The sequence below is a fragment of the Lissotriton vulgaris genome, chromosome 11, assembly GCF_964263255.1.
Source record: "Lissotriton vulgaris chromosome 11, aLisVul1.2, whole genome shotgun sequence".
Classification (NCBI taxonomy): domain Eukaryota; kingdom Metazoa; phylum Chordata; class Amphibia; order Caudata; family Salamandridae; genus Lissotriton; species Lissotriton vulgaris.
The window spans coordinates 538,378,308-538,450,396 of NC_141699.1; the positions used below are offsets into that span (position 1 = coordinate 538,378,308).

At 45.4% G+C, this 72,089-nt stretch overlaps 1 protein-coding gene across 1 annotated transcript; it reads right to left on the reverse strand.

Annotated features, from left to right (window-relative positions):
* Positions 1 to 27,049: 27,049 nt before the first annotated feature.
* DKK4 (dickkopf Wnt signaling pathway inhibitor 4) lies at positions 27,050 to 41,608 on the reverse strand. The gene is made up of 4 exons (XM_086944784.1): positions 41,315 to 41,608; positions 37,245 to 37,395; positions 31,762 to 31,920; positions 27,050 to 28,418 (listed from the first exon to the last, which is right to left on the reverse strand). Exons 1-4 carry the CDS (start codon positions 41,423 to 41,425, stop codon positions 28,168 to 28,170), a joined length of 672 nt encoding a protein of 223 aa, XP_086800910.1. The 5' UTR covers positions 41,426 to 41,608; the 3' UTR covers positions 27,050 to 28,167.
* Between the last annotated feature and the right edge of the window lie 30,481 nt (positions 41,609 to 72,089).

Consider the following 72,089-nt stretch of genomic DNA (forward strand, 5'->3'; position numbering starts at 1 on the left):
TTTATATGCAATTCTTAGGTTACGATGATGGATACAAGGAGGTCTGGACTCAGGGGTCCCCTCGGTTCTAGTCTCTGGTTTAGGAAAGGGGTAGCGGGACAGTCTTTGTTACCAATGAGTGGAAAATAGCTCTCAATCCTCGAGCTCGGCGTTCTAGATGATCGGGCCGCGGCGGAGCCAGGCAGGTCCCGAGATGGACGAAGGAAAACGCCGGTCCGCGGCGGAGCCTGCAGGTCCCGGTGAAGATGGCGGTTACAACGGTCCGCGGCCACGCCAGCAGGTCCCGACGACGATGAAGGTGATGAAGATTACGACGGCTGTGGCAGCGCCAACAGGCAGGACGATGGTGCACAAGACAGAGCTACGGCAGCGCCAGTAGTCCGTCCAGGATGAGTTCCTCTTTACGTCTCTCGACTCCAAGATACAACTGCCTTCCTGCTCTGGAGCTGCCCCAGTTATAGGGCTGGCGTGCTTTGATGTCCGGACCCTCGCACTTGGAGGTCGGGAGGTCCGGGATGAGGGAGTCCAGACACCCAGCAGGGGGGTGGAGCCAGCGCCCGGGGAGGCGATGGGCGAGCGGCACTTGGTGGGGGAGAGCCATCGGCACCTCTTTCTCCCATTGACTTGCCAAGTAGCCCGCTCACCTCCTGGGTGGAGGGTGGTGCCGGAATGTCTGAGGCCGGGCCAGGCCCAGGGTTGAGGTCGATCGGGGGCCAGGCGGCCTCGTGGTGGAGTGTCCAAGATGGCGCCCCAGGCTGGGCGCGTGGGCCGGCAGTGGATCGGACCCACGAGGTCGACATGCTCGAGGGCAGGGGTCCCTGAGGGGACGGAGGACGTGCAATGGTGGTGTGTGGTACTTGCGGGACTGGACTCAGGCCTGGTTGGGCCGGGGGAGAGCGGCCCTTCATGTGGCCTGTCCAACATATGCTCATGTCCTATGTTGAAGTAACTTGCACTAAACATGCATTACTTGCTTGTGAGGCAAAGTTGCATTACATTTGCCCATGTGATCGATCCATTTTCTTCAGTCTTCTGTAACATGTGACTATAAAAAAAAACATGCATTTGCAATGCAATATGTCTCACAATTGCGAGATTTAGACCTACTGGCATTGTAAATAACAATGCCATTTATTTATGGGTTTAAAAAACGCCTGCAAAAATAAAAGGCATTGTCATTTACAATACCAATAGGACAACGTTTCTAAAAATGCAAGACCTATTGCATTGCAAATGCTTGTTTGGTTTCTGGGAGTACTTCACACTTCGTAGCAGATTGACAATATGTTGTTTCGAGCAATAACTGCTGCAAATAGACAGAAAAGGCTACCGGAGGTTTGGGCAACAAAATTGGGACTTCCAAAGTCACCTTTCAATTGAAATTTACCTTAAATCCAATTTTAGTGACGAGTCTGGTTTAATGTAACAATTAATTGTATACCTTGGAGTGATATTTGTGGTCCCAAATGGATGTTAGCTCTTAGCTCGGTAGTTAGTGAAACTCCATGTTAGCGCATGGTGCCACCTGCTTTGCTACAGTGAAAACAGCAATTTTATTTTATTTCTGTCAGGGCTTGTTAAACCCCAAAGGAGCATGACTTTCTTTTTAATATTAAGCACCCTGCCTAGTGGGCTACATAGGCCTTTCCTAGAGATGGATTATTAGTATTCAAATGGAAGGTTTTGACATTGCAAGATGGTTTATATTGCCATGTCAAAATGGCAGTTTTTTGTTTTTTTTTTTGAAAACCTTTATTAGTGCATCCACAAAAGTACAAATACGGGCCCACAACCCTCAGGCCGGCCACGGATACTGTTTAAGCACAGGTGCATGCAATACGGTGACGCAATAGCACATCAATATCGATAAGCGAGCATTCAGCAGTTACACTGTAGATCACGTGCTATCACGCCTCAGGAGCAATGAAGGTTAATTTTAAAAGTTTTCTATAGCAGCTATTAAAGTCCAACTGTTCCGTTTTAATTGAAAATATAAACTATAAAATTAAAGAGCAGGGTCCATGTAGGCATAATATAACAGTAGCGACAGAGTCACACACAGCCCAGCAACCCAAATGTCAAAACCCCCCAGGCGGCATGGCGGCCCATAAAGTGTGCAGCAAGGGTATCAGAGCCAAGATCCTAACAATTGTCTACCGCCACCCGCCCACCAGCAACACCTACACGGACCCAAGGTAGAAAAAAAGAGAAGAAATAAATTAAAGAAGAAAAAACAAGGCACCATAGAAACAGAAAAGAAACTAAAAACCCATCCCCCAACCCCCACCCTACACGCATGCGAAGGCTACGGCCTACCCCCCCCCAGCAGTGTGTCTGTCGCCCAATAAACCCGAAATATAGAATAAGAAAGTAAGAGAAGGAAAGAAAAAGAGAAATATCATAACACCTAAGATATAGGGAGCAAGAAAAGAGTAGCCTAATCTAAAACTCCCATGAAACAACTAACCCCGGAGGAGGGCCATAACCACTGAATCCCGGGCTCCGCTACCCGCACAAAACCTACATCCCATCAACAAGGTCAAAAAGAATACAAAAGTTGTAACCGCAAGTGGGGAGGGGTATCACAAATAGAGCCCCTACGTATACCGAAATAGCGTCCCAATCCGGGTCCCCCCCAGCCGACCAGACACAAAGTCCGAGACCATCAACAGCAACATTTACCCCCGGACCCCCTGCCTGCAAAAACATCCACCCCGTTAGGAAGGAACAAAAAATCGGACACAGCAATTGCAACCTGAAATGGAAAAAGACCAATGCAAATAGTAGCAATTGCAACCTGAAATGGGGGAGAGCAGCATGCATAACGCAACCAATATATCAACAAGCGTTACAGTCCGGGTCCCAGCCAGCCGATCAGTCAAAACCATCGAGAGAAACAACATCAGCCCTGGCCTGAACGTCGAAACCCCTCCAAGCATGGCCACCGCTGCGAGCGCACTTTAGGCAGAACAAAGGAGCAAGATGGCCGCTCTTGACATAGAAGAAGCAGAGGAAGAGGAAATGAGTGTCCCCAGGCACCAACCAGTTCAGTGTCCAAGTTGACGAACGCCCCTTCTATCGCAGGATGACACACACTCCAACAATGTAGAAAAGGCCACGGCAGCACTTGCGTAGGCAAAGTCTCAGTTTTCGGAGTGGAGGGAGACTTTGTAACTGTAGCGTCGTCAATAAGGAAACACTCAACACTGTAGCCAGGGATATGTCGTTCCTCCGTACTCTCCTGTTGCAACAGTGTATCCACCTCGGGAGTAATGAGAGGCAGCAGGGGGTCAGCCAGCCGCAGTCGCTCCTTGTCAGACGCAGCTTCCTCAATCTTCCGCCCCAGCTCTCGGGCGTTGCGCCGCCATGTCGCCCTTAAATCTGCAAGAGCTACCAGGATGTCACCACAAGTCAGGTCTCTCCGCAATACTGGCCGGTCAGCTCTGCGCACCGACGCCTTCAGAACAGCCTCCAATTCGAGGACAGGCAGGGCAGCAAATACTGGGGATAGGGGAGCAACCACTTTTTCGTTCTGATAGGCAGGCGCCATTACCACCCCTTCAGTTAGCCCGCAATGGAGGGAGGGGGGCGATTCCATTACCAAGCGAAACTGCAGTTAGAGCCACCAAAGGAAACGCGGCTCACAGTCCGGGGGCAGCGCGGAGTGAAAGCCCCCTCGCTTTCTGTTGATGCGGGTGGTCCACGGCAGAGAAGGCGTTCCAAGATGGAGTCCGCTCAGATTGCAAGTCGCGTAACAAGGGAAAGTGTCGCTTGCACGGCTCCAGCCTCGCAAGCACACACTCCGTTGTTAAAGGGAGTCTCATCACAGTGGATAGAGTCAATTCCACCTACCTCCGCAATCGGCCACGCTCCCTTAAACACCGGCACTGCCCCAGCTCGTCCTACCGACTACGTCCAGCGGCGGCGATCGGGACAGATTCCAGGGGCAGCATCGGAGGTCGGCAAACGCTGCGAGTTCTCAACCAAAACAGCCGGCAGAGACCTCAGAAGAACGCGATTTACACCAGCGCGTTCATGGGTCCGTTTCAACACGGTGCAGGCGAGGATAAATGTCAGGATTTCGATGTGAAAGCAGACGGTTTGCGGAGCCGGGAGCTCACGCGTCCGTTCCGTCCGCCATCTTGGCTCCTCCCCCAAAATGGCAGTTTTAACGCTGCCTGACTAGGCTGCAGTGGCAAGTCGAGAGTCACACTTTCACTTAAGTTACTGTAATGATAGGCTATCACAATTCTTACAGTTCACTAGTGACAATTAACTTACCAGTCCCAGGTACCTCTAGTACCATATAATAGCGACTTTATATGTAAGTTAAGTAAGCCAATCAAATAGTTTCCAATTGTACACGTATTACTTGCACAACTGCCTAAAGAGGGGTGCACTTCATTGCCAGGGTTTGTTTACCTGGGCTGTTGGGCCATTCTTTTATTTGTATATGTTTTTTAATATGTTTGCCAATTTCTTTTGCATATAACATACCTTTGCAAACAAAATAAAAAAAAATTACGGTTTCACACTATCTGCTTTGTTTGTTTCCTTTGATCATCAAACAAAGATGCATTTAAACTCTGCAGCAATGTTTAACATATTAGTTTAGGTGTATGGCCAGGAGAAAGGATTCTTAACCGTTTTAGATGGCTTATTGTATCTCTCTGAACAGCAGTACATGAAATTATTTCCATATAGCTCGAAATACCGCACTTCTGCAATTTTTAAGCACTGTAAATAAGGATATTAAATTACCCAATTATAAATACCTTTACAGAGCTTGGAAGAATAGATTTCTTTATCTGCCTTTCAGGGTTCAAGCTTGTGACCATTAGCTCACTGCAGCTGTCAGGGAGGACCATTTTACTTAGGCCTTCGTGCATGCTTATATATCCGCTTAAATGTTTCTTCTTCAGTGCATAGGTTTTCTGGCTGATTTTTAATGGATAGTATCTTACTTGAGCATTAGGCAACGACCGAAGAAGATCTTTCACATTCTGTATCCCCAAAGCAAAGTCTGGAAAGGATTTTTTCATAGCTCTTCCTGGCATCAGGAATCTTGACATAAATATTATTTGGTGTGTTATTAAAGATTAACAAGGAGAAGAAAGATCCTGAGTATGCTTGAGGAATGGTCAATGCAGTGATAACCATTCAATCACCTTTCTTCCCACCTAGTGAAATGAGAGCTTCAGTGCTTAAGTGCTGTGATGTTTTGTGTAAAGGGACACCCTTTCCTATTTATGGAGTCGGGTGATTTTCAGTTATCATGTGTTTAGTCAAAAGAGTTGCATGGGGCTCAATGATCTGGTCTTTTTATCAAACATGCTAGTGTCCGCAATCATTCCCTGGCCTCTTTTGCTTGTCTGGAGGTCATGTGAATTTTCAAATGCAGTTTGGCCTTCCACCTCCAGACATCAAATCAACTGTCTTTTTCCAATGTTTTATCACAAATATTACTCCTCGCTGGCGACGGTGTCCTTTGCCCTTCATAATTTTTAAAGGCATGTCGGCCATTTTGTTCCTTTCCAGACTATCATCAATACAATGGGATGGTCCTTTGTGATGGATCATATTTTTAACATTGTGACATTATGTTCCTGGCAATCTTAGAGCCCTCCAAAGATGCTTTGTTTCCTCCATTACACAGAATGTGACTTTGAGGCCTCTTAGCGTCTATTTTCAGTAAGTCCTCTGCCTATAGCCACGGTAGGTTAAAGGGATTTTCTGGATCCTTGTATTTGGCTTTACTAATCTAATATTATTAAAATATTAAGAGAATATTTGTTTTTGCTACAAGTTTAGCCTTGTCATATTCTTACCACCATGAAGTTTAAAAGTGTCTGTTTGTATGACTATGTATTTTTTTCCGTAGCCAAACATAGGTTGTACAATAATCCTTTAGAACAGATGTCTTCGGGGCGTGGCTTGGATGCCGCGCAGGATGGCCGGCTAGGTACGGAGCTCCGCCGCATCGATCACCTCACGGCGTATTTTTCCCGATGTAAACGGGACACTACTGAGCACCGTCGCCGGATTTGGCTGGCGGAACATTAACGGAATCAGCGGAGCAGCTTTTCACCGCTTGTGGAGCCGTTTTCGCCCCTCTCCGCGATGAAATCCCTGCCCCTCACGGAGCCGCCATTTTGAAGCTCTTCCGAACATCGGAGCCTCTGCTGACAGGAGCTGTCACTACACGACGTGTCACTGGACACCAACGAACTTTCAGACACCGACTTCACTTCAGGGGTGAGATTTATATATATTGTGCAAGACGCCTTTACTGCATTTTTTCTCTCCTCTTCCATATTAGAGGAAACGTCCAAATACGCAGTTTTACGTTGCTTCACCCCTGACAACTGGATGTCTCCCGCCCTAACATGCTCACTACTCTGAAATACTTTTTCTCCTCAATTTCTTCCTCATGGCGCTATGACAACAACGTTCTCTGAGACTTTCTGCCCGTTTCTCCTGCGCCTTAACTACTTCAGAATGCTCCTTCCTGTGCTTCCATTTTAGTCATCCTTCCCTTTTTTGTACTCGTTATTTAGCACACTCTAATTCCCTGTCGCCTTTTTCCACTGAGTTACGTCTGGGTGCTTCACCCTCTCTTTGGAGATATTTCTGGAACATTTCACATGCACCTTTAGTCGTCTCACAGGGAATTGAGACTGTATTGTCGCACGTTCATCTCTTTCTATGGTCAACTTACGCAAACCTAAATTTGTCTTCACACCATCGGGGAGCACTTCAGGAGCATCTTCATCTGGTACAAATAGAGCCACTGCATCTGCGAAAATGACGACTCCAAAATCATCATTGGCTCATACCAACACCAGTAAGTCTTCCCCACCCGCTTCGGCGGGCAAGCGCCTCAAACAAAATTCTCCTACGCCAGAAGACAATCCTTCACATTCTTCTACTGACCAAATTCTAGAGGAACTGCGTGCACTGCGCCCATTCATTGAAAAAACGAGTACAGATATGCAGCTTTTAAAGGATAAATGGGAAAATATGGATGCCCGTCTTTCTACTGTTGAACAGCACCTTCCTGAAGTTCAGTCCAACACACAACGTATAGACTCTTTAGAAAAAACGGTCCTCTCACTCCAAAAGCATACAGAGGATTTGGAAAATCGAAATAGGAGGAATAACCTCCGTATTTACAATCTGCCGGAAAATCTTGAGGGGGATAATCCAGTAACCTTCTTCACCACTTTCTTGCCGAAACTTCTGGACCTACCACCTTCCACCTCTATTAGTATACAAAGAGCCCATAGACTAGGTGCCAGAACGGGCTCCTCCTCAAAACCTCGTGGAGTCATCATCTTATTTCTGAAATATACAGATCTTTTATTGATTCTCTCAGCTGCGAGGAGTAAAAAACAAGTGTCTTGGCAAGGTCAACGAGTATATCTATCTCAAGATGTCTCTAGTGTCACCGCCTCCAGACGTAAAGAATTTCTGGCTATGCGTCCCTCTCTGCGCGCCTTGGGAGCAAGATATGGCTTGTTTCATCCTTGTACTCTCAGAGTCACCTATCGAGAAAAGTCTTGGTCATTTCAGGAACCTGGAGAATTAAGGAACTTTCTTCTTCTACACAGTGAAGAAGGGATGGACGCCTCCTCTTCTGCTTCGACCTGTGGCTGAAATTGGACTTTTATTGTTTAACTTGTTTGTCTTCCTAATGGCTTGTCTTTGACTTCATGTATTTTCCTTACTTCTCATCTCAGTTCTTACACTCTCTTTTCGTATCTCTTCTTTCCTTTATCTATTTCTGGCATCTCCTATATATCCCTCTATTTTCTTTTTCTACTTTCTGGACTTCTGCTTTTACGTCTACATGTTATGTATGTTTCACATTTTTTCCCTTTTTTCCTCCCCAGACGGATATGTATCGGATACTCCTCTCAACACCTTGTCCCATTCCATGTTCCTTTGTGCGGTCTCGATGTGGTTCTCCTCCTGATCCTGGTCCGTACGTCTTGTAAAGCATCACCACCTCCTCACCTTCCCTATGTGTATTTTTTCTCTTTCAGGTATGTTTAATACAGTCATCCTTTTGGATTTGTACTGTCTTCTATGCATTCTCTCTTTTCTTCCTTCTTCCTTCCCCACTGATCTCCCTTCCCTTTTTCCATCCCTCTCCTCCTCCCTTTTCCTTTTTCTTCTTCCTTTTCTACCTGTTCTTCCTTCTTCCTTTTTGAAGAGTTTTATGGTTAATACTTCTATACAGTTTGAATTATTACATGTACAGTATGTTTTTGCAATTCTTGATTTAGATCAGTTTAGTAAGCTTTCACCTTCAAAGTTGTTTCATGGAATGTGAAAGGATTTAATCACCCTATCAAAAGGCAAAGAGTACTCTCCCACCTTTCCTCTTACAATCCAGATATCGTCCTTATCCAAGAAACTCACCTATCTGACATCGAATCTTTAAAGCTAAAGCGTCTATGGGTTGGAACTGTTTTATTTTCTCCTGCCTCCCAAAAAAAGAATGGAGTAGCCATTTTGATTCATAAGCGACTCCAATGTAAAGTAGTTCTAGAAGAAAAGGATGACGAGGGACGCTGGGTCTTAGCTAAACTACTAATTAACAATATCCCACTTACGATATTCAATGTTTATGGTCCTACATGTTTTGACTCCTCTTTTTGGCCCTCCATTACAGCAAAATGTATTCAACATAAAGATGATGCTTTTCTATTGGGTGGAGATTGTAACCAGATCATTGACCCATTTTTAGACCGAAGATCCTCTGTTCGTTTTTCCCCTCATAAACCACATAAACAATTCCTTGACACTATTACCCAAACTCATCTTGTAGACTCATGGAGACTCACTCACCCAGACGTTATGGATTTCTCCTTCTTCTCTCCTCCTCATGCTTCCTTCTCCCGCTTAGACTATATCTTTCTCTCTTCATCTCTTTCTCAACACCTTATTTCTTCTTCTATTGAACCGATTGTTATCTCTGACCATGCTCCTATTATTACTGTTTTTGACCTTCTTCCTCCTACTCCTAAATCTTCTCGATGGCGCTTCAACCCTTCTCTTCTTACTGATCCTCTTTTTTCCTCCTCTTTTCGTTCTTTTGCTTCTGAATTTTTTCATCTTAACTCTACACCTGATACCCCACCTCATATTCTTTGGGATTCCTTCAAGGCTACAGCCCGAGGTTTTATTATTGATTTTGTCTCTAAAAAGAAGAAAAAATTCCTTCAAAAACGTAAAATCACCCTTGCACATATTAAATCTCTGGAACATCAATTCTATACTTCCTCTGATAAGATTATGTCTCCTGAATTGCTTAAGGCTAAGATTGCCTTTAACAAACTTACCACAGACTCTGCCTCCTCTTTTCTTCTCCGGAGCAGCGCGCGATTTTATGGAGGTCGAAATAAATCAGGTAAACTGTTGGCTAACTATTTAAAATCTCGTAAAGAACGTACTAATATTGATTCTATTTATTCCCCCTCTAATGTACTTCTTCATACCAATGCAGAAATTTTGGAACAATTCCACTCTTTTTATGAGACTTTATATACTCCGGAAAACCCTCCCACCCCAGAGCTTATTCAATCCTACTTTGACAACATACCTCAACCAGATACTTCCCACCTTAATATTTCGGCCGTTGATTCTGATCTTACGATTTCAGAACTGTCCTCTGCTCTGTCCTCCCTTACTAAGGGGAAAACCCCAGGACCTGACGGCTTCCCAGTTAAATTTTACCTACATTTCTCAGACCTTCTTTTACCCCACCTTCTATCTCTATTTCAGTCTTTTTGTTCTACTGGATCAGCCCAAGGCTCTTTTCAGGACGCTACCATATGCCTTATCCCTAAAGATGGTAGAGACCCTAAGTTCTGTAAAAATTATCGACCTATATCTCTAGTTAATGTTGACTATAAAATGTTTGCGAAACTATTAGCTCTTCGCCTTGACCCGCTCCTACCACATCTTATAGGGAAAGAACAATGCGGCTTTGTTAAAGGCCGCTTGACCTCGGATAATTCTAGACTCTTCCTTAATGTTTTAAGTAAAGCCCCTTCACTATCGATTCCCCTTGCAGCCATTTCAGTAGATGCTGAGAAAGCCTTTGACCGGGTCGACTGGTCTTTTCTTCTAGCCTCCTTAAAATGGCACGGCTTTAATCCCAAATTCATATCTTATATTTCTTTGATATATTCTATGCCCAAAGCATCTGTTCTCGTTAATGGTCAACTCACTTCCCCATTCACACTCCAACGTGGTGTTCGTCAGGGCTGTCCCTTATCACCTCTTTTATTTATTTTAGCGCTTGAACCTTTCCTTACCTCCATACGCAATAATCCATCCATCTCTGGCTTCCCGTACGGTAAACGTCATCTTAAATTGTCTGCATATGCTGACGATATTCTTTTATTTATTTCTGACCCACCTACCTCAGTCCCCGCATTACTAGACGAATTTCAGAAATTCTCCTTGGTCTCCGGTTACAAAATAAACTCGGACAAAACAGAGATTCTTCCTTTAACCAAATTTTGTCTCCCCCACTTTTTCACGGCCACTGGCTTTGCTTGGAATTCTACAAAAATTAAATATCTCGGTGTTCTTTTTTCTAGCTCTATATCCTCCTCCATTCAACTCAACATGAATGCAGTCATATCTAGGATAGACTCATTACTCACCTCTTGGAATCCACTATTTCTTTCCTGGTGGGGCCGTCTTGACTCCATCAGAATGATGATTGCCCCTATTTTAATTTACTTATTATCCATGCTCCCACTTCGTATTCCAAACTCCTATTTCCGTCGCATTGACTCTGCGTTGTCCAAATTTCTTTGGAAGCAGAAAAAAGCCCGCATATCGCTTTTCAACTTACGTAAATCTAAACTTAATGGTGGTACCAACTTTCCAGACTTTCGCCTCTATCATAAGTCATTTTCCCTTCGACAGGCTTCCCGCTGGTTATCTCAGGAACCCTCCCCTTTTTCTCCCCTCTGGCTTTCTGTTGAACAGGAACTTCTGCTTCCGTACTCTTTCCAAGAAGTAATTCGTTTTACCTCTAAAGCCCCATGCCTTAATCCCCTTTTATTCAAGCATACTTCTTCTCTTCTGCGCCCTTTAGTTTCACCTTCCTCAGTAACGCAGGAATCCTTCCTACTATTGCCTATATGGTACAATTCACTTCTATTAATTAACAACCGTCCTATTGCATGGCCCTCATGGAGAGCGAAAGGTATCATTTGGATACGTCATCTTTTTGATGGGTCCTCCCCTTGCTCATTTCCTGCATTTCGGTCTCAATTCCACTGCCCTCCTTCTTTTGCAAAGAAATTCCCTATCCTTATGGAAACCATTCTAGATCGTTATTACTCTCTCCCCTCTGAAGATCTACCTACCTCATCTTCCTCTCTACTCACTGTCCTTTCTACAACTCCTAATGCTTCCATCATTTACCGGTACTTTTCAGCCCCCAATCCAGATCGTCTCAAATCAAAATTAGAATTGTCCTGGGAGACAGACTTACATTCTTCATGGCCGACTTCTCTCTGGGACAAAATATGGGCTCGATCCTTGAAGACTTCCCGTACTGCCTCTCTCACTCAATCCCTATTTTTCTTTTACCACAGACTATACCTTTCTCCTCTTTCTATCTCTCGCTTTCAACCTGATGCTGTATCTAATTGTTGGACCTGTAATGCCCCTTCTGCGGATCTTTTCCACCTCTTCTTCTTCTGTCCTTCAACTCGTATTTTCTGGTCTCAGCTATTCTCTCGCCTTTCTCGCATTTTCAACCTCTCTATTCAATTTTCTCCTTCTTTAGTCTTTCTTGGTAGCCTTTCAGAGGATTTAGACCTCCCCCCACATTCTCGCGGTCTTTTTGACCTTATGCTGGCTCTAGCATTACAGCATATTGTCTCTAATTGGAAATCTCTGAACAAATTGTCTCTCAATTGTTGGTGGAATCTTGTATGTCACTCACACAGACTTGATGTTGCCTTTGCTTCCTCCTGTAAACCCTCCCGAAATGTTGAATTTTATTGGCTACCTCTTACTCTATACCTTGATCAATCCGCCAAAAAGAGTTACTCTCCACTATCTTCGGATAATTTCAAGCCCCCCTGAACACAGGTACTCTTGCCTGCAGTTTTTCATGATATTTTTCAGTCTCAATATTGTAATTATTTAGATTTATATTGACCTTCTTCATACTTCTTTTTCATACATGCAATTACTCATATGATGGTTGTTTACTGTACTTTTTGATTACCATTTACTGTATTTCCTATTATTGCTTACCCATCTTCCATGATACATACCATGTTTTTGTTTTCTTCTCTCCTCCCTTCCCCCCCCTCCTTCCCTCCCCATAACTTAAAATGCTTTGTTTTTCATTGTGATATTGGCTGCTTCTATTTTTTTTTGTCCCATCTTATACCTTTTTTCTCATATTTGCTGATGTCACCTTATTGTAATACTTATTTTTCTCTAATAAAGCTTTCAAACATAAAAAAAAAAAAAAGAACAGATGTCTTCAAACTTTTTTGCTGTGAGTCCCCCCCCCCCTTAAGAAAATATTTTGAATTCAACCCCACCCCTAACTTTAGTAAAGGACTTGGGGGCGCAGCAGTGCAGGCCTAAGTGTAGGTGGCGAAGCCTATGTAATAATTTCAGGGGTACCTTTTTGTAGCTCAGAATCTGCACTATTTGTGGTGTTCTGAGCCACTCACTCTCCTGGGCCCCAATGCAACTGCACCTGCTGCAGTATTGATACCTGCAGCCCTGACTAGCAATGCGCCTCTCTGCCTCCACATTCCCTATCATGCCTCACCGTCACTCCAGTGCTTTCAGTTACAAGCTGGGACCTCTTAGCACTATAAATACACAAGCCCTTCTTCCCCACTGTAGCAACAGGGATTCAGTTCTGAGACTCTCTGGCCTCACACACCGACATCGGCAGTAATTGCATTAACCAATTGTAGGTTTCATAACGTAATATAGTGCATTTCACACTGATTAGTTTAACTTGCATTTATTTTCAATATAGGTGTGTACTTATTTTATCGGCAGTTACCTGAAGGTGGAAAAAAAAGTCATGTCTTGGACCCCACATTTAGCATCACAGCTCTCAGACTCTTTGTGTAAGCATTTCAACTGCTGCTTGTAAATGAGAACTGCCTGGAAAAACGCCAAAGAAACAAAGTAGCGCTTTCAGGCCACCTTTATTTCAATTCAATTCAATTCAATTCAATTAAAGAAAGTCTTTATTACGATTATTCATCTTAAAAGACAGGCCAGTCAAATAATTACAGCAGGTTACAACCATAAATACACCATAAATTTACATAAAGCTGGCTTTACAAAATACATCATAAAGTAAAAAATAAATACATGTATTTACAATTTAAAAGCGGTTATTAAGAAAGGATTAAATATGTCACACGCACAAGACTTAAGACTTTACATGATAAAACCATTAAAAATTCCCAGCTCCACAAATTAAGTTCAGTAGCCCAATAATAAGCGAGAGTGGCTATTTCAACCCTCTGTTTTTCTCCCGTAATACCCAAGTCCAGCTCGGGAACTTAGCTACACCTATTACTACGATGTCTTTTACACCTTTATTTAGATGGACTTTCTGACAATGTTTGAAGCCTAGTATCCTAAAACCTAATAAAATATTTTTTACATTGAATAAGGATTATGTATGCACCCTTTTCACCTCTGCCTCACCAGTTAGGCCTGTTGCAGTTTTATGAAGGGCAAGACTCCAAGTGGTGACAGAGCACTTTACATAAAGTATAATTTGCTTTTACATGGGGCTCTGATCTTATCATTACCGTTTTAAAATGTGTTTGAAATTTGTATCATTACTATTTTTCCAAGCAGCGGAACACAGATTATGGAAGTTGGATCCGCGCCAAGATCGGTTGACGCGCAGGCATCAGAGGATTTTACTCGCAAAATCCCACACTGAGGAAATGTCTCGGCCAGTCCATTTGTTTGGATCAATTTGAATAGTAAGATAGTGGCCAGTGCCAGTGTACCTTCGGAGGGATTTATGAATCCTCCACGTTGCTGCAGTCCTAGTTAGTGTCTTTGTTCCCCAGTGCATGCCGGAAGGAGGGGAAATGTTTTGTAATGAGAAGAAAGGGTTGGGAAGATTCAGACTACCCCCTACCTTGGCGTGTGAGCCTGTCGCTTCTGGTGTTCCTACCCAGAACCCAACATCCAATGCTTTGAAGGGAACCATATCGCAATTTCAGTCTTGATGATACCTGGACTCCGCTCTTAATTTTGCCTTCAAAGTTGACGTCCAAGACTGTTCCCAAATCTTCAGGTTGAAAATGATCACTGGTTTAAAACTTTTCATTGTGGACCCCCCCTTAGATATAAGGGGTCGCAGCTTCACCCTGAAATGCCTTAGTCTGAATAATTGCTGCTATGTTTCTTGACTGAAGATCCAAAACTGTGAGTTGAATGGCTAAGGTTAGGAGAAATGCTGTTTCATTAGCATTGGATCGTATAAAGATTTGCACACTTATATGATTCCCCTTCATCAAACTGGGAGCCCTGTATTATAATGTTAATACAGTAGAGTACGTTTGCACTCAAAAACATTGAACCTAACACTAAACATTTCCATCCTTTCCACGTCATTGTAAATGATCCAAACTCCAGCCAACTAGAGGCCAGCACCCTCAGTTGGACGCCACCCAGAGGCCTCCAACTGCCAGAATTTTCACTACACGTTCAGTGTGAGGAGCCCTATGAAGTGCTCTTTCAAAGAAATATTACTCCGTTTTTTCAACACTTTCTCTCGGAGAAGTGTGGCTCAATGGTTAGAGCGGCAGACCCTGATGCAGAGGTCTAGCCCGGGACCAGGGTTCAAATCCCGCCTCAGGGGGTCTTGGGCTCAATTTCCACGGACCTGATAATTCTCGCCTCGGTGCCTATTCTAATCATGGGTCCCACTCTGCAACTCTAGGCAATAGCTTGCTTAATCTCCACAACGGCCCCAACAATGCTAGGATGCCTGGCTTCACCCTGGGGGTGCCCAGGAGTGGACGCCTCACAGGGAAAGCCAGGAAGGGTTCCACAGCGGTATGCGTACAAGCGCCTGAGATACCCCTTCGGGGGTCGATTCGGGGCGCTATACAAATACTACTACATTTACATCTACGTTTACAGCATTGCTGAAATGGCACAAGAGAAATCGCTGTAAAAGGCATGCAAGGCTTGTAGGAAAAAGATGTATATGGATGACCCGCATTCATATTGCTTCTATTACCTACTTCCCAGTCTCAAGCCTAATGATTACGATATTTATAAAACTCTCTCAGGCAACGCCTTACAGTACTGTGAAAGAAGACTGGCATTGGCTATTTTAGATGAGAAGTTGGAGTCTGCCTCTACAAAACACCAAGGTAGGCCTACCAAGTCCTCATCCGAGAAATCTAGATTCATCTTTCATACAGGCTCTGGGTTCCTCTGATCATGCCCCCAAGGGACAGACACTTGGTCAGCCACTGTCCACTGCTACTAAGCAGCAAAAGTATGAGGGTTCCCAAAAACAACTCACAGAAGACAAAAGTGTATTCTTTACTCAGGACGAGGTACCTGTGAAAAAGTCTAAACTCACCTCAAAATCGGACCACAGTTCATCGACACAAGTGAAGACCAGAAAACCGTCTGTAAAACAGGCAAGTCTGACAGCCACTCTGGCAAAAGAACACAAAGGCACCGTCAACAAGTCATTCAACTCTGTCGACAAGGAGACCACCATTTGACTCGACTTCTCCATCAACAAGACTGCCACTGATGCCTCTACTTGCGCAGTAGACAAGAACACCAGATCTTTGTCACACATCTTCAGATCACCTGGTGACGATGCATGAATCATGGATGACAACACCAAAAACTTTGCAAACTCCTCTGGGTCCTTCAGATACAGCTGCACAGCCAGCACGTCCGCCTATGGTTTAATTAGCTGTTTCACCACTACCTACCTTATTGCCACTTCAGACATTGATGGTATCACCAGTTCCACTACAGCCACCAACATGAGTTTCACAGAATGCTGCTTCTTGGTCACTCAGATTGCTGCAACGCAAGTTCAGACTAGAACGCCGAGTTCCTTCTTCACTATGTATTGTGGACGTTCCTACGCAGATGTTAAACAGGCTGCAGTACATGATAAAAAGGATGTACCAAAGGCTGCCATCTGCCATCCAACTACAGTCTCCAAGCTATGTCAATTCCACAACTGCCTATCCTACTTCCAATATCATTAGAACCACAGCTCAAGCAAGCATGTGATGATGTATTTCCTTTACTTCCTGGACTAGGAGCATCCCTGCAAGCCTAGCCTCCTCCAACCTTCTCCAAAAAAGGTGCTGCAGATGATGACTCCAATTCTGATGGTTATGATGACCACAGAGGTGAAAGCCCGCATGATGATGATAAGGGTGGCGGAAGATAACTACCCTAAGCAACGACAACACAACTACTTCTACAGGAGACTATCCAGACTCTCCAAGTAAAAACTCAGAATCAAATCTATTCATTTTTCCTCATTATGTCAGTCCAGAGGCGAGACCAAGAGATTCTCCTCAAGACTATATAGAGAGAGTCACTTAATTAATAGTGAAAGCTTCTGAGTGCTTCAGATCCCTAATTCTATAGTTGAAAAATATTGTTTTTTATTTAACTTTAAAAAGAAATCACACAAAAGCTTAAGATCAATACTCACCTTAGACCATCTGTGGGAAGTAGACCTTTCCTTGACACAAATCTGTGCCTTGGCCTCTGTGATTCTCTCAAGAACAGAGAAGAAATTTTACTTTACAGATGCAGTCCTGGCATGTATCTTAGATCAAAGTTGAGACACATTCAGGTGACTCAGTGGCAGCCCAACATAGGACAAGCAACCCATCCATGCCCCGCACAGCTCCCACTGCTAAGGAGGTTCGAAAGTGTGACTCAATGGCCAAGAATGGGAAAATGCTGGCAGCTGATACGATGAAAATAGGAACTGACTGGCTCTAGGTCCTAGATTTGACCAACAGACATGGAGAAATATAGTGCCCATGCCAGTGAAATTAACTGATGAAGAAGACCAGGATAAAACTAAGACTATAGTGAAAGATGAAACTCGAGCATCAGCTGCTCTCATTATGCTGCATTAGACGCCTCATCCCGTACATTTAGGCATACTGGAAATGCTACAATCCTGGTGAGATATGGCTAGGTAAAAGTACCTCTTTCAAACTTTAAGATAAATCAGTTTATGCACGTGCCCGTTTATGGGAAAATGGCTTTGCCTTACATTTGAACAAGGCTGATATATGCGTTTTTATGTTAAACATATCAATAGAGTGGTGCCCAGTGTTGGATTTAAAAAGCCTGAACAAATTCCTAAAAAAAACTATTATTAGTGGATTGGAATATCCTAATGCAGGGGGAGCTGGTGTGAGCACCCCCATTCCTGCATATGGTGGAGAACGCTCTGATGACTTGCTTGCTATCAGTAGTGTAGGGTTATAGATCTGGGCGTCTTCGAAGATGGCCCATAATTCTAGTAATGCCTCTCTCTCTTTTGACTTGTATGTACAATTGCTTTAATGTCAAATGTTCCCTCCTTAGACCAGAGAACTGTATGTGCCTTTGTGTGTCCATGCCATTCTGCAAAACGTATTACGTTTCTTTGCGTGAGTGGGGAATCTGGTTTCCCTGTGTTTTAACGGGGAATCCATGTTACTTTTGTAGTTTAAAAAAATATATATTTTCAAAAATGAATTTGGCTTCAGCATACCATCAAGTGGGGTAAGATGTCAATTCCAGAAATTATACTGACTTTGTTTCTCCAACAGGCACTTTTTCAATATTAAAGGATGCCTTTTGGATTTACCTCAGTGGCTTCTCTTTTTCAGCATGTTATGGAAAAGATCTTGGGTGAGGTGGGATGCACAGTAGACTTTCATGACGATATTTTAATATCATGTGAAATAAAAGAGAAGCATGATGAAAAAAATCTTAAGGCTGTGTTGGCAAAGTTACAAGAGACGGGCATAGTGGCTAACAAGCAGAAGTGAGTGTTTGAAACTAGCTCAATTGAGTATTTAGGACATCTGATTTCCAGGATGGGGTAGAGGCACGCCCTGGTTTTATTTAAAGCCATTGTTAAAGCGCCCAGTCCCACTAGGAAATTCTTTAGGGCTATGTGAATTCTATTCAAAGTTTGTACTGAATTTTGCGCCCGAGACCGAATGTATGAGATTACTATTAAGAAAGGGGATGCCTAGGGGGTGTGGCCTGGGTGGCTAAGATGGCGGTCGAGCCTTAGTGTTGCTCCTGTCACATGAGGAAGATCAGTCATCAGCCTGCCTTACAACGGCGTCCCTTCCTATACTAGGCACCTTGGGGTGCTGGGGCGGTGGGTACCAAACAGACCCTTCCTCAAGTCAGTCCTGGGCCACTAGACTGCTGCGGCATAGTGGATGGCTGCCACACTGTGGGGTCTCTGCAGGGAAGTGGTCCTGTCCCGGAGCCGCCGGAGTCAGTGGAGTTGCCCGGTTTGCTTTCATGTGGTGCGGAGTGACCAGGGTCCAGACGAAGGTGGAGTGACTTGAAGGGAGGAGCTATGTCCTGAAAGCAATCCCTTACCTGTTAAGCACTGGTGGGATCCGGCGGCAGATGTGCAGTGTAAGAAAGTGCCCTCTTTTTGCATGGTTGCCCAACTTTTTGCTGAACTGCTGATGTACGTTTTTGTGATTGGGCCCTGGGCTCCTGCCAAACAGGTACCCAGGGCATATGTTCTTTCCCTAAAACTGCATTAAAAGCAAAATCCAATTGGCACCTACTGGCCACAGGTCAACCCCTGGTAAACGGTACCACAGGTACTTAGGGCACTGTGACCAGGGAAGGCCTCTAAGGTCCGCAGCACGTATTGTGCCACCCTTAGAGGCCCTGTACCTTTACACACACACTGCTTTTGCAGACTTTGTGTTTTGGTGCAGAACAAAGAGAAGAGTCGACATGGCACACATTCTTGTGTGCCATGCCTACAACCCACTGCCCTGGCATAGATCAGCCACCCTTACAGCTGGGTGCACTATACCAGAGGTGCGAGCATAGGCGCATGATTCCTGTACCCCTACAATTTCTAAGCCAATTCTTATACCTTGTATGTGCAGTAATGCCATTAAGAGTAAATGGGGCTGGGAGTTTGTCATCACAAACTCCACAGTACTATAATGGCTGTACTGTAAACTGGAAAGTTTGGTATCAAATTTCTCTGCACATTAAACCCACACTGATGCCAGTGTGGGATTTAATGAAAAATGCACACAGAGAGCATCTTAGAGATGCCCTCTGAAAAATGACCTAACACTAGTATCCAGGCTGAGTGGCTGTTCACCAGCTGCTACCACCAGACATGTTTCTGGACCCCTGGGTCGAGAGCCTGCTGCTCTTAGGGGTCTGAAACAATGCACATCCTGGGACGAGGTGCCAAGCCTCTTCCCCCAGGATGGGCAGGGTCCACGAAGGGGAAGCTTCAAAGGCTTGCTGCCTTTGTGAACTTCCCCAGGTCTTTTGCTGCTTCCAGCAACTGGTCCCCACCAGTTCTGACCCTCACTTTGGGCGGCAGAACCGGCTAGAAAACGAAGTGAGGAAGGGAGGTGTGCCCACCTTTGCCATCCCCACCCTTTAGGTGGAGGAGGTGAGGTGAAGCACAACTCTCAGTCCCCACCATCTTGCAGATGGGGGACCCAGCCAACCAGAGTGAGGCATGTACCCCCTCCTTCATTTACTTACCTGTAACGCCCCTGAATCTAGTATTTAGGGGCACTCCTCCTCCGACAAGAAACAACCAAGAAGAAGAAGGAACAAACAGCCGTGCTGAAGCTAAGAAGAGGAAGACGCCCACTGACATGGCCCCACCCCTACCGGCTGTCCCCACCTCGAACCTGCAGAAGCGAAGCTCCAGTGTGGCCTTCAGCCAGCAACCTTAAGAGCCCCGAGGACCTGCCCTGCCTTCCAAAGAAAACTTTGTCTCCCATGAACACCGCATTTGTTTGCCCACAGACTTTGCCTTCGGCCAAATCCGCGAGTCTGCACCACTCAGCACCCGTCGCCATGGCCCAAGTTCGAGTGGCCCAACACCACAAGTAGGTCTCCCTGGCGATCCTGACCCAAGATCTGGTGATCTCTGACCTGCCTTGAATCTCCCAGCGAAGCCTGTAGCGTCTTTCTCGAGGATGTCCCCGACTGCGCCCAGAGCTGGTAAGAAAACCCGCCGCCTAAAGACACCCCTGCACCCGAAGTCCCACGGTCTTGGGTGGCCCAACTGATGGTGTCCCAGCATCCCAACATACCTCCCCAACCAGTGGTCACCTCCAGAAGATCTTCGTCCCAGAGCCTGCAGTCTTTGTTTAAACCGGAGAATCCCCATTGAAATCAACAGGGCACCCGAAGTCAAACCGCCACCCTGAACCCAGCCGCCCCTGCGCAGCTGTGGGTTTACTTTGGGAGATATCTCAGATCCCCTTTATCCTGAGCCTAACACCAGGAGCTTTGCTCCCACAACCCAATGGCCTGCTCGTAAACAGCCACCAACTGGAGGCCCCCTATCCCATTGCATAAAATTGGGCCTCAGCACCCAGCCGCCCTAGTGCAGAGGAGGGTTTTTTGAGAGTGCTTCCTAAACCCTGGGCAAACACTTGTTCTAACCTCAAAAACTCAACCCAAAAGACCGAGTGACCAATAACGTGATTTCTCCCCATAGGAATACATTTACTGTCTTTCTCTGAAAAATATTCTAAGTGTAGAAAGCTGAAAAAATTACAATTGTGCAAAACTGATTTTACTTACTGTTTCTCTAGGAAGTGTGATATTTAGGCATATCACACTGAATAGAAAAAGTAATCTGAAAAGTAATCTGTACAATAATTTCAATACCTTGACTTAGCTGTATTTAAAACAACTGCATTTGAACTTGCATTCACTTGTGAACACTGCATAATATTTTGCAAAGCATTTATTTCACTTTCCTGTGCCAGGCTTGGCTTGATTCTAGAAAATAAAATAACTTAACAATATTTTTATTGAAATCGAGTGCCTCCAGAGGTAGCTTCTTTGGGATGGCAAACCCTGTATTGCGTTTTCCAAGCTAACTCTCAATTGGTACGACAGAGGAATAGGGTTGCCCGACCTAAGGAAATATTACTGGCCATCTCAACTGGCGGCTGTCAATCACGGGATCTACGGACAGCCAAACGATCTCGGTTTCGCTATGGATAGGTGGCAGCTCCCAGGGCAAGAAAATACCAGAGCGCTCTATGCTGGGCCCCGTAGAATTCCACTCACGGGATTAGGAGAGTCCACATGGCGCTGCCCCTAGTGCCAGACCATGAGGTTGCGTTATTCCTCTTGCTAGTTGATTTCCCTAAAGCGTTTGATACAGTGTCACTGGCTTTTATGGATGGGGTTCTATGACAGGTTGCCAGGAAGAGGGGTTCTGTTGTATGGTTCGGCTTTTCTACTACTCCTCGACCTCTCGGGTACGGTTGAATGGGGTTTTGTCTCCTGCATTTCCCAACAAGGGCATCATGCAGCAGGGGTGCCCACTGTCCCCAATGCTATTTGCTTTGGTGATAGAGGGTCTGGTGTGGCTTATACATTGTGATGCCCAGGTTTGGGGCTGGCGGTGGGGAACTGGCCTTGAAGACCGCCGATGATATGCTTCTATTTTTTAAAGATCCACAGCACTCAGGGCCCCACTGTCTGAAATTCCTCCAGCTGTACGGTGAGGCGTCTGGACCCTGTGTTAATGAAGGCAAGTCCTGCTTAGTAGAGGTAAAGGGCGACGCTCTAGGACGGGTTTGGTCTCCCAACATTCCTACTCGGCATAACTATTTTAAGTATATAGGGAAATGTGTCCACCCTCCCAGATTTGGCCTTGGCCCTTAATTTCCAGGAACTGGACCCTCGGCTTGATCTCGAACTCGGCTGTTGGGCCATGCTGCCATTGAATCCCATGGGGCATACGGTCCTTTTTAAAAAGGTGTGCCTGCTGCGCTATTTGTACGTGCTGGATAACTATCCCTATCCAATCCCCCATACATGGTTCCCCCCTTGACCCTGCCCATCCTGGGGGGAGGAGGCTTGGCACCTTGTCCCAGGATGTACATTGTTTCAGATCCCTGAGAGCAGCTGCTCTTGACCCAGGGGTCCAGAAACATGTCTGGTGGTGGCAGCTGGCGAGCAGCCACTCAGCATGGGCACTAGTGTTAGGTCGTTTTTCAGGGGTCATCTCTAAGATGCCCTCTGACTGCATTTTTTATTAAATCTCACACTGGCATTAGTGTGAGTTTATTGTGCTGAGAAATTTGATACTAAACTTTCCAGTTTTCAGTAAAGCCATTATGCCGATGTGGAGTTCGTAATGACGAACTCCCAGCACCATGTATTCTTAATGACATTACTGCACTTACAATATCTAAGAATTGGCTTAGACATTGTAGGGGTACAGGGCTCATGCACCTGTACCATCACCACTGGTATAGTGCACCCAGCTAGAGGAGTGCCTGATCCATGCCAGGGCAGTGGGTTGTAGGCATGGCACACAGGGATGTGTGCCATGTCGATTCTTCACTGTGTTTTGTACCAAAACACGCAGCCTCCAAAGGCAATGTATGTGTGTAAAGGTACAGGGCCTCTAAGGGTGGTACAATAAGTGCTGCAGCCCTTAGAGGTCTTCCTTGGCCACAGTGCACTTGGTACCTGTGGTACCATTTAGAAGGGACTGACCTGTGGCCAGAGATTGCCAATTGAGGTTTGTATTTCATGCAGTTTAGGGGAAAGAACATGGTCCCTGTGTACTTGATTGGCAGGAACCCAGGGCACACCCAGTCAAAGTACATCAGCAGTTTAGCAAAATGTGTGGGAAACCATGCAAAAAGAGGGCACTTTCTTACAACTACCCTTTGTGATCTCTTACAACCAACAACCCAGTCTGGGGTGTTAGCATCTGATTTGATTATCATGTCGAAACCTTTGCCAAAAATATCTCTCAGGGTACCGACTTCTTTGTGGGCCAACTACAAGTAAAGCTCCATTCTGGCCTAGTCTTAGAGGGATGTTCCCTCCATGTATGCTCGGCACCTGTTGAGACTGATTTGCATATGGCTGGGTCTGAACTGGGGTGGCGAAGTGAGCTACAGAACAATGATGGATTCCACCCAGATCTGTTACTGGGGGTGAGTGCCTAAAAAGTTTCAGCGCTCCATCCATCATCCCCTTGTGTTTGCTTTGTTCACCCTAAATTGGCAGAGTATACCCAGACGTAGGTGCCTTGCTCACCCTTGCCACTGGATTCAGGCTAGCCTGACTGATATGGGGTGTTACCCTGAAACCGGTCCCAGGATGCCTCTTTCCAGTCCAGGGAGGACCTGGCTTGGCAGTTCTGGCTGGACTGTTCCTATAAGGAACAGGGTCAAAACTGATTTGCATATGGCTGGATCTGAACTGGGGTTGCAAAGTGAGCTAAAGAATGATAATGAATTCAACCCAGATCTGTGGGTGGGGGTTAGTGTCTGAAAAGTTTCAGCACTCCGTCCATCATTTCCTTGTGTTTGCCTTAATGTAAGAAAATGCCATCTTTCTAAAAGTTGCATTTTCAGACCTGCGATATAAAAACGAACTTTATTAAAATAAGTGTTTTTAAATTGTGAGTCCAGAGACACCAAACTCAATTTTTCCATATGTTCCCAATGGGAAATTACACTAAAAGATGTTTTAAGGCAATCTCCATGTTAACCGATGGGAGAGATAGGCCTTGCACTAGTGAAAAACACATTTTTCAGTTCTTCACTACTAGGAAATGTAAAACTCAAAAATACATGACCCACCTTTTAAATACATTGCACCCTGCCCTTGCGACTGCCTAGGGCCTACCTTAGGGGTGACTTACATGTAATAAAAGGGAAGATTTGGACCTGGCAAGTAACTTACCAAGTCGAATTAGTAGCTGCCCATGAATCAAAGAAATATTACTGATAAAGCACTTAAATGTTAGAACAGAGACAGGTATTGTGTTTCTTCTCACACAAGCTCTCTTATTCACTGCAAGAGAGAGGATCCAGGATCTTACTCCAGGCTTTCTCTGCCAAATATGTAAAAGATCTGTCTCCCCTTCTAACCTTCTTGAACTAGAGGACTGAGTTGAGTTGTAGGATATCAAGCATCTGTTGGTGACATAACGTTTTAATCTGGCTATAACATATTTCGAGCCTGACCCATAGAAAACCCTGTGCATTAACGTCAAGGATTTAAAAGAATCCATTTTTCCACAGGGAGCCAACGCAGTTGTTCGGTAAGTTGTCAAATGTGTAACTGGAAGCTTAACCACCAATCAAGCTGCTGCATTCTGTACCTGTTCTAAGGTAAACATTCAGCTCCTTTTAAAGCTCTGACCTTCTTGCTCTCATCATATTTCAGTGGCTTTCCGTGTCTTTGTCTGCCCTACATGAGCTCCGACTCCTTTCTGCCCTCTGTAAGACATTGAGTTCTGCCACTCTCCTAAGTAAGTGCTCCCTGGCACCTCATCCCCTACCCCATTAACATCTCTTGTCCACTACTGACACCGGCCGTTACCTTCAGACCCTCTGTTCACACTTCCCCCCACCATTTTGTTACCCAGTCCTGATCTCCCCTTCCATGTCCTTCTCTTCCTCTACCCTTTAATGCCTTGCATTGCCTTCTCGTCACACCTTCTGACCTTCCCACCAAATGGCCCCCTTTAAGCCAGCCACCCCCTCCAGTCCATTGTACTCTGCTTTGTACACTTTTTTTATCTTCTACATCCAAGTGACGAGCCACCAGAATGTTGGCCATTTCATCTCTGCTGACTGGTGTCCCGAAGTCACCCTTGACTCTGTTGTCATCTGCTTCTCCATACCTACCCTCATAACCTACTACTGCCTCTCACCTGCCTTGTCTCTCTTCTCCCTCTAAGGCCAGACCACTCTAAGGATGCACAGACTCTGCCTCAATGACTGCCACCTCTCCAGTCTCCTAGTCACCCCCCCCCACCATGTTTCTCACTGTATCTTTGCCACTGCTCCTCTCTGCTCAGTCCCTATCATTGCCTTTTCTCCAACCTTGCCTCACCGACCCTAAGAGTGAGTGTGTGAAAATGGGAATGTTCCCTGCATGAAGTACAGTTTTGCCTCCTGCCCTGCATGACCAAATTGTAAGAATCAGTGATCCTGAATTTGATTTGGCCTCGCTGAACACTATTTATGTATGCTTCTCGAAGGCCTTGGTCTGCCATTAACTTGCAATAGGTTCTGGACATGTCCTAAACCTGGAGAGGCACAAAAATCGAGCCTTTATAGTGGCAGAAGGACTACTGTTCCTGTCACGGGTTTTACTTGTGTAGCACAAGTGATGGCAGGGTATCTAGTTTTGTAGACGAACATATTGACCAAAACCTTTTATCTTAACTACTAGCCTACCAGCCCATCAATCTAAATGTTCCTCTGCTCATGGTGAACCAGGAAATCTTGCACCAAAATCTTGAGTGATGAGCATGTGTGTGCTAATGCCTGCACGCCATGTGTGTAAAATGGAAGGGTTGCTTTCCCAGGATATCTAAAGTGTATTGCTAGCATTCCTTAGATGAGAGGGGGTATAAAAAGTCACGCAAGTGAGGAAAGAATAGGCAGGCTTTCCCTTAGAAGTTGGTTAGGTCCTTTCTGGTGCAAAAGGCTATTAATTTGTCTTCTTGTACTGCCATTTGATGGATGGCAGGGGGAGAAGGGTGAAGAGTGAGGACTGCAGGGTCTGTTGTCAGTGATAAATGGTTCCTTTGAATGAGAGCCAATCTTCCTGGTCTCTGTCACAATCGGTCGTATATTACCAGGGTGCAGCCTGATCACACCCCTGTTGTATCTCCCAGGTGAATGCTCCAACTGGAAACTGCCCTGCTGTGAACATCATCACTCAAGTTAAAGACTGGGTCAGAAAAATGGCCGGCCAGGCACACACATAGGGTCAGATTTATGTTAACTGGCGCATCCCGAGGGATGCGCCAGTTAACATGCGCCACAGTGCGCCACAGCTACGCCACCCATGGTGCGCCGCATTTATGATGCGGCGCACCATGGGGCAAAAACGGCACAGATGCGTGACGCATCTGTGCCGGAAATGTGGCGCATTGCTGGAGTTGCGTCGCAAGCGCGACGCAGCTCCAGCAATGCTCTGGGGGGGGCCTATTCTTTCAATGCTGCCTCAAGCCTTACGCCTGCTTCAAGCAGGCGCAGGGTTTTGACGCAGCATTGCCCTGAAAGTGACTGAGTGAAATCTCATAGATTTCACTCAGCCACTTTCAAGAGGCGTTCCTGCGCAGGAACGCCCCCCCCCCTGCGCAGGAACGCCTCCTCATGGCGCAGTGCTGTACAACGTGACGCATCTCCTAGATGCCTCACGTTGTAAATAGGGCGCAGGGATGCGCCACGTTTCCGCGCCGTTGCGTCACGCAACGGCGGCGTAAACGTGGCGCAAGCCCTTCATAAATCTGCCCCATAGTCTCTCTGCAAAAACCATATAAAAGTGGGAGCTTCTGATGTACTTGTTCCATTTTAAGTTCTCTCCAACCGCGAGATGCCAGCGCCATGACCTTTAAAAAAGTGACCCACATAGTGGTAATATACCTAACCCCTACTCAACTCTTTCCTCTAAGCCAGGCCTACCTCCTTCTACTTTGGCCAACATCCTTGTGGGTACCCAGAGAAAAGCATAAGATAATGCTTTCCGTGACTATCCACATCTAAACCTTTCCTTAGCCATGCCAACTCACTCCCAGTGCCATCTCAGCCTGGCCCACTGTCCTGAATAGCATGGGAAGACTGTGTTGGCCTAAGTTTTCTTCAGCCCTCATTTTGATCCTGCGGTCGACTTTGTTTCACACAGATTGGTACAGTTGGCCCTCCACTACTTCTCACCCATGACAAATATGCGCCAAAGAAATCACTACTCCTGGTCCAGAAGCTTTTTGTTTTTTTCAAAACCTTTTATTGGAATATACAAATACATTTACATCTTGAAATAAGATTTTAAAAGTGAAAAAATATGCTCTAGACGACGATAAGACCAACAGACTGAGGAATGATTGGTTAGGGAATCAAACCTCGTTGCAGTGCATAGTGTGGTCAGCCATGTTTGTAGGCACCTCAAAGCTGCAGTGTGCTGCAACCAAACTTTTTGAATAGCTTTATGTTTACAATAACATCGTATTGACCTCTCAGTGTTCCCTGCTAGTCTTAATAATAGAAAAAATATGTATCAAAGTGCATAAGACACAGTCCTCTTATAATTGAACTGCGTTTGTATCTTTTTGAAAGCATCAAGCTTACTTTGTAGCCATTAAAGGGGTTCCAATGTTCCAAGGAACAAACTTGTGTTCTTTAAGCCCGGTTCCAAACATGTTTTAAAGTAATTGAATTATTCGCAGACCATCTGAATATCCGACAAAGCTGTGTTTCCTCTCGTCGATTTTCTTGGGAAAAGAAAAGAAACTGAGACTTTTTTAGAGCACAAACTCTATCACTCCAACGCCAGAACTCGTAAGTCACATCTCAGTGGACAGAACAGGGTTGGAGATTGGGGGAAGAGATCGTGCGTGAAGTACAGGAGTATAAATGTATGGGTTACCATTTTCTACTCTCTGTAGGTAGGTGTGTAACCCTGCCTCCTATTTGGAATGGCCAGGATCTTTTTAATGTCATGGCTTCTAACAGGGAATATTTGTGTTGTAAAACATGTGGTTCTGTACGTAGAACAGTATGGTTTCTGGAAGAGGTTGAGACTAGGGTACAGAAACCTGAGTGTGATGGGGGAATGAGGTGAACGGATCATAAACCTGGATTGCGCATTGGATCCTGAGCTTTCTTGAGATGGAGCATGGTTTGGGTGCTGTAGCGAATCCTCAGCCACTAGTTGGGAAGAGCCGATGTTGTTCCCATGGCGAGGGCGTGAACAACATCGTGGTAGGCAGGTCACCTCCACTAGCATTGGGTTTACGGTTGAACAGAATAATGTGGGTGAGTGGGGCTGTTGGCCTTTGGAGGACCCTTCCATATGTCCATTGTCCTTCCCATTCCTGCTCCTCTACTGCTGTTGGCACACTCGGAGCCTTGATCTTGGTTTTCCCGCTCTACTCTGAGGCCGGCAGGTTAGACCTGGACCGCAATCACAGCGCTGAAAGATCTCCGGTCTCTGAGCAGGGTCTTTGTGCTTGCGCCCTGAGCAGACTTGACCCTCGTGAAGCACCACCTTGCAGATTTTGGTCCAGAAGTGTCGCGCACAGCAGAGTCCAGTATCACAATCTTGGGTGCGCAAGCAGCTCTCTCCTTCTTGCACTAAAAAAGCAGAAAAAATCAGGACATCACCGTTAAAGTGTTGCTACATCCAATAAACGGTTACGGCAAGGTGATGGTTAACTTTCAAGCCATAAGTAAGTTTTCAACATGAAGTTTATTTCAGCTAGGCATTATAACACAAGGGAACAAGTCCCCCCCTGCACCACCATTAACCATTTGCAGCATATAAGAGGAAAACTCTGCTTTGTAGAATGAATGTTCTAATATTACTGCAGCATTATACTTGTAAAATGTCGTTTGCACCTTTAAGTGATCACAATTCCTCTACAGCTACATTATATGTACCACTGTATAATGGTTTAATACGCAGTACTATTTCCATGTGCCTATAATGGGGATCAAAAAGAAAATGATCGTATTGTGATAATTTTACACTGTCAAACTGCTATGGTTCCTCGATAAAGTTTGTTTAAAAAAAACATCGAAACAAATACATCCTCAATAAATATTTTTATACAAAAAAAAACATTTGCAGCATATTGGTTAATTTAAAAACATCCACATTGAAAATAAATATGATCATAATAAAATGAAAATAAATTCAATCATAACAAAATTCTTGTGGCGTGTCATAAGAGATCCTTCCATTCTCTAGTTATCTTGCTACCAGTTCACTGGAGATGTTTAGACATTCTCTATTCTCTTCCATCATCAGAAAAAATTGCTCCTCAAATTGTGAAATTTCATTCACCAATAAAAGCTGCAACAACATTCATATTGCTTTGGAACCAAAATACAGGGACTAATTTCTCTTATCGCTGGTTCGACCCAGCATTCATGGCCATTAAACAACTTCATCACTGATATAGATGATATAGTCCCCAACTAACCCCAGGATCTTATTGAGAATGTTTATTGGATCAGGTAACCCACCGAATTTGATTTTTCCAGAGAAAAACAGTACCTTTCTGTCCGCCTTAATCTGAAGGAAATCTTAGACTGATATTTGTATTTATTTATCGAGGACTTTTGTATAGCTCAGCATGTCACATTTCGGTAACTTCAGAGTGCTAACAGGTAAAAAAAACATTTTTTTTTTTTAATGGAAGGCACCCAATTAGGCCGATAGTGAGGTCCTGCAGCTAAAACACATAAAGCACTAGTCTGTACAGTGTGTGGTTTTATATGAATGAAGGTTGGTGACTATCTAGGAATAGCCACTGATGCTGGAGAAAGTTTCTGTCCACCTAGAAGCAACTTTTGTAAAGCTGGTCTGCTATATTGGTAGGCGATAACCATAGATCACCTCTTTCCGTTGGTTTATTGGTAAGTAATAGGCATGGATCACCTCTTTCCAGTGGTATATTCGTAGGTTATAGGCATGGATCACCTCTTGCTATTGGTAGGTAATAGGCATTGGTCACCTCTTTATATTGGTAGGTGATAGCATTGGTCACTTCTTTCTATTGATAGGTGATAGGCAAGGATCACCTCTTTCTGTTGACTTATTGGTAGGTAAAAGGCATGGATTGCCTCTTTCTATTGGTATATTGGTCGGTGATAGGCATTGATCACCTCTTTCTATTGGTTTGTGATAGGAATGGATCACCTCTTTCCATTGGCATTTTGGTAGATAATAGGCATGGATCGCATCTTTCTATTGGTATATTGGTGGATGATAGGCATGGATCGCCTCGTTAACTGGGTGGTATAAAGCAGGTCGGCCACTTTGCTTAAATAGATGAGAAGTACAGTGTTTGATAATGGTGTAATTAGGTACATCACATTTCATACATTAACCATTTGTAGACTGCCTGTATCACTCTTTTCTAGTCACAGTGGCAATAACCGATCAAGCCAATTTTGCCATTCTCACGTTATGGCCTGCAAAGAAGCAGCTACTTCCCTGTAATCATAGGCCACATCACTCAACCTATTTTTTATGTAGTACTGTAGAATTGTCTGTGTATCACAAATATAATTTCATTTTAGCGTGAAAAAACAGAAAAAGCCACAGGTTGTCAGACTCTGGGCAGCTCCCTTGACACATTTAGGTAACTGATGACCTTCCAGGTTGTTTCTTTTCTTGAATAACTTGGTGAAAGTTCAGCCAGGACTGACCATATTGCTGGTTCCTGTTTAGAGTAAGTGTGGTGTGGTCATGCTATTATAGGCTAAAGTCCCTCCACTGTCTCACAGTAAAGGAAAGAGCGCAGTTCAAATCCTTCTGCATCATCCACAAAATGTTCCATAGCCAATTGCCAGGTTATCTGGTCAAGTTGTTCATGCTTTACCTTCCACTAGAAGATTAAGACCTGTAAATCCCAAAGAATTAATTGTGCGACCTAACCGTTAAAAGAAATTTGGGGGGAGGATCCATCAAGTTCTTGGCTCATCTCTATGGAACTCTTTACAACTGATGGTAAGATTGAAAGCTAAGTTTCTCAAACCTTGAGGATGCTAAAACTTCTCTCTCTTCAAGCACACTTGGATAGACTACTCCCTCATACTAGCCTTCTTAATCTCCTGTCTTGGCCTGGGCCTTGCTGGTTAGAAGACTAAAACTGTCTGTTGCCCTTATCCTCCTCAAGTACTCCTGACCCTTTGTACCTCGCGATGAGTTTGTTACAGTTGGGAGGGGGTATTTACTTTGTGGTAAACTCAATTCCTCCAGGATGCGATATTCACCACATATGGTAAATGCTTCATATAGCAGGTTTTTAGTAGGAAAATGTAGCATATCAGTTTTTAACACCCCATATTATCAAGAACGGCGATAACATTATCGCCATAGTGGCGATAAAGGGCTTGATAATATGCCCTTGTGAATTCCCATAGAAGCCCAGGTTCTGGTGTGAACCTGGACTTCTATGGGAATTCACAAGGGCATATTATCAAGCCCCTTATCGCCGCCGGCGATAATGTTATCGCTGTTCTTGATAATATGGCCCCAAATCCTGCATATTTCGCCTTTTTTCCGAGCCCTTTGCCTGATATATTTGGGCAGGTTTGACCTACCCAAATTTATCAGGGGAAAACTGCAGAGGCGCGATAATGATCATACAACTTGCAATTCCAATCCCAGTGGAAAGATGCTTGCGCAGGGATCAGAATTTAGCCCTAAAATCATAATGAGGGGCTTTTGACTTTTCTCTTTGGCTTCATCTCCTTTGTATCAGCATCCATATTTAATGGAGTGTGTATGTTGATAATATACCTATATTGACTAGCTGCCTGGTAACTGACCTCGAGCTTACACCATTCTTCCCTCAACTATGTATCTGACCCCAAAGTCCCCTGAGGTTACCACAAAGTGGTTTCCAGGGCTTTTCAAAAAGCTGTTATGAAATCAACTAAAAAATACTGATTTCCCATCTCATACCTTTAGTGGCAGCGGGTACACTACTCTCTGGTTTCTTCTTTCGTCTTTTCTCCCTGCTTGGCAGTTCAGGTATTACTTTGGTGTTGGAGATAGGACTTCCATAGACTTCGAGCTGCTTTTCTTGCACTGCAGCTGTGTCATCTGGCTTTGCACAAATACCTGAATTAAAATATATTAGTTAGTGTTGTTTATCACCACCTAAAAACATTGTATAGCAGAGCAGTTTTTAAAATGACTTTCAGATGTTGCAGCGCAGAATCCAGGCCCTTATCATGAGGCCGCGGAAGGATCTGCCATGTTCTTAAATGCTTGATCAGTACCAATACAACTGTGTACGCACATTTTGTCCTTCACTGCTGCAGTGGCTTAATCCAACATGATGCCCCCCCTGCAGAATGTTATATGCGTTCCCCGAGTCTCCCATATAGCACAGATATTCATTGTTCTTGAGCTGAATGGGTCCCCTGAAGATCTGGACACGTTCTCCACTGTCAGGGGTGTGGGGGGGACCTACATTACACGCCTGCACCACTTCCCTTCACTGTGGCAGCAAGGATGATAACATGAACTGTGGACTTTGTGTCCTGTTTATGTGCTCTGCTAGCACTCCCTGTATCAATGCTTTGCTTTATGGCCAGCTTGTATTCCATATTTCCATCGCCAGCTTTGTGTCCTGTATGTGTGCTCTGCTTGTATTCTTGAATCAACGCTCTGCTTTGTGTCTTGTACCTGTGCTATGCTTACTGTCCAAATGTTTACTGATTTGAGCCCTGCATTTCATTTTTTCCTTTACTTGATCCTCTGCTTTTTAGGTCTGGCCTTTGAGTTAGTTTTACCTGTCAGACTACTTCTTTTTTTTTTAAGATTCATATGTATGTTATACATACATGGGGGGATTTTGTTTAGTAGGCCCCATCTACTGGTCTACAAAATTGTCATTCACATTTTCCTTCTCCTTACTACCGTTGACAGTATTGGCCAATTAATTATCCCCTTCAATTTGAGTGAGTGCAAAAAGTATGTGCACATTGTTCATATCCACCTAAAATAGTTAATTTCTCTTTAGTGACAAAGCTGGCTCAAAATGTACTTTACTTATTATTGTCTTAACTTTAAATACCTGGGGCTTATCTACAAGCCCCTTGCACCACCGGTGCGTCACTTTTTGTGATGCACCGGGGCTGCATTTTGCTGCCTCATATTTAATAGGACACATAAAGCCACCCTGCGTGGCTTTTCGTGTCCTTGTAAATACAGGCCCATTTCACGCAGCACTTTGTGTGAAAGGGGTGTGCCATGGGTGTTGCCACGTAACACCCATGGCTTCTGCCGCATTCACAGATTTACAACCTTTTGTACACCTGGGAATGCGTCAGAATGCTATGCCTCCACAGGGGAAGTGAAGGGAGGCGCAACAAGGAGGAATGTTTTCTTTTCTCCTCGTTTGTTCCTCTTTCTATGCGTGATGCATTCTGCAGCAGACATAGAAAGAGAAAATCACCTCTAGTGATTGTTTATGTGCAGAAAGGTGTCCCTTCCTACACAAAAACAATCTCACCCGCAACGCAGGCACCTTTGCATCATAGCACAAGGGTGCCTCAGTTGGCACTAGGCAGCATTGTGCACCAGAATTGGGAAAAGGCAGAAATGCACCATATTGTGTTAAATATGGGGCATTCCTGTCCTTTCCCTGTCACACAGAGCATCGCAGCAAGGTGACTTGCTGAGCGAGTTCTACATAAATATTTTGTATATTTGAAGCATTTTTTGATGTAGATAACATACCGTGCATACTCTTGCTATCTAATGTTTGTCTTGAAACATTACACGTTTTTTCGTATAAGGGGTTTTGTCTTCAAAGTCACTCGTGATACACCCCCTGAAATAAACAATACACCCTGACACAGACTCCATCTCAGATTGTGTTTTTTATGCAGCACACATAGAAAGAGGAATCACCTCTTGTGATTGTTTTTGTGCAGGAAGGTGTCCATTCCAACACAAAAACAATCTCACCGCAACGCAGGCCCCCTTGCATCATAGCACAAGGGTGCCTCAGTTGGCACTAGGCAGCCCATTGTGCGCCAGCGTTGGGAAAAGGCAGAAATGCACCATATTGTGTTAAATACGGGGCATTCCTGTCCTTTCCCTGTCACACAGAGCAGGCCAGCAAGGTGTTTCACTAAGTGAGTTCTACATAAATACACGCCTTTGTATATTTGATATCAAAGGGGATGATGGATGGAGCGCTTGAGCAAATCAAACACTCAACCCCATTCAACTGATCTGGGTTTAATCCATCATCATTCTTTACCGCACTCCACCACCCCAGTTCAGACATGGCCATATGCAAATCAGTCTGACCCTGTGCCTCATGGGAACAGTCCGGTCTGAATTGCCAAGCCATATCTTCCCTGGACCGGAAACAAGCATCATGGGACCGGTTTCGGGTTCATAACCCTTATCAGCCAGGCTCTCTTGAATCCAGTGGCGGAGTGAGCTAAAGAATGATGATGGATTAAACCCAGATCAATTGACTGGGGGTGAGTGCTTGCAATGTTCAACACTCCATTCATCATCCCCTTTGCTTCGCCTTGTTCGCCCTAAGTTGGCTGCGTATGCCCAGACGTGGGTCCCTTGCTCACTTTGCCACTGGATTCAAGCTAGCCTGGCTGATGATGGCCTATTAGCCCGAAACCGGTCCCAGGATGCTTGTTTCCAGTCCAGGGATGACATCATGGGAACAGTCCAGTCTGAATTGCCAAGCCATATCTTCCCTGAACCGGAAACAAGCATCATGGGACCGGTTTCGGGTTCATAACCCTTATCAGCCAGGCTCTCTTGAATCCAGTGGCGGAGTGAGCTAAAGAATGATGATGGATTAAACCCAGATCAATTGACTGGGGGTGAGTGCTTACAATGTTCAACACTCCATTCATCATCCCCTTTGCTTCGCCTTGTTCGCCCTAAGTTGGCTGCGTATGCCCAGACGTGGGTCCCTTGCTCACTTTGCCACTGGATTCAAGCTAGCCTGGCTGATGATGGCTTATTAGCCAGAAACCGGTCCCAGGATGCTTGTTTCCAGTCCAGGGAAGACATGGCTTGGCAGTTCGGGCTGGACTGTTCCCATGAGGCACAGGGTCAGACTGATTTGCATATGGCCATGTCTGAACTGGGGTGGCTGAGTGAGCTAAAGAATGATGATGGATTAAACCCAGATCAGTTGACTGGGGGTGAGTGCTTGCCATGAGTTTGAGTTTCAACACTCTGTCCATCATCCCCTTTGCTTTACTTTGTACATTCGAAGCATTTTCTGATGTAGATAACATACTGTGCATAATCTTGCTATCTAATGATGGTCTTGAAACATTACATGTTTTTTCTTAGAAGGGGTTTTGTTTTCAAAGTGACTCATGACACTTCCCCTGAAATAAACAATACACCCTGACACATACTCCATCTCAGATTGTGTTTTTTCTGCCATCTGTTGTAGGCATGTTTGAGTGCTCTTTTACAAAGGTGCACATCAAGAAAAGCTTTTTTAGTGCCACTTCACCAGAAGACCAAGAACTTCCATTGTGTCATTGAGAACACCATTGTGACACTAACTGCTTTGGGATTGCGCTGAAGATCATGAGGCCTGTTAATTTCTCAATAACTCGTTAGGGGGATTTATGGAATAAACTTTGTTTAAATTTCCACCACTTGCAATAGTATTTTTCTGTGGTCCGACCAGCATCGACTTTCAACCTTTGTCTACAGAAGTAACACAATGAAAGCGTCTCTGTGTAGCGTACAACGCTATTTGTTACGTGAAGACCACTCCGTACTGAAAGGACAAAAGTTTGGTGCACTGTACGGTCATGCAGGGCCAGGACTCTACCAAGTCTCTGTCTGGCAGAGTAACCCAAGATCGTGAATACTTCAAGACCAGTGACAATTTGGAGAGCGAGTGGGGCTTCTGATAGCCCAGTCCCAGGAGACCAGTGACCAATGATCTCCAGCCCCCCGAACAAAGCCTATACCCAGGAATAATATTACAACTATAATAAACATATTTCTCCTTGTTACTCCTCACCAGAGGGGGCGTAGCAGTTTTGCAGCATTCCCAGGTCTACCACTTATGGTAAACCTGGAAATACGTCAAAATCCATGGGATTTGTTGGGAACACCCACACAAACCCCATGGGATACTTCTCTCGGACAGAGTAACGCAATGCAGCAATTTGTTCTGTGTTGCGTTACTCTGGATTTATCAAGCCACTCAAAGCCAAGCAATGATTCCTTGCATTGCCTGATAAATCGCATTTCAAGGGTTGCATCCGTCTACACTTTGACGTACTTAAGTTCTCAGTTAACTCATTAAGGATGAAAGAAAGAAACAAGTGTTAATAGAAAAGGGAAAGAAGAATGCACGTTTGAAAGGAAGGAAATGTCGGAGGAAGGAAGGGTGAAAAGAAAGATATGAAGAGTAATTGGGATTGGGATGATGGATGGATGGATGGAGAGGTGGGTGGATGGGTTAAAGGATGGCAGATTAAACAGACATCTGAGAGGGTGACGGATGGACTGGTGAAAGAATGGCAGACTAAATGGAAATATGAGTGGATGGATGGCAAAAAGTAACAATGGGTGGATGAATGCCTTTACTGATGGATGTGTAAGTGAAAGGGTGAATGTATGGGTGGATGGATGTATGCATAGGCGGTGATGTGTGAATGGAAAGAATAGTGAACATTGAATGATGAACGAATGGATGACAGAAGGTAAAAGTGAAATGCGGATATCAGAGGGTGAATCGAAGGGTGAAAGGATGAATGTATAGATGCTCCGATGAAAGAGACAAGGCAGCACTTCTAGGAAGGTTCCAGTTCGCTTGCCCTTTCTTGATGCCATCAGAACTGTGGTCCAAAGTGCGGGCTATTTTCATTTTCTGGCTAATCCCTTGCTTTAGATACAGATCTTCCTCCATTCCGTGGTAGAATCATCAGCCCACTGTGTCTTTCAACATTGAGTGACACTTCTGCTCTCCTTGGCTGTGCCCAGCTACGGTCCCAGGTCTCCCCCCTTCGTGACAATACCATTGTCATATCTTCTTCTGCCAGTTCCCTGCTACAGCCATGCCCACCTCCCTGATAACATCCGTTACAGTCACTGGTCTCCCCTCTCCGCATCAAGCTGCTTCAGCGACAGCTCGTGCCAGCTTCACGCCAATGCCCTGCTCGGGTGACGTGCCCCTCCCTTCCAGCGCGAGGCGAGACCTTTCAACGGTGGCAGCCGTTGAACCGTCTCGCCTCGCGCTGGGAGTTCCTTCTTGCAGTGCCATGCCTCCCATGATCCATTCTCAGCCAGTGGCTCAGTGGACTACACCACAGCAACCGTCGTCTCCAGTCACATTTGTCCCTTTCTCTGGCAGTCACTCCTCCATCGCCACGCCCGCCCACATCCCTGCCCAGTTGGGTATGCACCAAGAGTGGCCTTACCGTTTACACACTGGATACCCGGGCAGCACATGGCACTGTTCTGGCATCGTCTCCGCAGGTGGTGGCACGTGACACAGGATGGCGCCTTCCCGTCAGAGCGTAGACATACCTGCCCGTCCCTGCAGTCCCGGTCTGCCTGGCACGGGAAGACCTGCGGAGAAAAAGACCTGGGTTGAGGGAACGGTGTGTGCACAGAGCCCCAACCTTCACTCTGAGGATTACTCGCCTCTATCTAGGGCTCCATACAGCACTCACCCTGACGTCAGCAATATACTTACCGTCCCTGTGCCACACCTTTTTTCACTGCACTGTACCTACAAATGAATCCACCCCACTAGCCACCGCTATGACCTTCGCTCCATTGCCAATCAATCACGCCATTTCACTGCCCGTCACTTTCAGGGTCAGTGGGGGCAGACAATTAGATTTTTAGGGAAAAACAACATGAGGGGCCACATTCACAAAGGTTTACTGCCAGGTTAGCGTTACCTTTGTAATGCTAACCCCACGCTAAACCTATTTGGGGATTAACAAACCAACGCTAATTGGTATTAGTGTTGAAGTCATATTTAAGGCCACTGCGCCACTGGAGGTTCCCTTTTTTTGACGCTCCGGTGATGCACAACACTGAGCCATATTTACAAGGCCACGCAAAGCCGCCCTGCCTGTAAATATGTCTCCTTTCACGCATTACTCTGCGTGAAAGGGGCATTCCATGGGTGTTGATGTGGGTGTTCTCACGCAACATCCATGGATTCTACGGCATTCCCAGATTAATAATGGTTCGTAAACATGGGAATGCGTCAGATTGAAGTGGCGCAACGAGGAGAAATACCTTTATTTCTAATTGTTTTTTGCTCTTTCTATGTGTGCTGCATTCTACACCAGACATAGAAAGAGGAAAACACCATCAATGATTGTTTTTAACCCTTCCTGCACAAAAACAATCATCCCTGCAATGCAGGCACCCTTGCATCATGGTACAAGTGTGCCTGCGTTGGCACTAGGTAGTCAATTGTGCGCAGGCACAGAGGGAAACACAGGGTTGCGTCGTTTTGCTGTAAATACACCGCATCCCTGCACTTTTCTAATGACGCAGCTTGGTGCACCAAGATGGCTTGCAGCGCCGTGCTACATCATTTTCTAGTAAATATGCACCCAGCGCTAATTGGTATTAGTGTTGGTTTGTATGGAAAAGTAATGCAAAGCAATGCAAAATGCTGCGTTGCATTACTTTGCGTTAAGAGGACGTTACATGGCCGTTCCCATGCAAGCACCCATGTTTTTTTATACTAAACCCTATCTCCTAACATTAGTAGACAGGGCTTAAAGCCAAAACATTAACGCTGCTGGAAAGCAGGTGTTAAAGGGGAAATATTTTTATTTCTCCTTTCTATTCCTACTTCCTAGGTTTTAAACTTGTCTAGGCAGAGTATTTTGTACTTCCTTCCTAAACAAAACCTATGGTAGACTCAGGTACGTCCTTTAGCAATATGGCTCTAAGGTGTGTGCCCGGCACACAGCTGAAATAAGCGCCAGCACTAAGGAGAGAGACATATTTCTGTGAATATGGTGCTCTCTCCCTGTCACACTGCGCAGCCTCTTTCGTCGCTGCGCTGTGTTACGTAACACCTTTCAGAATCTGAGGCAAAGTGTTCTGTTGTGGCCAATAATGGCTCGAGGAAGACACTTATCCTGCTTCCTCTTGATCCATGGAAGCCCTTCTACATGTACCTATACCAGGACGATCCCTTCCTGGAGCAAAGCCCAAGGCGAGCCCCAGTCTCTCTGTTGTCCAGTGCTGTTACCTTCCTTCAAATCAAGAAAAGTATTATACCCTCCTCCTGTCAAACACCCTGATTTTCCTACTACCACAGCTAGGCTCTTTCGTTCTTGCTGCCCCCAGACCAGGCCCGGTACAAAGCTGGTACCATCCTTTTATCACATGCTCTTATTTTGCTGATACCTCAGGCTAGGTCCTTCTCCTCCCTGCTGCAGCGAGACCAGTACCTTGCCTTTCTTAACGACTGTACCCTCCTGTGTACTAGCACAGAACTATTGCTGTTCATAACACCAGCCCCCCTTCCTTTTACTAATCATATTAGCTCCCGGTGTTGTTGCTGCCGAAAGCCCAACAAGCGTAGTGCACGACAAGGCGCTTGCACACTTTTGCCGGTGACTAGACTGCCACCTTCTTGTTGTCTCGTGCATTTTCCATTTCTGCTGCCCATGCCATTTCATTCCTTCTGCCCCAGACTACACAATCAACTTCCGCTGCTGCCACTCCATTTCCTTCCTGCTGCCTCAGCATCATATCCCAACTCCCTCTTATCCATACAGTACCCTAATTTTTGTTGTCGCTCAGGCTGCCGCCTCATTCCCTATTGCGACCCAAGGTCACGGCTTCCCTATGGCTCCATATACCCTCACTTGACTTGAAACAGTTAGCCCCTCTCTTCCACCACTCACCCCTCTCTTTCACTACTCACCCCCTCTCTTTCACCACTCACCCCCACTCTTTCACTACTCACCCCTCTCTTTCACCATTCACCCCCTCTCTTCCACCACTCACCCCCTCTCTTTCACCACTCACCCCCTCTTTCACCATTCACACTCTCTCTTTCACCACTCACCCCTCTCTTTCACCACATCCCCTCTCTTTCACCACTCACCCCTCTTTCATCACTCATCCCCTCTCTTTCACCATTCATACACTCTCTTTCACCACTCACCCCTATCTTTCACCATTCATCCCCTCTCTCACCACCTCTCTTTCACCACTAACCCCTCTTTTTCACCACACCCCCTCTCTTTCACCACTCACCCCCTCTTTCACAACTCACCCCCTCTCTTTCACCAATCACCCCCTCTCTTTCACCACTTACCCCTCTCTTTCACCACTCACACTCTCTCTTTCATAACTCACTCCATCTCTTTCACCACTCACCCCTCTCTTTCACCATTCACACCCTCTCTTCCATCACTCACCCCCTCTCTTCCCCCACTCACCCCTCTCTTTCACCACTCACCCTATCTCTTTCACCACTCACCCCCTCTCTTTTACCACTCACCCTCTCTCTTTCATAACTCACTCCATCTCTTTCACCACTCACCCCCTCTCTTTCACCACTCACCCCCTCTCTTTAACCACTCACCCCTCTCTTTCACCACTCACCCCACGCTTTCACCACTCACCCCCTCGCTTTCACCACTCAACTCTCTCTTTCACCATTCACCCTCTCTCTTTCACCACTCACCCTCTCTCTTTCACCACTCACACCTCTTTCACCACTCACCCTCTCTTTCACCACTCGCCCTCTCTTTCACCACTCACCCCTCTCTTTCACAGCTCACCCCCTCTCTTTCACCACTCACCCCCTCTCTTTCGCCACTCCCCCCTCTCTTTCACCACTCCCCCCCTCTCTTTCACCACTCATCCCTCTCTTTCACCACTCACCCTATCTCTTTCACCACTCACACCCTCTCTTTCACCATTCACACCCTCTCTTCCATCACTCACCCCCTCTCGTCCCCCACTCACCCCTCTCTTTCACCACTCACCCTATCTCTTTCACCACTCGCCCCCTCTCTTTCACCACTCGCCCCCTCTCTTTCACCACTCACCCTCTCTCTTTCACCACTCACACCTCTTTCACCACTCACCCTCTCTTTTACCACTCGCCCTCTCTTTCACCACTCACCCCTCTCTTTCACCACTCACCCCATCTCTTTCACCACTCACCCCCTCTCTTTCAACCCTCACCCCCTCTCTTTCACCACTCCCCCTATCTCTTTCACCACTCGCCCCCTCTCTTTCACCACTCGCCCCCTCTCTTTCACCACTCGCCCCCTCTCTTTCACCACTCACTCCAGCTCTTTCACCACTCACCCCCTCTTTTTTGTCATGAGTTCCTATCTCCCATTTATAACACAGCTCTAGCCCTCTGTTGCCCTCGAGTCCTACGTCTCTGTTACCTCAATCTTTCACCTCTCAGTTGGCACAGATCCCTTGCTCTGGTGTCCCAGACCCTGCCCTAGACCCTCACCCGTCAGTTGGCGCATGCTCTTACCTTCCTACTGCCCTGCACCTCTGCCGATCCGCGGATGGTGTTGTAGTCCAAGACTAAGGCACTCAGCGGGCAGTAGAGAGATGCCAGGCCCAAAAGTAGGACGCAGACCATCCTGTAGAAAGACGCGTTCGAGTTTGCTAGGCAGCGCCCTCTGGTGGATTCCGTTGGAGTCGACTGAGCTTGCTAGATGGGTCCTCGCTATCTATCGCAGATATGCAACAGGGGGTCCCGGTGAGCCACAAAAAAGTCGCGCTGGAAGTACTCTGCAAGCACCTGTGCCCTCGTGCCGGGAGTGTGAGAGGCAGAGGTGTCCAGGATATTTATAGCCCCCCTGCTGCTGTCAGAACCCTCTCCTCCTCCTGCTCACCTGACTCCCACCCACACACACATCAACCTCTTTTTGATCAACAGCTACAAACACGAGCTCCTAGAGGGCAGAGAGCCGCCTCATAATTACTATATCAAAGAGAGTTAAAAGGACACGGAGTGGGGGCGGGAGGGAGAGGGCAGGATGTGGGTATTAACAGACACAGCCGATCAAGAGCACTTCCTTTTAATCTGTCAGAAAGGTCTTCTATCATCCGCCTGTTTCACCGCCAGAGGAGTCCTATTCCCCTTGAAAAGGTTGCTGCCTTTCCGCCTGAAAAGCCCAAAACAACCCGTTAACATTTTGTGGAAGTTTCCGTCGGTTACAGGATGAAAGGGGGGCTTCACCTGTGCCGGTCCCGCACCTGAGGAGTAGAGGGGGTGCTGGGGGTCGAGGGGTGTGGGGGAGAGGAGTGGGGTTAGCGGTCAATAGTGTCGAGTTGACCCTAGTGAAACAGGCATGGCTTGGGGAAGGGTGTTATAGGGCAGATTGGTGTCCTAGTGATGAAGAGGGTGAGACCCAGGGGTGGAGTCACCTGTCTGCGGCGTTCGACGGACCCCTAACACACAGGCAAGGCTGGGGAGCAGGAAAGATGGCGGCAGAGACACGAGAAGGGGGCACCTCTCGGTCTGTTCAGTACAGGGCACAAGTCGGGGATACACGCGGTTAGACAGTGTCTACCCACTATTTTCGCCGAGTGGACGCCGTCCACCCTGCCAAGAGGTTGTGCCCTACTGAAATATGCTGAACTGGTCCTGGTGTAATGTTCACACACCAAGGCAGGTTCAGCAGCGCCTGCATGTTGTCTGCTTTTGTTCTGAGCATCAAGGTGCACGTAGTGGCAAGAGAGATTTGTTATTTCAAACTTGAGCTGGGCAGGGGCCATCATGTCTCCTTTTGTTCAAATATCTTTGCTAGTGATCAGGAGCCTCACATCTAAATGCAATGGAGGGGAAACAAAGGCACGCAGCGTGTTGTCACTTTACAGGTACTTATGAGAGGCATGGTTTTAACTTTGTTCAGACTCTGTAAATAAGAAATATGCATCTAATGTCAGAATGTCAGGTGTGTAGGTCTGTTCCAGTGTTTACACAAATAATTTAAATATCACTATTTTCTTTTATTTCTTTTAAAGCGCTACTTATCCCAATGCAGGGTGTGAGAGCGCTTTACAACACACATACACATTATACATTGTCAATAGATTATATTAGTCTGTAAATTTATGTACATGATGTGTTACATAGGACAGTGAGGGTTACAAGGTGTAGGAGTCACACATCCTTCATAGCCACTGTACTATATTAGGATTACAATTTATGAACTGCAAGTAACTAAAGGATCTCTGTGTTTAAAGAAGTAGCACGCTCACCTATCTACATAAAAGAAAAACCTGTCATCTGCATGTTACATGATATGCTATGAGAGAGATTTATTAACCCTCTATGCTACTTTGATTCAAAACTGGAATCTCCAGCAAATGCATTAACTGCCAGAGTTATTTTACCAATTATATTATTCCCTGAGATTTACGGGGCACACAAGGCTCTCTGCAGCAGGTACCTTAACCCCATAAGATATTTTGAAATGTAGACTTTGCAACCAATTAAACAGAACAGAATTATTGCCATGTTTTTCCTTGTGTTAATTTGTTTGTGGCAGAGTTAAAAAAAAAAAAGTATAATTTGAGACCCAGATTTTGTGTCGGGTTGTGCCACTTTTTTGGCACATCCCACCTCAAAATCTCATTTCTGAAATCTGGTAATGCACTCAAATGTATTCCTTATAGACCTGCTAAACATATGTGTGAGGTCTTAAGATCTGATGGCACTTCCCGTGATGCCACTTCCCATGTCATGCACCATGATGTCACACTCTGTGATGTCACTTGCATACTGTCAACCATGGTTAGTCCCCCGCTTCTTTTTTGAGGTCTTGTGTCCTGGTGCAGTGCCTGACTGACTCTAGAGACACATTCACGACACGGAGAGAAGGGGGGCATGGTGAGTAAAGGAGCAGATCTGTATCACAGTGAAGGAGGAAATGGGGTCATAGGAATGAGGAGGGCATGTGACATAAGGAAGGGGACAGGGAGGTGGCAGTGAGATAGGGAGGGTTGAATGCCTGTATGGTCAAATTACCCCTAATTACACTGGCATGGCCTGAAGACGAGCAGATGAGTCTGTGAGAGGCATAGAGAGGTAGGGGGTGTAGGACAGACGGGTGTCAGAGTGGTTAAAAGGGTGGGGTCAGAGAGATGGAGAGGAGACATGAGGAGGAGTAAATACCCCTATTGTTAGACCCCAAAGAGCAGGGGCGGCTCCTCCGCTACAGATAAGAAGGGGCGCCCCACTGAGCAGGTCGAATAAGAAAATGATAATAACTCATTGTTATTATCATTGAATTTTCCCCTTGCTCAGCTGGGTAGGGGCAGAGCTGCTCTGCTCACAGAGCAGGGCAGAGGAGGAGTGGTTTGCCTACTTCACACCTGTGCAAATATGGCCGGAGTCCTTTGTTAAATGTAAGGTACGAGAAATGTAATGCTTAGCACTCTACATACGGTTAGGTGCTACTGTAAAACCATTATTTAAATCAAACCCCTTAATAAGTAGCACGCACACAAATATCAAATGTTTGGTGACCACAGCCATCTCGGGCCGGCCCCACTGTCATGCGCACTTTGCATTTTCTCCATGCAGGCTGCATTATACCCTGCATGGAGAACATGCCCAGCCTCCTATTCTCTGTCTAAGCACCGAACCACGATGCTCAGACCAATTACAACGTTGTATTGCAGGGTTGTGATTGGCTATTGGGAGGCTGGGGGCCGGGTGCATCCTGCTTTTTGCCCTGAAAGCGGGGGAAGAGGACTGAGCGGAGGCATCAGCGGGTGGCAGCGATTGACAGAGTGTGTAGAGTTATTTTTATTTCATTCCCTTCTCCTCCCCACACCCCGGTGACCTGCCTCTTCACCGCCTTCAAATACCAGCCGTCACTGCCAAAGAGACTTTCTTGTCCTGTAGAGTGCCAGAGTGTGTAAGAAGGATTGAGAGATGGGGAGTAAAACACACGGTACAATGCCTTTTCACAGCATCAGTTACAAAAGGAAATCTCACAGCATGCAGCAAAAACTGCTGTCCACCATTACCACCAGCAGAAGACTGGGAGTAAACGCAGACAAACATGTACAAAAGGAGGCTGTTGCTGAACGACAAGTGAAAACATTTTTCTTTTTAAGGACGAAAATCCTCCTCACCCATCATAAGTTGGCATGCTTCATCATAGGATTGCACTTCACACCACGGCGATAATGGGGCTTGTTGTGTGTGCTGAACATCTTGCTTCCTTTTTCCCAGGAAAAAAACTGTTAAGTCAAAAGTTGAACCCAGCGGAAATGTTATTTCTACTGTTAGGCTTTTTTTTCCAGCGTACAGTTGTGTACTAATTGAGCACCTCTCTGTTTCTTTCAACGTTGAGGTATTAGGCATCCCACATTATTTAGAGTATGATATGTCTGTGATATGTTTAACCTACGGTGTTCTTCAAGTAGGTGCATTAACCCTTTGAACTACTGTACAATTAGTGGTGTCAACGACTGGTTAAGGGTCAGTTGGTTGCCCTTCACACCTGTGCAAATATGGCCTTTATTAAATGTAAGGTATGAGAAATGTGATGCTTAGCACTCTACATACGGTTAGGTGCTACTGTAAAACCATTATTTAAATCAAACTCCTTAATAAGTAGCACGCACACAAATATCAAATGTTTGGGGACCACACATTTCTGGGTTCAGGTCACTAGCACCAGCCTTTCAATCACCCTGACATTTGCAGGCCTCAGCCCTGGTAAGGATGTAGTGGAGGCAATAAGCATTTCTCAAAATGGACTCTCTGACGCCAGGGTACAGCCAAGTGATGGCTATGCCCATGCTTGGTAGTGTTAGGGTTTTGATTGACAGACTGCTCCAAGTCGATAGGACCCACCTTTGCCGCAGTGAGCTTTCGATTAAAAAATAAGTGCATCCAATCGAACCAACTGGACTAACACACCTGAAAAACAACATTCCACTTATTGTATTAGCAAAAAGGCCACTTTATTAAGAGAGGTTTGTAGACTCATTCCATCAACTTATATAATGCATTATAAACCAAACCTCACTAATACACTGGAATTCCTGGAATTCCCCCTCCCCTAAAAGTCCCAACATGTGAGCATTGCATTAACAATATCAGCCTGATTCATCAAGCTTTTTTGCGCTCGCAAAGGGCCAGATTCTGAGAATCCGGCCCTTTGCGAGAGCGATTTTTGCATTTGGGATTCAGCATCCCAAATGTAAAAATCGCTAATTGCGATCTCGCAATTTTGCGAGGAATGACATTTAAGGAATCTCTATTTGAGATTCCTTAAATGCAAATCAACATCCTATTTAAATTTGCGAATTCGCAATTTCTAGGGGCAATTTACCGCGAGGTCAGACCTCGCGGTAAATTGCGAAAACTCAGAAAAATGCATTTAAATGCATTTTTCTGAGTTGCATGTTACACTACTGATAGAGCGCGCAGGTCACCCGGCTCACCGAATTTCTTTTTCCACGCACTGGGCCCTGGCGTGTAAAATTGTGTTTTATTCAATTTCAATGATAACGTTTTACTGGGGTGAACCAGGTGATTTCCAATATATTTCGCGCTCTTATGTGTAATCGATGGGGTGACCCTTACACCACTTACTATTCATGTACCTGACTTACCACAGGCACATTACTCCTGACGGATCAGGAGCTAGAAGTGGACAGGTGATAAGGTTTTTTCCTAAAAGGGAGAAAATTCTACTTTACACATTTAATACCTTTAATATCGCTTAATGTTTAATGACCACAGACACCTTGATGGTTTTAAGGGTTTTATATAGTTATAAGTTTAAATTGAAAATGCCATTACAAGGAGGCAAATGCAAAGCAATACATCAATGATTAGAATCAGAACCAGAATGTAACTATGGATAAGGGTGAGTATCATAGAGTAAAAGGGAACACTATAGGGCATGAATCATAATAAACATATTAACTAATATGGTTTAAACTAGGGCAAGGACGTGAGGAGGACCTAATGTGTGACCTAATAATTTTATACTAATTCCTAAACCTTATGCTATCTTTACTAACTTCACGGCAACCATACTAAGGGAAAGGGAATAAGTGGAACAATCTAGATAAACAGTTGGGTTTAACAATGTCCTAAAGGAAGGGTAAAAGTGGAACATTTACTAATAATCAATTTCATGAAATTACATTCAAAAGGAGATATGGAGAATATCACAGGCAAGATTGCTTTAATTAGAAGAGGAAAATTAAGGGTATAGTATAGACAGACACCTATGCCAATATTTACCTAAGTGAGAATGAGGACTAACCCTGGCCACGGGTCAGTTGGGAAAGAACGGGACAAGGACCCTCAAGGATTCAGGAATACCAGAAGGTGAGCAGGTACAGCTCATGGACAGTCAGGACAGGATACCCCTCAGGTCTGGGTCAGGACTGGGTTCACCAAGGCACGACCAACCCCTCACAGCTTCGGATGCAACGCCAGCGTTACCCCCTCTTCTGCACGGAATCCGCCAGTAACCCCGATTGGGTCTTCGAATCTCCCAGCAAAGTGCTTTGCTTAGCACTTAGGACTAATTTCCACCCCTTGGAGTTTGTGGAAAGTTTCAGGCAGAATGCTCCGCAGCACTCTGTATCAGGCACCTATAGAGTTCGTAGGGTCAGTGACAGGTCTGCTACTCGGACAAGTCGGACAATTTCTCCAAGCTAAGCTAGGCTATATATACAGTTTTAAGTCCCCAAGACCACCCATAAATGTTGCAAAATGACAAAGTCCCATCTTCTGATTGGTCAAGGGAGGTGGTTTTAAGACATTTGTCACCACCTATATTTCTATTACGTATTTCACGTGACATTACCCTCCCCCTAGCATCTGGGTTCCCAGGCATACGTGTGGGAAAGTACAATAGTAAAGCAAAGGTTTGCAACATTGGTGCACATTCAGAGTAAAAATAGCATGTCTTCAAGGGCGAAGGTGCGCTTGGAAAGGACAGTCCCATTTTCAATGGCCAACTGGCCAGGTTCCATTGCTGCACGTCCCAGATCTTAGGTCACGTGATGAGGGATACGTCAGCTTCAATATGGTTCCCATCCCTACTTCCAGGCCCTCATTTACGCGGTACATGAAAAGTAAACGAAAACAAATTAATAACACAGAATAAAATGAATACACTGTACACCATGACCAACTACTCTTAATCCCTTATTTTATAATACTTATAGCATTAAGAGTTAGTGCAGAAAAGATGCATATACAAAAGCGGCTTAAGATAGCATGAAGCATGATTAAAGACAAGCGGCCATTTTAGCAACAATGCGCATGAGCGAACTTTTCCCTCCAGATTGCGAGTGCGTCACATCACATGGGTATGACCGACGCATGCGCAGACTGGATTTCTGCAAAGCGGCCTTTTTATTAATGTGCAAGCGTGATTATGATGAAAAAACACATAGGCAAGCCTCCTAGGGACACCCGTGTGTTGGGGAAATACAAATAAAATGACAAACAATCGGAGTTAGTACAGTTATGATTTAGGCGAGGTTCATGAAAGAGAGCAAGTCGCGTTACGTGCGAATCCTTGCTCCATCAATCCCCTCTTTGATGATATTTACTATCATCACTACACATGAAAACAGATGCCAACTTCATTCTTCCATTTCATCCATGTCAATCTCGATGAACTTATTGTTGAGCTTTCTCTCCGCCTCTCTGTGAGAATGATTGTTCTTTGCTTTCTTATATATCTGGTGTCTTAATTCTTCTAATTCTAAGTCTTCAGCCTTTCCCTTTCCTCTTTTATTCACTATATATTTTCTGCATTTCTGGCATTTGCAACAGATGAATATGATCAGAACAATCACACCTATTCCAACTATTGGCATCAGTATTTTCCATAGAAGACTTCTACCTAAGTTAGAAAACCAACTACCTACAGAGGAGAGACCATCAGTCAGTCTCTTCCAGGCACTGTCAACCTCTAATGGTTTAAGTTCTTTTTCCAAATTAGTTATGTTTCTTACATACTTCTTAATTTCGACACTTTTATCAGGAATGTAAGTGCAACAATGTTGTGCCCTCAGCATCCTGCAGACTCCGCCCTCTTTTGCCAATAAGGTATCAAGAGCAAGGCGATTCTGTAAAACCATTGATCTGATCGCAACCATTTCAGTATTGATCATCAGGAATCCAGCAGCAGTGTCAGTAGATAACCGATCCACTACTGTAGATAATTTGCAAATTCTATGAGTATTCAGAACTACCCCCATTCCAGGTATCAGTGCACTAAAAATATCACCTACAATTTCTCCTACACTTTCACGTTTGCTACGCACCAGCAGCCTGATTCATGTAGCTAAATTGCACTCGCAAAGGGCCAGATTCTCAGAATCTGGCCCTTTGCGAGCGCAATTTTTGCATTTGGTATTCATGATACCAAATGCAAAAATCGCTATTTAAGAATTCGCATATTTGCGTGGAATGGCATTTAAGGAATCTCTAATAGAGATTCCTTAAATGCTATTCATGACACACAACAAAATAGCGATTTTGTACTTTTGGGGCCGCTATTTACCGACAGGTCAGACCTGTCGGTAAATAGCATAAACTCAGAAAAATGCTTTTAAAAGCATTTTTCAAAGTTGCATGTAGCACACACACATGTCCTTTGGACATGTGTGTGCGCAACACCTGTCCAAAAGTGCATTTTAGGGGTGCTACAGGGCGTCCTTTGGACACCCCTGTCACCCTTAAAATCGCTATCTCAGTTGCGAGTAGCAAATTGCTACTCGCAAATCCCCAATCATTCCAATGGGCCTCTTGGCCCATAGGAATGAATGGGGAGTATTTGCGAGTAGCAAATTGCTACTCGCAAATAAAGAACATGTAGGAATCGCTATTTAAGTAGCAATTCCTACATGAATGCCGTTTTGCGTGTCCTCAATAGCGAATCGCTATGATTCGCTATTAGGGACACGCAAAACGGCCCGTACATGAATCAGGCTGCAAGCCATTAGTAATCTCATTGCTTCCAGCTGCATTGTTCACATGGTATATTTTCGGAAAGACAATGCCAAAGTAGCAGCTTCCATACCAGTGATCCGGCAATTTGAAATACGCCTTGTTTCCACATATATAATAAATTCCTGGAAACACAGGTTCTGACCCATTTTTGAAACCCCAACCTCCAATTACCTTGTAATTATGTTCACACTCGCTGGAAACAATGAATACATTGTTATAATAACTAGTCTTTTCTCTATGAAGACAGAGTTTCCCTTTCCGTTCAAAATCCAGCAACAGAGCAGGAGTAACTTCGCTTTGTGAGGTGTTATCCATGTTTTCTGCCCATCTAGGTGTTCTGTCCTTCTCGTCATTTGCCTTTTTCTGAAACTTTTCCCTTCTCTTCTCTGCCATTTTCAAGAACATTTTCTCTTGTGCATGTAAAGAACACGTCAAGTTAGCTTTTCTAGCTTCATTTAAGTCTATGTCACCTATAGTCAGGAAATATTCCCCCATGTAGCGAGTCACTCCACCAAGTGTATGTACAAGGTTCAGATTCCCTCTAATAGGAAGTTCTGAAAAGATAACGTCAGTGTTTGAGTAATAGTACTGTAAAGTGCTTCTATAGAACAAGCTAGCTAGAATACTACAGGAGATTCCATAGGTCAGGGGTAAATGGTGGTATGTCACACCTTCAGCTACTGAAGTAGGTAGCATCATGCAGACATAGCAATCTTCTATTTCCATAGCTTCTACATAGTGCACTAAAAGATTAGCGAAAACATTTAAGTGTGTCCTGTTCTTCATTTGGTGATAATGTAGTTCACCCTCATCTGATGCTTCTAAGTCAGGTCGTGTATGTCTCAGACTCACTGAATTGTCACGTCTTTCTACTCTTCGTGGTGTTTCTTCAGTATGTACAACTTCTGCGTCTGGCGTCATCGAGTCCGTAGGATATATGTTAGGGTCTTTGCTTATCATAAAAGGTATAAACACTGTTAATCCTATCCATATCACTATCATTAGTACTATATTACAGATGCATATTTTACAGCAAGTTCTGCAACAGCTAAATCTGGACCTTCCAGTGACATTTGAATCAGACATTTTATCTTACAGGTGGCTTTCTCAACCCCTCTTTGTTTCTTTTCAGGCGAGGTTTTACTTCGCTTCACCTCAAGGAGGGTCTTCGTCAGAACTCCGATCAGCAATGGACTCTTCGTCGCTTTTGCCACTGGCTTCAGGCTCATCAATTTCTTCCAACACCAAATAAGTCCATTCAGGGCTCCGATACAGTTTGTTCTGTTTCTTTACTCTGCTGCCCTTTCGGATGAACTTTCCTCGGGCTTCTTTTCCTTCACTTTCAGCCCTTTTTCGGTCCTTTAGTTTTTCTTCGACTGTTTTTATTCTTATCCTTAGTTTCTTCACGTACCGGGGTTCACCCTTCTTTTCGATCCTTTTTGTGGTCGAGGAAACTTGACCTTCTTCGTGAGCTCTTTTATTTTCTCTTCTTGGCCGCACTATTGCTTCAGCAGTGTCTTTTTCCCTTCCTGTCTGACTAGTTCCAGGTCTTTCATCTATTTCTTCTGCCTGGTCCTTAATCTGACCTAGTTCAGGTTTAGACTGTATGTGATCTTGGTTTGTGAGTGATTCACTGTACTCTTCTTCCTGAACATGTTCGTCTATTACTAACTGGCCCTGTTCATGCTCTTCGATCTCTTCATTTTCTTCCGCATGAACTTCTGCTTTGACTACTATCTGTCCCTTTCCAGTCTCCTCTGTCTCAGGAGGAGTGTCGATGACTTGTTCTGTCCCTACTTGGCCTACTCCCTGATCAGATTTTATGATGGCTTTGATGATCTGACCTTCTCCTTCTTGTTCTGACTCACCTGCACTGTCCCACTCACTACCTAGGTAAGAGTATTTTCTGGTTCTTATTGGATCAAGAACTTGGTCGTCGGCAGGAAACCATTCAACGTCTTGACTTGTGCTCGGTAGTTCGCCATCAGCGAGATCCGGACCCTCTTCTGGAGTCTCCTCAGCTGGGCTACCTTCAGCTTCAGTCGCGTTTTCTCCGGTTACCCGCTTCGTGTGGCTTGCATGGATCCACTTCGGTACACCAGCACACTTCACAGCAGTTGTGGTGACAAGGATCACTTGTCGAGGCTTGCCCCACTTCGGTCCAAGGCAACTCTTCCGGGTATGTTTCTTTAACACCACCCAATCACCTGGTCTCAGTTTGTGTGCTGGAGTTGTAGGCCATTCGACAGCAGTCTCTCCAATCTGGTGAGAGATAGAACGCACTTGGTCACCCAACTGCCTGCAGTATTCTAGCACCATATCATCAGTAATACTTAGCAGTTTGTGTCCAGGTACCCATGCCTGTCGCATCACTCTTCCCATCAGAACTTCATGGGGGCTCAGGCCTGTCTTTTTGTTTGGAATACTCCTTAAGCTCATCAGCACCATGGGCAAAGCTTCTATCCAGTTCATTTTTGTGGAGTCACACAATTTCGCCAGCCTGGACTTGAGAGTGCCATTTATTTGCTCGACTATCCCAGAAGCCTCTGGATGATAGGCACAGTGCAGCCTTTGCTCCATTTTAAATGCTCTGCAGAGTTCCTTTAGGACCTCGTTTGAAAAATGTCCACCTTGGTCTGTTTCAATTGTCTCTGGAATTCCATAGCGGGGTATCAGTTCCCTAAGTAATAATTTAGCTACAGTCAGGGCATCATTCTTCTTTGCTGGGTAAGCCTCCACCCACCGGGAAAACAAGCAAACTATGACCAGGACATATCGATATCCTTTGCACAGGGGCATTGTTATGAAGTCTGCCTGCATCCTAATGAAGGGACCTTCTGCTCTCCCAATGGTACTTTGCTCCACTACTGTCTTCTTTCCTGCATTGAATTGTTGACACACTAAGCACCTCTGGCAAAGTTTGTCTGCTGTGCTCCTGAATTTTGGACTGTAGAACACCTTTTCAAACATTCGGCACATGGCATCCCTCCCAATATGTGTGGGTTCATGTATTATCCGGGCCATTGCGGTAACCAGTCGTTCGGGGAGTACAGGCATACCAGTTACATGGACCACAACACCATCCCTTTCCCTTGGTCGACATCCATCCTGCCTCCACCTGTTCCTTTCTTCCCTGTCTGTTGTCTGTTGTAGTTCTCTCAATTCATCCCATGTTCCCAACCTTTCAAACAACATCAGTTGGCAGCTGCTTCCACCTCCCCATAGTTTAATTAGGAGGGACATTTTGTGTCGGGCGCAGTACTGGGAAATTTGGTCAGCATATCTGTTTCCGGCTGTCACCTCGTCATTTCCAGATCGGTGAGCCGCACACTTGACCACAGCCAATTCTTTGGGCAATTGGATGGCTTCCAGTAAGTTTTGTACTGGTTTCCCATTTCGGATGGGAGAACCTGAGGAAGTCATGAATTCTCTTTGCAACCATAGCTGGCCGAAGTCATGAACAACCCCATAACAGTACTGACTGTCAGTATAAACAGTTACTCTTTTGTTTTTCCCAATTTTACAAGCTCTTGTTAGAGCGATGAGCTCCGCTACTTGAGCAGATTTAACTTCGCAAAGATAGGAAGCTTCCAGGGTCTTTTCCAAAGTGACTACAGCATAGGCAGCACTCAAACCTCCATCCTCATGTCTCAAACATGAACCATCCACAAACATTTTGAGGTCTTCATCAACCAAGGCCACTTCTCTGATATCAGGACGGGGTTTTGTGCTAAATTCAGTTAAGTCTATGCAGCTATGTTCAATTTCATCTCCTGCCTCTACATCAATGGGAAGGGGCAATAGAGTTGCAGGGTTTAGAATGTTACATCGGGAAATTATTACATTTTCTGCACCAATGAGAATCCTCTCATACTTAGTCAGCCGACTAGGGGTGAGATACTGTGTCTTGGTTCGGGTAAGTAAGATCACAACTGAATGTGGAACAAATACAGTGACAGGATGTCCCATCACAATGTTCTCACTTTGCTCTAGACTAGTACAGGTAGCGGCTACTGCTTTCAGACATCCAGGTAATCCAGCAGCCACTGGGTCTAGGGCGGCTGAAAAGTAGGCCACGGGACGTCTAATCAGACCATGTTCCTGGGTTAAGACCGAGAGCGCACAATTGTCTCTCGTGTCACAGAACAGTTCAAAGTTCTTGGAATAGTCAGGCATTCCTAAGGCTGGAGCTGTGCACAGACAATTTCGCAATGTTACCCAAGCAGTCATGCATTCATCATTCCAACAAACTGGGTCTTCCGCTCCTTTCTTTGTCATGTTAATCAAGGGTTTAGCTATAGCCGCGAAACCCACGATCCACTGTCTGCAGTACCCAACAACTCCTAGGAACATTCTTACTTCCTTCTGGGTTACTGGTAGTGACATTTCTCGAATTATTTTAATTCTTTCTGTAGTGACTTTCCGGATCCCTTTCTCTATCTGGTGCCCTAGATATTTTACTGAGGTTTTGCAGAACTGCAGCTTGTCTGGTGAAACCTTATGTCCTCCCTTTCCTAGGTGATTCAGCAAGGCAATGGTATCTGTGACACAGTCGTCTTGACTTCTAGACGCTACCAGCAGGTCATCTATGTACTGCACCAGGACAGACTATTTAGGCAGTACTAAAGATTCAAGGCATTTCTTTAGAATCTGGTTGAAAATCGATGGACTTTCGGTGTACCCCTGGGGGACACGATTCCAGACATAGATCTGGCTGTTGAATTCAAAACTGAAAAGGAATTTGCTTTCTGGATGCAATGGGATGGAAAAGAATGCATGGCACAGGTCTATGACAGTGAACCATTCCGCATTCCAAGGAATCTGATACAGTATTACTGCGGGGTTAGGCACTATGGGACAGCAAGGTACTACAATTTGGTTTACCTTGCGCAGGTCCTGCACTACCCTATACTTTCCGCTAGGCTTCTTAATTCCAAGTATGGGTGAATTACAGGGACTGCTCATCACTTCCTGAATGATATTTGCTTTGAGCAATCTGTTTAATTCCTTTGCGACTCCTTCTTTCACTTCTGCACTCATTTTATACTGTTTGGTATTTGGGTATACAGCATTTGCTTTTATAGCTATTTTAACTGGGTCTACATTTGCCATTAAGCCTACATCTTTTCCAGTAAAATCCCAAACTTCAGGTATTACGCTCGATTGGAGTTCTTCAGGTAGACTTTCAATGGACATGGGCTTAATTTCTGTGTCGGGCCTCAGTAACATCAATTTATATAGGCCATCTTCATCTGGGGTCTGAATTTCAACACCATTTGGTGAGCAAAAGATGGTGCAACGCATTTTGCACAACAAATCTCGTCCTAATAGGTTTACGGGACTGGAATCACAGACCACAAATCTGTGCATTTCCTTGAAATTTCCTATGGAAATTTCCATAGGTTCTGTTACCGGAGTACTGATTATCTGATTTGAAACTCCCACTACTTGGATGGCTTCTCCCGAGAGGGGTAGGTTAGGAACGTCCGCTGTTCTCACAGTGGAACGGGTAGCACCAGTGTCCAACAGAAAGGTGACATCTGTCCCTTCAACCTTTCCTTCAATGTATGGTCCAGTCTGGTCTACTGGTAAGGAGGCGCCAAGCACGCACTCCTTGTCCTCCCCTCTCAGGCCCCGTCAGTATTGATCATCACAGAGAAAAGTATCATTTAACAGGTACTGTGGAATGGGTGCATTTTTTTCATTCTCTCCTTCCCACACTTCGACCCTTTCATTCTGTTGACCCTGATTCCTATAATTTTGTCTAGGAGCGCGTGGCAACGGGGGTTGATTTACCTGCTGTTGGGTCTTTCGGATCCCCTCTTTCTGCACCTGTGGATTTAAACCATTTACGGGGGCATTATCAGCCTGCAAGTGCGGACATTTATCTCTCCAATGCCCCATCTGACCACATCCGTGACAGGGGAATTTTCCCATAGCCTCTTCTCTACTCATTTTTACCCGGGGCCTGCCTCCACCCCCAGTATTCGGATTTGGTGCATTATTAGTATTAGTCATTTTACTTAACTGTTTTTCTTGTTGTTCAGCTAATTTCACCTGAGCCCACATCACCTTCTCCTTTAGGGCTTTCTTTTTGTTCTCGATCTCATCTTCGCAGTATTTGGCATATTTGAGAACATCATCAATGGGTTTCCCTTGCCAACTGATTTTGTTATCTCTAATCCACTGGGATATTTCAGGTCTCAATCCTAACACGAATCGATAACTGAAATGGGTCATATCTTTCATGTCCACATTATCGATTCCACTGTAAGTTTTGAACACCTGTAGTAACCTTTCATAAAAGGAGTGGACTGATTCATCACGCTCTTGGGTAGTTCTATCTATACGGGTCCAATCAGTTTCTTTTGCAGGTACCTTTTTCTTTAGGTATTGTATGACTTGGTTATATTTTCTCATTACGTCAGGTGAGGGAGCTCCAGTTACAGAGTCTCTCTCGTACTCCTCATTGGGCCAATCGATTTCAATTTTACATTCGGTCCATAGGTCCACAGGTACTACAATGTCGAAAAACCCATCCAGGTCTTTCAGGAGACATTTCTGAACCTTTATGAAGCGTTCAACCTGTCGGTACCACTCAACCGGTTTCGCCCTCAATTTAGGGAAGTCATTGGTAAATGACACTATATCTTGTCTGGACCAAGGGACATGGACATATTTTCCCCCTGGGACTTCTCTCATGGGACATAATTTTTCTGGTTTGTCCACCTCTTGTAGGACGTACTCAGCAGTCCGTGGTCTCTCCTTGCTATCCTCCTTTTTCTTTGCCCACCTGGCTTTCCACTTATCTAGATCTCCCCATTTCTGTACTAGGTTTATCAGTTCCTTAATCTGCATCTTCTTCCCTACTGTATTTAGGTTTTCTAAATCTTTGTCTGAAAAATCTACTCTGTAGGATTTTTGTAGTACTTTGGATCTGCTAACATCAATTCCCATGCATGCTGCCGTGTCCATTAATTTTTCGAAAAATATTTTTGCATTCCGGGTGAGATTCTTGCACATGAACAACAACTCCTCTTCATCCCGGACATTCAATCGGTCTAATCCCACATTTCCTGCTGTCAATTCCTCTAATTCTATTCTTAATTTACAGATATCCAAAGGTTTCGGATGAGAGTCTCCTCCTTCTAATTCTCGGGTCCATCTCTCTATTTCCTCAGGAGTTACTACCCTAGCACTTCGAGTCCCTGATGAAGACTCTATTAGTACGTCTTTGTTCCTAGTCTGAGTTCCAGTTCGAGACATACTACTTCCCTGTTCCTTATTAGGCAGATCCATCAAGGAAACCATGGACTCGCATTCACTTGCTTGGTCATCAATAATGAGTGGTTCCCTTCTGGGCGGGGGCATCATCGGAGTTATGACTGGAGTTTTTGGAGTATTCATTCTGTCCCCATATAGAGGAAAAACTGGACCAATGGTTACTGGAATCGTCAGGGCTTCAGGATTTGGATTAATCTGAGCTATGGCATGTATGAGATCGTTTCGCTGTCCTCTCAGGGCCTCCCTTTCCTGCTCGTGTAACACCCTATTTATGGGGGGGTCCTGTATCATTTGGGGTACTAGAGAAGGATAAATATTCGGAGCTGATGGAGTTGACAAAACTGGTCTTTCCTCACCAAAGGGGTTGTAATTCGGGACCACGGGGTCGGGTCTACCAAATCCCTCTCCTCCCGCTCTTCTCTGTTCTATCCCTGTGGAATCGGCTTCACTAGTACTTCTTCTTCCTGAAGGTCTCAATGGAGTAGTTAAGCTTTGAGATCTGGTTTCTTCATTATAAGGCGGGGGACCTTTCATAAATAAGTCCTCTAAAAATTCATCTTCCGATTCATCCAGGGGCATCATGTGTCGGGTTTTCTCAGTACATTTCTTCCCTCCCATCATTTCATTAGCTCCGAACATGGGGAATAACCCTTCTACCATCATATTTTGTCTCCACTGTTTCAATTTCTGCTCCTTGGTTTCCTTTACCAATTTTGGATACCATCGGGTCACTCCCTTGTCCATCCGGGGTCTGTCTCGCTCTAGAGCCTCAATTTCCCATTCCTCTAAAGCTTCATACTGAGTTAATCTAGGTCTGGGATGTAATTCATTCATTCGGGTCCTCAGGTTAAATAGGACTCTCCCGTTAAAAGTACCATCAATGGGAAAGGCTAAAACTCCATCCTCCGCAGTGTACTTTACCCAGTTCTCTAACCATACACAGGTATGATACCCTTTTTCTAACATCATGAAAGAGGCGGGAGTATCGGGCGGAGGAATGATCACTCCCTCCCTAGTTCGTATGGGTTTGTCTGTTTTGAAGAAATTCTTTATTTTGCTGGCAAATGACATTTTTCTGTTTCCTCCGTACATGTTGTGAGGTCTGCCTTTGCTCATCAACTCTTTATGACACCCTAGATTTCGTGGATCAGGCAGAAAATCAGGGTACCACATACACCGCTCGTAACAATCTATAAGCTCGGTGCGGAAAATTTTGACTACTTCGTTTGAGCTTCCAATGTTAGCGCGACTCCAATTTCGCAACAACCAATCAGTGCAGAGGTTGCAGACGTTCTTGACCAATGGGTGCGCGGCCTTTTCGCGAGACGCGTTCTCACGCTCAGGCACTCACCCCTCCCTTCCAATTTCAGCTTCACTACACACCCGCTGGTTTAACCAATCCCAGCGCGGCACGGAGTGACGTTAGAGCAGCCCTTCGACTGACTCCCTCCTTTACAAGGTAACGGAAACTTTGTATTTTCTCTAAGGTGCTAATGTTAATTTTAGTCAACAACGTGTAACATTCGCCATTGTGTAGGAGTGTTCTAAAGAGATAGAAAGTTCTTCTTTTACTGCAAGTAAACCACTTCTGTCTACTTTTCATACACTTCGGATAGACTTCTCTTGCCTACCCTATCACGCACGCATTAGAAAACCTGCTACTTCCCAGACTCATCCACTTCTTTCCGGGATATATACTAAGCCTAAGGTTTCGACAGCGTTTCCCTCTGCTAACACACAAGCTCCGATGACTCTATTACTCCCTTAGTGTGACCCTTACTAGGTGATATCAGACCAAGGTTTCTATCAGCAGTCCCGTTACTTTCATTCATACAGTTTTCCGAAAAGACCTAATTAGCGCTTCCAGTTCCACTTGAACCATGCACTAACCTTTCCTCCCTACAAATGACCTCAGAACGGAATGGATTCTACTCACCATCCGTTATACAATTCCCCGGGGATTTCAGACGACACTCAACAGTCACACACAATTGGTTAATAAAACATATAATATTTAGCAGCAATAAAATTATCTCAAAACAATTAAAATATTTTAAAAACAGTTGCGCAATAAAATATTAAGTAACATAATCAATATTAAAATTTTAGCAGCACATTTATTTTTCACGGTTTATTTTCTAACTATCTTATCTACCTATCTTACTAGTCCTAACCATTCCTCTGCTTACCAGAAATTACTGATAGAGCGCGCAGGTCACCCGGCTCACCGAATTTCTTTTTCCACGCACTGGGCCCTGGCGTGTAAAATTGTGTTTTATTCAATTTCAATGATAACGTTTTACTGGGGTGAACCAGGTGATTTCCAATATATTTCGCGCTCTTATGAGTAATCGATGGGGTGACCCTTACACCACTTACTATTCATGTACCTGACTTACCACAGGCACATTACTCCTGACGGATCAGGAGCTAGCAGTGGTCAGGTGATAAGGTTTTTTCCTAAAAGGGAGAAAATTCTACTTTACACATTTAATACCTTTAATATCGCTTAATGTTTAATGACCACAGACACCTTGATGGTTTTAAGGGTTTTATATAGTTATAAGTTTAAATTGAAAATGCCATTACAAGGAGGCAAATGCAAAGCAATACATCAATGATTAGAATCAGAACCAGAATGTAACTATGGATAAGGGTGAGTATCATAGAGTAAAAGGGAACACTATAGGGCATGAATCATAATAAACATATTAACTAATATGGTTTAAACTAGGGCAAGGACGTGAGGAGGACCTAATGTGTGACCTAATAATTTTATACTAATTCCTAAACCTTATGCTATCTTTACTAACTTCACGGCAACCATACTAAGGGAAAGGGAATAAGTGGAACAATCTAGATAAACAGTTGGGTTTAACAATGTCCTAAAGGAAGGGTAAAAGTGGAACATTTACTAATAATCAATTTCATGAAATTACATTCAAAAGGAGATATGGAGAATATCACAGGCAAGATTGCTTTAATTAGAAGAGGAAAATTAAGGGTATAGTATAGACAGACACCTATGCCAATATTTACCTAAGTGAGAATGAGGACTAACCCTGGCCACGGGTCAGTTGGGAAAGAACGGGACAAGGACCCTCAAGGATTCAGGAATACCAGAAGGTGAGCAGGTACAGCTCATGGACAGTCAGGACAGGATACCCCTCAGGTCTGGGTCAGGACTGGGTTCACCAAGGCACGACCAACCCCTCACAGCTTCGGATGCAACGCCAGCGTTACCCCCTCTTTTGCACGGAATCCGCCAGTAACCCCGATTGGGTCTTCGAATCTCCCAGCAAAGTGCTTTGCTTAGCACTTAGGACTAATTTCCACCCCTTGGAGTTTGTGGAAAGTTTCAGGCAGAATGCTCCGCAGCACTCTGTATCAGGCACCTATAGAGTTCGTAGGGTCAGTGACAGGTCTGCTACTCGGACAAGTCGGACAATTTCTCCAAGCTAAGCTAGGCTATATATACAGTTTTAAGTCCCCAATACCACCCATAAATGTTGCAAAATGACAAAGTCCCATCTTCTGATTGGTCAAGGGAGGTGGTTTTAAGACATTTGTCACCACCTATATTTCTATTACGTATTTCACGTGACATTACCCTCCCCCTAGCATCTGGGTTCCCAGGCATACGTGTGGGAAAGTACAATAGTAAAGCAAAGGTTTGCAACATTGTTGCACATTCAGAGTAAAAATAGCATGTCTTCAAGGGCGAAGGTGCGCTTGGAAAGGACAGTCCCATTTTCAATGGCCAACTGGCCAGGTTCCATTGCTGCACGTCCCAGATCTTAGGTCACGTGATGAGGGATACGTCAGCTTCAATATGGTTCCCATCCCTACTTCCAGGCCCTCATTTACGCGGTACATGAAAAGTAAACGAAAACAAATTAATAACACAGAATAAAATGAATACACTGTACACCATGACCAACTACTCTTAATCCCTTATTTTATAATACTTATAGCATTAAGAGTTAGTGCAGAAAAGATGCATATACAAAAGCGGCTTAAGAAAGCATGAAGCAAGATTATAGACAATCGGCCATTTTAGCAACAATGCGCATGAGCGAACTTTTCCCTCCAGATTGCGAGTGCGTCACATCACATGGGTATGACCGACGCATGCGCAGACTGGATTTCTGCAAAGCGGCCATTTTATTAATGTGCAAGCGTGATTATGATGAAAAAACACATAGGCAAGCCTCCTAGGGACACCCGTGTGTTGGGGAAATACAAATAAAATGACAAACAATCGGAGTTAGTACAGTTATGATTTAGGCGAGGTTCATGAAAGAGAGCAAGTCGCGTTACGTGCGAATCCTTGCTCCATCACACACACATGTCCTTTGGACATGTGTGTGTGCAACACCTGTGTCACAGATCATTTGAGGGGTGCTACAGGGTGTCCTCTGGACACCCCTGGCACCCTTCAAATCGCTATCTTATTTGCGATTAGCAAATTGCTAATCGCAAATAAGGAATACTCACCATTCATTCCTATGGGCCTTTTGGCCCATAGGAATGCATGGGGAGTTTTTCCTTATTTGCGATTAGCAATTTGCTAATCGCAAATAAAGAATGTGTAGGAATCGCGAAAAATATTGCGATTCCTACATGAATCCCGTTTTGCGAGTCCTTAATAGCGATTCGCTATGAATCACTATTAGGGCCTCGCAAAATGGGAGAATGATGAATCTGGCGGTATATCCCCATACTCTTCCAGTTCTTTCCCTTCTTCCTCCATTCACAGCCTTTTCCTCGCATTCCCCAATCTCTCTCTATCACATCCCCAGCAATCCTCCCCAAGCAAACTCTCCTGGTGTTGTTCCATAGCCCAAACTTCCTCTTCCTCTCCGCTGTGCTCTCCCCCTCCCCCAAGGGATGGATACATCTGCACCAGACTTCCCATCCCCCAACATCTGCCCAGAAAAACCTTGCGCGTCCTCTGCGACCAAGCTTATGAAAAATACGTTTTTCACCACAAATTGTTGCCCTACAAATTTTTTCCAACAATTCCCTTAGTTCCATCATGTAATAAGCCTGCCCAAATTTGGATACATGTACTACATCTGATCAAGAAAGATGCGCAATCCTATAAGAATGGGTCCCCTATTTCTCACTTGGTAATCCGGTGGGCACAGCTAACATATTAGATACCTAAACTTTACCTCCATTCATGTGGCAAAATATCTTCCCCATTATCCTCCTAAATTTAGTTTGAATAGTAATACATTTCTGTAATGGCGTGTATTCTCTTTTCTACTCCTATTCAACCAAACCCATCTTCCCCTACCCAATTGATTAGTCTTTGAAACTTTCAACCAAATATGTAATCTGTACTTATCCTTTGATACATCATGCCCCTTCAGACCTCTGTATTCCTGTAAGCCTAGAAGCACAGAAACTCTAAAAGCACCAAAAACATCCATATCATGCATACACAAAAAAGATGAACTTCGGATTCATCCTAACAACAAAAAGATAGAACTAATAACATTTCAAGAAAATCAAAAGTTACAGGATGTCTTAACAATTTCTTTGTACCCTGCTTTCTACTCCAACCTTAAACCAACAGGAGTCGTCTGGATTTCTACATAGTCTACCTCTTCTTGTTACACTATATAAAAAGCAATCTTCCTACATTGGGGGATCAGCGGTGGAGTACAAGACTTTGCATTTGCTGACACCACTTGGTCAATAGATGATTCCTCGAAGAAAACCCCAATTGACGTTAGTCAAAAATTATTTTTAAAATGTGTTTTTCGATTTTTCCAAATTTTTCTAATCTGAATTATTAGGGCCTTGTGTTAAGTCTCCCAGGCTTTGGTATTAAAATGCAAAAAGTGTACTAGTTAGTTAGGTCTTTAAATGTCTGTTTTAGAATATTTTACATCTTCTAAAAAGGTCCCCCCTACTTTACTAGAAATTACTTACGCTGGGGATATAGTTCAGGAATTCAACCTGACCCCTTATCTGCAGCTTTAAACAAAGCAGTTAAGGCTCCTCTGTAAAAACTATAATATTAAAACTGGCTCACATCCTACCAAGGTCAAGCTCCAGGACCTCTTGTCAGATTTAGACACTGCAACATATGATGATTACCTTTCTAAAGGGTAGGATGAGGGCAGAAATCATAAGAATGATCCTCTTCGCTTAACTTTAGAGGGTGATTCTGTGCCTACACACAACAACCTAAAAGCTGAACCTGGAGTGCCTTCTTCTACTGAGGGTAGGTAAGGCAACTCAGGGTCCAGAGAAGGGCTAAAGGATGAAGATGTTGCTCTTGAGAGCCTGGACAGAAGAGCATCACTTGAGGCCAAAATCCTGACCATAGAAAGGCAAAGGGCTAAGATGGGTGTGAATCCATCAATGGTGGCAGCAAAGTAAATAGGGAGAAGGAGGAATCTTTTGATACCACAATCCCCAAAGGGATTGTCCCTAAATATGTTGAGGGTTGTTAGACCTGGCACCTTGGCGTGAGTTTCCCTTCCACTTTTTGCTGATGTGCCTCCGATGTTTTGCTGGTTTTCCGATACTCAGGGCACTGCGCCACGGCCGACCCGTGCCGCAGTGCAAGTGCTCCCTACTGTAAATTGTACATGTGATTGGTATCCCTGATTGGTTCATTGGATTTACTGTTAGTCCCTAGTAAAGTGCACTAGGAGTGCCAGGGCGTGTAGATGCCAATACTGCTAGTGGGCCTGCAGCGCTGGTTGCGCCACCCACAGAAGCAGCCGTAAGATGTGTCTGGGGACTGCTACCGCAGAACCCGCGTGCAGTCTCGTACTGTCATGCCGGCTGGGCGAGTGCACCCACTCGCCAGCCCCTGAACCTTCCCTTGACTGCATATTAGTCACCCCTATGGTAGGCCTGCGGGCAGGGTGCATTGTAGGTGTAAGGTAGGACAAGCCCTGATGTGTGTGGCATGTCCTAGTAGTGACTTACAACCAAAATCGTATTTCACTATTGAAGACTACCTGCTTCCATTAGGCCAGACTGAGCTGCCGGAATTGTTACACCCTATAATCCCAGCAGGCTCAGGGAGCATGGTAGAGAGTCGTGTTTAGTATGCCTGAACTCAGGATGATAAAATATTTCTTTTAGTAAAGTTTATTTTAGTATCCTGTGTTTGCAAATGCTACTTTTAGAAAGTTAGCATTTGCTTGCCTAACCATTTCAGCCCGCCTCTGCTGGTATGTGTATCTGACTGTCTGGGATGTGTGAGTGACAGGGCTCGGGGATGACAGGTGGTGAATGCGCAGATTACACCTTAGTGGGAGGTAGGAGTGGCTCTTGACTCTGGATCTTGCTGTGCTCTGCCACCACAATTCTGGCTCCACCCTCCTGGGGAGCGACTGATGACTCAGCCGACACCTGGCCCAGGAAGGGCGAAGCTCCATCAACAAGGTACTCTGGCTGCCCCTGTCCGCACAATGCTGGCTCCACCTCCTGTGGGGCGTCTGATGCGCCTGCCCCTCACACTGAAAGCAGAAGCCGGAGTACACCCACCAGGGTACTCAAGGACTGAGAGTGGCTATGCAAAGGCCCCCCTGGCCTGCGAGAACAAAAGAAATGCAGTATAAGAGAAGGAGCCCTGCTCCTTGAAAATTAGATCCTGTTTGGGCTACAGAAGGAACTCTGCCCGACGAGAAGGACCGTGAAGGACAAGGAAGAGTGCTGTCTCTTGCCTGTGTCTGGTGCCTTGCTGCCGAAGGAGAGGAAAAAGGAAAGACTGCGAGAAGACTTTTACTTGACAAGACTTTGTGCCAAACTCTGCTGAAACGATCTCCAAGGGCTTGCTGCTGAACTTGCCCCCTGACCAGCGCCCCAGGACCAGTGGGCGCTACACCCTGAAGAAAGCGACTGTGTGTGCTGCTGATCGCTGCAGTACTGACAGAGGGGTCTGGGAGCACTGGGCAAGCCTGCCACGCTCCCCGTAATCCAAGGCATTGATATCCTCCCGAACACCGTGACCGGGACCCAAGGCAACAGCGAGAGCAAAGTGAGGTCCAGCCGCCGCTGGCCTGAACACCGTGACCGCATCTGCACCGGGAACCGAGAGCAAAGCAAAGGAGGACCCGTCCGGTCCAAGCTCCCGAGCTGACTGTGCTTCGAACCGTCAGCCCACCTGCAAAGACGGACAGCCGCCCTGTGAGAACCCCCCTCTGGTCGGTATCCTGCCCGACAGCTCAGCTGTGAGCGCACAGCTGCAAGCGACCCTTGGCTGGGTACGTCCTGCACTTGGGGACCGTACTGCCACTGGTCGCCACCACAACAGCCGCCGCCTCCAGGGTCGGAGCGGACGACGAGGAAAGGACCCTGCCGCCACAGAGCACCGCTGCCCCGGATGACCCGTGACCTGCTCGGCTGAGAGCCGCAACGAACAGCGACCCCGGGAAGGCAACGCGACGTGGGACAGCTCCCCCTGGAAGCCGCCTGCTCCACAAGAACTTTGTTGAACCGGCCAGAAGGCCCTAAAGAACGCTTATTGCTAGAAAGAACTGTGGCAATTTGAACTAAGTAACTTGGAACCGCTATTTGAAAGTTTGATAACTGTATTCATAAGCCTGCTTAAAACTTATATAAAAGATATATATTTTTACAGAATACAGTTTGGTCTCATTGTGTGGTGGGTTGGTTGTGAGGGTGTAATATTGCAAGTGTTTAACCCTATGTGCCCCAAAGATTAGCCTACGACTGCTTGAGCCACACTACCTAGAGGGTAAGCAGAGGTTGTCTGGAAGGTAACCCTCAGCCCTGACGAGGAAGAGAGAGTCCCTGCTTGTCGCTAGTGTTACACTGCGCCAACTAGAGCCTCCCCCTTCCTACAAGGGTGATGACATTACCAAATGGTTTATTGCCTTTGAGAGGGCATGTACAATGAGCAGGTTACAACAGTGACACTGGGGTTCTCTACTCTGGGAGTTGTTCTTGAGAAAGTGCAGGGATAGACCAATGAAACTGGATGACGTAGATGCTAAGTCTTATGACCTCATGAGGGATACCCTGATAGAGGGCTTTGAAATCACCACTGAGGAGTACTGGATTAAGTTCAGGGAGAGTCATAAAAACCACGAGTCAGTCCTGGGTTGTTTTTGAAGGTTTTTTAGTCAAAACATGAGGTGGTTGGTTAAAAAGGAATAATGTGCAAGACTATACTGGGCTGTAGGAAAGTAAGATCTGCTTTTGTGGCCAACCCCACTTTTTGCCTGGTGTCAGTATGTTTTTGACTTAATCAGCTAAACAGGACCCCAGCATCTGTGCTTTCTCCCCTGAATTGGCTTTGGTAAGTACTTTGGTCCCCCCACAATTGGCTACTGGTGTACCCTTATAAGTCCCTAGTATATGGTACTGAGGTACACAGAGCTTAGGCACACCAGGGGTCTCACATGGGCTGCAGCATGTATTATGCCACCCATGGGAGTCCACTTAAACTGTGACTACAAGCCTACCATTGCAGCCTGTGTGAGTTGGTGTTTGCACCTCTCAGGACAGATAAACGTTTCCTTATATCTGAGGTCACTGCACTTAAAAACTACATGTCCCCCCTATGGTAGACCCTTCAGTCCTGAGGACAGGGTGCTTGGTTACAAGTGTAAGAGTACCCCTGCATGAGCAGGACATGCCTTACAAACCCCAGAGGTGATTCTCCCGGCTTTGTAAGTGTGGTCAACCATTTTAAGATATACAGTGAACATCATTGGTTACAATATATCTAACTATATAATGGCTGCACTGAACCTAGTCATGTTTGGTATCAAACATGTTGGAATTATACCCCAACACCGATTCCGGTGCTGAAAGTATGATCCCATGTACGGGGAGGCTCCTTAGGGAACCCTGTACTCCCAGTAGCAGCCTTTCACGGTCTGCCAGCATACTAGCACTACTGCCGACCACAGACACGGGTCCGCCTTCCTGCTTCTGAGCTGAGCTAGAGCAGGGGAAGATGAAACAATAGGTTTCCTGTCACAGGGAGCAGTGACCATCTCCCAGACAGGACTTAGTGTTTCGGGCTGGGTTGCTTTCTAGCACCGCCAACCTGCTTTGAAGGGCATATTTGGTGCCCTCCTTGCATACTCAAGTTTAGGCCAATTCTGGAACCTTTGGTTCCTGCTCTGATGTAAAACTGGACAAAAGACAGTGGAGTATCATTCCCTCTGCCCACCCTCTTCTCTGGGAGGGACCCCCGAATCATTTCAACCCTTTACCTGGGGTACTTAAGGGCTTCCCAGTGGGAGGGCTATTAAATGTGTCATGGAACAAGACTCACCTCTGAAACCTAGACACTCTTTGACCATCTGTACACTTGGACTTCTTTGGACTTTGACTGGAACCGAGACTGTATCAAGGAAGACTCCTGCTGCTCCTGGTCTTGCTGTTCTTCAAGTCTTCTGCCTCGTCTGTGCTTCAACCAGGTTCTCCAGAAGACCTGTGGGTATGAAGGACATCCAAAGTCATCTCCCTTGGAGTGAAGGAGTCACTGCCCTGCATCTGCAGGTAACGCAACATAGCTGACCAGTCTGCTGCTCCTGACGTCACCTGGACTTCCTGAAACCCAGCAACACAGGTGGTGGTTCTGCAGCTCCCTAGAGGCCTGACCTGTCTTCTCAGCTATTTTTAGGACAGTATCTCTTGTAGAGGCCACTGGGACCAAAACTCTGTGCACTGCCTCGACTTGTGTTGCCAACGCTGGTTGGCTTTGCACTCCAGAGATCTTTGAGCTACAAGAAGCACCAGCCTCCAGCACTTCATCTTCCCAAAGTCAGCGTCCTCACTGCATCCTCTGTATCATGGACCTCCATCTTTGGTGAGCTGCCTGAGGTCCTTTTTTTTTTTTTACACCTGTGCATACAGCCTGTGGGTCCCCTTTAGGGTCTTCTCTTGCTTCAGTGGGCTCCCCTGCTTGTCTGCCTGCTCTGACTCTCTGGCACTTTGTAAGTCCCTTGGACCTTGCTGGACTTTCTGGTGTCACTCACAAAGGACAGTCACTTCAAATATGAACTCCATAGGGCCATAAGGAATATTTTCACTTAAACACTCCCCAAGACACCACATCCTTCCACTACCTGGGATGCCTTTAATACAATTATTAGAGGGAAATGTATCTCATTGATGACCACCCTGTCACAACAGAAGGCCTGAGATCAGTTAGCGCTTGAGGCTGAACACCAGTCAGGGGAGCAAGACCAAAAAGATTCCCCCTCTTTGCCCTTACAAACGAAGGTCACAGCCTTACGGGGAAAGCTTAATAATATATATGCACTAATAGGTTGAACTAACCTTACTGAGCCTTAAAAACACTTATGAACAGGGGAACAAGAATAACATCTGGCATGGTAGCTTCAGGTCAAACATGAAAAAGAATATGTTAGACAGGTGTGTTTGGACTCCGGAGAGAATGTCACTACAGAAGAGGGCAAGGCCAAAGCCTTTCAAGATTTTAATAAACAATTATACACCCCTGGCTGCACTGGCGAACGGGTGACTATTGATCGAAATGAGGTCTTGGAGGGCCCCATTACCAGAGACTACGAAGTTGAAGAAGCCATTGACGATCTTAAAACTTCATAAATCACCTGGGCCAGATGGGTTTATGGCCCAATTTTATAAGATATTTAGATCCGACTTGGTACTGCACTTGACTGCTCTATTTAATTACATTGCTGAACCCCGCAAGGACACACATACAATGGGTGAATCATTGGTCTCTATTATACCAAAACCAGGGACAAATCCCTGTTTTTGTGCATCTTATCGGCCTAATGACTACTCAATCTAGATACCAAACTACAAACTAAAATATTGGCCAATAGGCGAGAAGACATCATGCCAGAATTGATCCATCCAGATGAATCCGGATTCATTAAGGGGTGACAGACTCACAACAGACTGCGGAGGGGGTCCACCTGGTCAAGAAAGCTACTAAAATACGTATCCTGGATGTTCTCTTAGCACTATATGTCAAGAAAGCTTTTGACTGGGTAGACTGGCCCTTCCTTTTCCACACACTGCGACGGTTTGGCTTTGGAGACCAACTTATAAGCATGGTCTGAGCTAACTATGCCCACCCAAGTTCACCCGTGCTAGTGAAAGGGTCAGCCTCTGAACCTTTTAGCCTAGAAAGAGGCACAAAACAAGGATGTCCCTTATCCCCGCTTTTATTTGCCCTCAGTGTTGAGCCCTTAGCAGCCAGGGTGAGAGCAGCGCCTTCTGTCCATGGCCTCTCCTTTAGCTCAGGAGATTATAAAATGTCCATGTTTGCGGACGACGTAGTGCTGTCCTTCACATCCCCTCAGCCTTCTCTGCTTGTTCTGCTGGCTGAGCTTGATAAAGATGAGAAGGGAGGTGGTCGGTTTTGTATTTACCTCCACAACTCCTTCCTACTTAACTTAACACTCTCCGCGAGTGAGATGGAGGTGATAGCGAGATCTACCCTCTTTCAATGGGCCAATTTTTTTTTTACCTACTTTGGGATTATGATCACTCCGAAAGTGACCGGTCTCTATAAAGCAAACTATCCCCCACTCATGCAACAGCTAAAAGCCTGTCTCAAATGTTGGGCCCCTCTATATGTGGCTTGGACGCATTATTATTATTGCATTTCTTATATAGCGCCAGAATCGACCCCCAAAGGGGTATCTCCGCGCTTGCCTTGGGAACCCGTCCTGGTTTTTCCCTGTGAGATAGCCCCTACAGGGCATCCCCAAGGTGAAAGCCAGGCATCCCGCCGCGGGGGGCCGTTGTGGAGATTAGGCAAGCTTAATGCCCAGAGTTGCAGAGTGTGAACCCATGATTAGGTCAGGCACCGAAGCGAGAATTATCGAGGCCGTGGACATTTGAGCTCAACACCCTGCCGCGTCGGGAATCGAACCCTGGTCCCGGGTCTGACCTCTGCTTCAGGGTCTGCCTGCTCTAACCAGTGAGCCACACTTCTCCACTAACTCCATTAACGCAGTAAAAATGACTGTCCTGCCGCGACTCTTGTATCTTTTTCAGGGACTCCCCGTTAAGATCGAAAGGGACTTCTTCTCCTCCCTTCACTCCTTTATCACTCGCTTTACTTGGCAAGACTGTAGAGCCTCACTTCCCTGTAATGTATTGCCACTATCTAGAGAGGCTGAGGGCAAGGCCCTACCCAACTTTGCACTATACTATAGAGTAGCGCAGCCGAGGGTCATAGCTGAATAGTCAGTGAGAGAGTCGGACAAACAATGGCTTCACATGGCTAGGACAGTGGTTGGAAGTTATATTTGGGATGTCTTGTGGAAACCTAAATTGGACAGGCCACCAAACGCATACCTAAGCACCCCAACCAAGACCACCCTTAAAATCTCGGATTAAGTGAATCAATCGGCTAGATGGGTGACATTCCCCTCCCCCTAACTCTTGTACTCTTTAACGGAGCCTTCAAAGCAGCATTGCTTCCGGGTCTTTTTGATTCGTGAATAGAGGGTCGCTGCCTTACCATATCTGATTTATTTCATGGGTCGGACATCCAAACTTTTCAAAATTGTCAGCAAGACTTCAATCTACCAGGCACAGAGGGATACCACTATACCCAACTGAAGTATTGGGTGCACCAGCCATAAAAAAGACTTGTGGCCACCAGAGATCTCTCCCTAATAGAAAGATGTGTACGGTGAGCTGGTAAGCCTCAGGGCCATATCTCCTTTCTCTATTCACTCCTGATCTCCACCACTTAAAGAACACAACCTAGTCATGTGGACTTCTGGGAGCAGACTCTGGTGTGATTATTACTTCAGAGCACTAGCGTAAGATTTGGAGACATCCCCAAATTCAACAATTCACCTTAACTGAGAAACGCACATTACAAAATCCTTTATGATTGGTACGTATACCCAATGAATCTTAAAAAGATTTACCCGAACACATCTGATTTATGCTGAAGGAGTTGTGGACAACTTGGAGACTTTAAAACACATTTGGTGGGACTGCCCCATCATTACACTCTACTGGGCTGCAATACTAGCTCAGATTAAAGAAGTCTTGGGGTATCCTTTTACGACCACTCCGGAATTTGCTCTCCTGGGGCTCCGGGTCGCGACTCTCACGCACAAGACTTCTAGTCTCTTTGGTCATGCCTGGGGGAGGCTAAGACAGTCTTGGCAGTGTAATGGAAGAAACCTGATGCCCCTTCGATGTCACAATAGCACGCTTGTCTTTGGCAGTCGTTAACCATGGAACAGATGGGCAATATGCTCCTAGAAACTCGCACGACTTTTGACTAAACCTAGGGGCCCTTTGGTCCTATCTGTTTCAGCTGGCCTGCTGCTATTCACATGCCATAAGTGCGCTAGAGCTCCTGACCTTTTCTACATCTGATATCCAAGAGGACTGAGTACCACCTTCTGGACAGGGAGAGCTTACTTTTCTCTCTTCGACAACTCCTGAGCCTTCTGCCGCATCCATATCTACACTCATGCTAGATAATTGCTTTTGGGGTATGTGGAGGGTTTAAAATGGGCAAATGACTAGTGTATATGCTTTTGTTCCATTACCGGCGATAATGCATCTGAGGTTTTTTTATCCTAACGGGGAGGCCTGTATTTTGTAGACACCGTTTATTAGGTTTCGCCTATTATCATTCGCTTGCGAATGTAATAGGCGAAAATTCAAGGGCTCAATCGACTAGTGAAACCACTGCGGTTTCTTCACAGTGCATGTGAGTCACTTTACCACAAAAGCGGGTCACGTGACCACACAAGCACGCGCATCTCCCTAATCCGCCTGCCTCCCCTCACTCGCATTCACGGCCACGCCCCCCCACCAGGCTCTCCCGCCCCCATCAGGCTTCCCTCCTAATCCGCCTGCCTCCCCTCGCGCATTCACGCCCCCCCACCAGGCTCTCCCAGCCCCATCCGGCTTCCCTCCTAATCCGCCTGCCTCCCCTCGCTCGCATTCCCGCCCCAGGCTCTCCCGCCCCCATCCGGCTTCCCTCCGCGCACATAAAACATCTTGCGCGATGGCTGTA

Excerpts from the sequence above, each read along its gene's own strand:
- DKK4 (XM_086944784.1), bottom strand. The coding sequence starts at position 41,425 with ATGGTCTGCGTCCTACTTTTGGGCCTGGCATCTCTCTACTGCCCGCTG. Across the intron at positions 31,921-37,244 it reads GGGTATCCAGTGTGTAAACG|GTATTTGTGCAAAGCCAGAT; the intron begins GTAAGGCCACTC and ends ATTTTAATTCAG. Across the intron at positions 28,419-31,761 it reads TGTACCCGCTGCCACTAAAG|TGCAAGAAGGAGAGAGCTGC; the intron begins GTATGAGATGGG and ends CTGCTTTTTTAG.